At 31.7% G+C, this 72,089-nt stretch overlaps 3 protein-coding genes and 1 long non-coding RNA gene across 5 annotated transcripts in view; 1 reads left to right on the top strand and 3 right to left on the bottom strand.

The window, feature by feature from the left end:
* LOC134716850 (uncharacterized) overlaps positions 1-2,759 on the bottom strand; it is a 22,509-nt gene extending 19,750 nt beyond the window's left edge. The window contains exon 1 of the mRNA XM_063579864.1: positions 2,468-2,759. Coding sequence (XP_063435934.1) covers positions 2,468-2,610 — 143 coding nt within the window. The 5' untranslated portion in view covers positions 2,611-2,759. The remainder of the gene's footprint in view (positions 1-2,467) is intronic.
* Positions 2,760-28,043: 25,284 nt separating this feature from the next.
* On the bottom strand, positions 28,044-31,781 carry LOC134716843 (uncharacterized). Its single transcript, XR_010106885.1, has 2 exons — positions 31,518-31,781; positions 28,044-28,499 (listed from the first exon to the last, which is right to left on the bottom strand). It is a non-coding gene; the product is annotated as an uncharacterized LOC134716843 (long non-coding RNA).
* A 2,277-nt stretch (positions 31,782-34,058) lies between these two features.
* On the bottom strand, positions 34,059-38,154 carry LOC134716834 (U6 snRNA-associated Sm-like protein LSm3). The gene is made up of 4 exons (XM_063579848.1): positions 38,090-38,154; positions 36,222-36,332; positions 35,026-35,121; positions 34,059-34,360 (listed from the first exon to the last, which is right to left on the bottom strand). Exons 1-4 carry the CDS (start codon positions 38,108-38,110, stop codon positions 34,277-34,279), a joined length of 312 nt encoding a protein of 103 aa, XP_063435918.1. The 5' UTR covers positions 38,111-38,154; the 3' UTR covers positions 34,059-34,276.
* A 431-nt stretch (positions 38,155-38,585) lies between these two features.
* LOC134716818 (transmembrane protein 209-like) lies at positions 38,586-55,826 on the top strand. Of its 2 annotated transcripts, none has more exons than XM_063579831.1 (16): positions 38,586-38,639; positions 42,096-42,235; positions 42,958-43,016; positions 43,591-43,722; positions 44,566-44,774; positions 45,004-45,199; positions 45,532-45,621; positions 45,874-46,046; positions 48,726-48,788; positions 49,053-49,149; positions 49,550-49,675; positions 50,289-50,383; positions 53,730-53,844; positions 54,520-54,617; positions 54,958-55,031; positions 55,571-55,826. In XM_063579831.1, the coding sequence occupies exons 1-16, from the start codon at positions 38,601-38,603 to the stop codon at positions 55,623-55,625; spliced, it is 1,761 nt and encodes a 586-aa protein (XP_063435901.1). In that variant the 5' UTR covers positions 38,586-38,600; the 3' UTR covers positions 55,626-55,826. The 2 variants fall into 2 exon arrangements, with proteins under 2 accessions (XP_063435901.1, XP_063435909.1); XM_063579839.1 differs by lacking the exon at positions 38,586-38,639 and adding an exon at positions 39,108-39,127.
* Positions 55,827-72,089: the final 16,263 nt, after the last annotated feature.

Here is a 72,089-nt window from a genome sequence, read left to right as displayed (position 1 = left end):
TTGTTGTTTTTTGTCTGCTTCCCTTTTTATGCTATGTATTTTATGCCCTGTATATCTATAGTGTTTTTGTATGCTCACTTGTATATCATGTTTGTTTTCATTTCTCGCGTTCTCTGTCTGCCAACATGTATTTGGTGTTTTTATTTATTTTATTTCTGTATATTTTCTCTGTAAAAGTTTGGTTTATTATGTTCCATATCTAGTCCCCTTTACATGTTTGGTATTTTTTTGTCTGTTCTCCTGTATTTGTTTCTTATATTTTTCGGTGTTCACAAAAATAAGGACATGTTGTAGGATTGCCAATGAAACAACTATTCACTAAATACCAAATGAAGTGGATGTAAGCAATTGTAAGGCAACTGTATGACCTTCAATAAAAAAAAAACGTAACCGTATAGTCGGCAATAAAAGGCCTTGATATGAGAAATGTTAAAACAATTCAATTGAAAACACCAACTACTTTATTCATAAATGTTTTTTTACCAAAAAAAAAACCCAACACAAATATGACAGACAACCACTGAACTGTTCTTCTTTGGACAAAGATTTCCCCTATTTTTCCATACCGGGCGTTGACTACCTCTACTTCTATTTATGTCTCTTTATTACGCTTTGGAGATTTAGAATGCGTTAAAACAATAGAAACTATTTAAAAATGATTGGTATTAGATTTATTGAAAAGGTTTGACATTTATTATGTATGAACACTTTTCTATGTCATTACACTCATCATGTGTATGTTCAAGTTATTATTTTATTTAAAGAACCCATTTGAACAATGTTTGTTTTAAACGCGTGTCATAAAAAAAATATATAACTATGCTATCTTGAGTGCAACACAAAATAAATAAAATATCTCACGTTTATTTTAAATTTATCCTTTTTTCCATTACTTCACTTTTATTTTCAAATTCAAATAATCAAACGGTTACAATGCCCCTGCTGGTCATTTGCTCTTCATTCAAAAACTAATTTTAGCAACAAGGCAATTTATTTTACTTTATTTTTGTGAAAATCTGATTAAAGTTTTTTGTTTGCGTAGTTTGTGTAATATATGTCGTTGCTCTGTTTTCAAAAGACATATACGGATTGTTTAATATATATTTGATTCAATACATTAGCCGAAAACACAATCAATTGAAGTTTTCTTGTCGTTTTCTTATATTTAAAGAATTTATATAAAATTAAAACTGATTTTATTTAGTCACTTCATAGTACTCGTGTTATCTTAACCCATCCGTATAATAGAATCAATAAAATGAATCCAAAGTAAAACATTATTAAACCAGCGGATTGAAAATTCCTGTTTTCTCGATATCAGTGAGGTTATATTATTTTCTAATATACCATCCTTATTCATATATACTTTATCTGTTGTAGTCGTTACAATGATCTTTTTACTGATAAAACTAACATACAAACACTAAATATAGACACGTAAGTCAAAGGAATACACGCGAATTTGTTTTGTTCGCTCGCTGCATGTCACTCTCGAAACAGTATCAATTCTCACAAAGCATGGTAATATGCACAAATCATGAGGTTAAATAAAATTGAGAATGGAAGTCGGGAATGAGTCAAAGAGACAACAACCCGACCATAGAACAGACAACAGCAGAAGGTCACCAACAGGTCTAACTTTTACTTACTGTGATATTTTTTTCATACGGGTACCTGTGTTTTGTTGTTTTGTTTTGTTTTGTTTTGTTTTGTTTTGTATTGCATGGTTCATTTCATCGAAGGACGACCATGATTTAAAAAAAAAGGCTAGATTGACATTCTCGTGTGCCTGTTCTAAGTCAGACACCTCGTGAATGGTATTTTATGTTAGTTTAAAATATCTTTGTTGGTTTTTTTTCATTTAGGGAATTTTGAGTTTATTGCAGATTTTTGATAGTCTTGGAGACATTTATTCCCAATTATTAGACTAGGGTTAATTTAGAGTTTGATATGTATTGTACAGATACTTGCCCAAAGGCTATAATGATATGCATCCAAGTAACACGGCAAAATCTTAAATTCAACCCCCTTTTTAGTGCAAGAGAATATTTGATCGCTTGATTTTAAAAAGTTATTACTCTTACAATATGGCGGGTTTCTTTTTTACGCCAAACTTTTACATAGACGCTCCGTGGATTGCGGACAACTTAATGTGTCCCCCTATTGAAAATGTTATCTTTTATGTAGCCTTTTTTCATTATGTCGATTTTAAAAAAAACATTCGTTATGAAATAAATAGCTGTAAAATACTAAGGGAGTAATACAAATTCATAAGTCGAGGAAAAACAGACAAAACCATTTATAAAAACCATGAACATACAGATACTATACAACACTTTATAATTGATGTTAGCGTTCTCGCCGTTCTTGTCAACTCATTGTTTGTTTTTTCTCTATAAATTATATGCATCTTAGAAATAGATTATAGAGTTAAAATTTAAAAAAATCAATTAAAATCTGTACTCACCGTTTTGTTTTGTATAACCTCGGATGCCTCTTTTGAATATCCGGTAAAATAAGTGTATCCTCATTTATTTCTGATTTTACAACGAAATCTAATCGTAAATCCTCTGTAGGCGAATTCACACCTCCTCTCATTTTAGACCTCATTAAAACAACTGATTTTCACATTTCATAAAAGACACTTACAGTGTTATTAAGTTCATATTAATTGAAGTTTAACCTTTCTTCAAGACAAACAAAGATCATATTTTTAGTGAGTTCCGGTTCTATTGGTTTATATACCTATATAACAATACCACAATACCACTCACATTTATACGACAAAAAAAGGGCGCGTAAAGTCAACACCAAAAATCAATCAAACAACTGGGATCATCAAAAGACATGAACTAAGATTTTGAATAAATCCATATCTCCAAGAGATTAAAATTTATAAATCCTCATTTGAAGCTGTAAACACTGATATATAAATTGATTATAAACTAATCAATAATTTTTAAGATAGCTAATGGAAAATAATATATAAAGTCTTTCAAAAATTGAATATGATAATAAAATTGTATATAAATCCATTAAAATGGCAAAATCCGTCTCCCCAAACCAACCACTTTTATTATAATGTCAAATTATGTTGAGATATTCATGCATTTTACGTAAATAATCAAAGGTGTTATAGAATAAAGAAAGTAAAGATTTAACCTTTGCATGCCTTATCGCAGAATCCTGGGGACTGACATAGATTTATGTAAAATGCAAGTGAATTCATCTATACACCATAAAATATGGACTCTTATATTATTAATTCCATGTTACATGCACATGTTTTTCTAATAAGGATATTGCAATAATCTATCATGAGGTGACAGAAAAAATTAAAATAAAAGAATTATGAAATAGTTCATTGATTTTCAAACTCTGTTTGGTTAAAGCCTTTCTGGTATACGGAAGGAGCTTCATGGTAAGGTATGAAATATCTTTACTATCAACATGTTAAATATGTCCGGTGACACTGTAATCTGTGTACAAAGTCATTAGCACCTTTATATATACCTACAGTATTATTGATCAACCTTTAAGAACAAATATTGAATTTTTTGTACTATTGGTAGCTTGAGTGTTTACTTTATGTAAGACATATTTGAAACGAGGTGTTAAGTAAACTTTCCGTTCGGTACTTATGGATGATATCTCCTTGGGTGCTTCGAAACAGCAAATAGGACTAAACCGAATTACCCGGCATATCAATGTTCCCGTATCATTGTATGAATAAAAACAATAACATGGTTTGTGTTGTTTTGTGCGTGTTCAAGGCATGACGAGTACTTTGATAGATACTTCAATGGGTGAAATTCTACACCCTATCCAACCTAAAACGGACTTTCGTTTATATATGTGCAATCTAAACCTACATATAAACATGAATACGAAGATTTTAATGTTGTTTTATATCTCCCTTCCAAGTAGAAATATTGGTGATATGAAACAAACATTTCATTGACCCTTGATTTAAGGGGGGAAAATGTAAAACAAACATTCATTTTAAAATGGGTCAAATATAAAATTTCAATCCTGGTTTATATGATGAGTTTATTCAATCGTGTATAATAATAAAAAAAAAGTTGTCACTCAACTGCAAATTCAACAGTGGCAATTTTTTTAAGAAAAAATCATCGTTGAACGGAGTTAACTCTATTAAAATGTTAACTGACTATTTCATTCATGTTGACATATTTGTAGAGCTCAAGTAACCTGCTGATAACAGTTCCCTTTTCAAGTTTCGAAGTTGACCTCTTATAGTTTTCAAGATAAATGGCAACACATGCATAAATGTTGAAATTACCATTTAAGGTCAGTACCTCCAATAACATATCGATTGAAAATTGGACCTTTTTTGCCTTTTTTTTATCACACAAGGGAAATAACTCCAATATTTAAGTGCCAGTCTGCCTAAGAATCAGGCAGTGGTGAAAACATGATAAAAAAAACCACCAACTTGACATTGATTTCAGTTCATAATAAGTAGTTATGCACAAAAATAACATTCATTTCCATTTTCTTTTCTGGTAATAGAAGATACCTTTTGGTTGAAATGCACTAGAAATTAACGAATAAGGGGAGATAACTCTATAATTTTCTATCATTTTAACCAATTTTCTAACTAAGTTATTTGATATTACCAGACACACACAAACGAAAGACTAATACTTTTTATGTGAGGATGATAGTAAGTATTAAATAACATGATTAGCACGGTGGGTTTTTTCTAATCATGTTTTAATTTGTACCTAAATTGCCTGATTCTTACAAAGACTGGCACTTAAAGAGTCACTATCAATTTCAGTAATGTAAATTTGTACTTTTTTCTGCTGTTTAAAGATTCCATCATTTTAATATTGTTTTTCAGATATGTGGTAAAAATGTCATAGGGCAATTACTCTAATGAAGAGTAATATGTAGATTTCTGTCATGTTTGACTTTTTTGTAGATCTTGTCTAGCTGATACATTTTGCTATTTGAAGTATCTGTCTTTTTATTATATTATTAAAGATAATAGGCAACATAGTTTTGAAAATTGTAAAATTCATTATCAAAGGCAAGAACTCCTGTGAAAAGAAGTCTACTGATAGTTTCGACTCAAATAAACAATGCTTTGTGTAAAAGTTAACAGACACAGCGACGGACGCCAAGTGATGAGAAAAGCTCATCTGGCCTATATGTGAACTATATCAAGAAGATTTACATATATAGTTTTCTGTTGTGTTAAAACACGAGGTGATCAAGAATTATACTTGAATATATATTATCAAATTAAGAATATATTTTGAGTACCTCTTTGAATTGTTTTACAATGCTTACTCAAGTATTTCACTGGGACCCCTGCAAATTGTAAAATGTATCAGGTCACCTTCAAGAAATTTTGAACTTACATTAAGTGATATTAATAACACTTGATATTTATAAAACAATGCATTTTTATCAAGTTTAAATAAATTTGAGACTTTCAACAAAAGTCTTAAAACAAAATTAATAATTATAAATGATTTCTACTGAGTATGTCAAAATGATATCTATATAAAAACAAAAATAACAACATGGCAGGTACATATGTACTAATTTTTTTAAATAAGAAAATAGGAAATGACAATTCAATTAAGAGATCTTGATTTATTCAAGGGAATTTGGGGGAGAGAAGAGATTGGGGGCTTTGAAGGTAAGGTTTATTCTAAGACTGGTTGTGGTTAAATAGTATAATTTAAGATACAATCAACAAGAAAATAAATTTTTAGTTGCTTTGTGCATCTTGACAAAAATTGATCATCTGATATTTTACATTGTAATAATGAATTGTATGCTTTTAGGAACAGTCCACAACAACACTACACTGCAAACAAAGTATAGATAGGAAGACAGGACACCTTATATGATTATCATAGGTGGAACACATACTTATTTAATGAATTTTTTAGGTTAAACCAGATTTTAAGATGCAAAATTTAGAAAATGTATGACAGCCATTGATACTTCCATGTAATATTGTCGAAGACAATACAGTGTTCATATAAAGAATATAAATGTCCATGAACTTTATTTAAACTTTATAGTTGAATACAATTAATTTTTGCAGTTACAACAGTAAATACGAAAGACAATTCCTATACAAAACGGACATTGTGTACAATTGTCCAAGATTACTTTTATAAATAGGGTTTGTCATAATCGATGAGAATTTGAGTTAAGATCACTACTTTCGCAGCATTACAAGGTTTGGGAAATGCTGACAGGTAAACAAGTAAAACAATATTTCACTCTGAATGCTATGATTCTTGGAAAATCTCTACAGTAAGCATGAAACCTGGAGCGCTTTCCAGAGATTATTGATTCCGTGAAGGTAAAGAAATCAAATTTCTTTTTCAAATGAGGATTTGAGGTTTTGTCAAAACCATAAACTGTAGTCATTTACTTTTCAAACAGTTTCAAATCATAAGGACTATAAGTTCCCAAGGGCATAATGAGCTCAGTAGCCAGTACTTTGGTACTAACATGATTTATAAATGTTTCTAAATTGTCTTGATAAATTTTGAAATTATTAAGAAACTAAGGTTTCAACTCCATCGGGCAAAGTTCACTTTAACTGAACTTGGCAATCAATTTTATGTATTTCTGTTATATAGCTCTTCAACGGTTTCGGTACTTAGTACGGGGCGCCGAATGGGACTCTTGTGGTTTTGTACAAAATTCAATTCTGTCATAACAAAATCATTTTTGTCTTACAAAACTATGTGCTACAGACTTGTTTTGTGAGAACTTCAATTTTGTGATGACAAAATTCATTTGTGTAGACAAAATTCATTTTTGTCATGACAAAATTCATTTTTGTAGACAAAATTCAATTTTGTCTTAAAGGTATGCAAATATAAACATATTTGCATACAAAATTGACTTTTGTTACCTGATATGGAAATTAAATCACAAAAGTCAATTGTGTACGGTAAGATTCAATTTTGTGAGACAAAATTGACTTTTGTGAAACAAAATTAACTTTTGTGAGACTAAATTGACTTATGTGAGACAAAATTGACTTTTGTGAGACAAAATTGACTTTTGTGAGACAAAATTGACTTTTGTGAGACAAAATTGACTTTTGTGAGACAAAATTCAATTTTGTCATTTTTGTTGAGACAAAATTCAATTTTGTCATTTTTGTTGAGACAAAATTCAATTTTGTCATTTTTGTTGAGACAAAAGTCAATTTTGTTAATTTTGTTGAGACAAAAGTCAATTTTGTAAATTTTGTTGAGACAAAAGTAAATTTTGTTAATTTTGTTGAGACAAAAGTCAATTTTGTCAATTTTGTTGAGACAAAAGTCAATTTTGTCAATTTTGTTGAGACAAAAGTCAATTTTGTCAATTTTGTTGAGACAAAAGTCAATTTTGTGACGACAAAATTCATTTTTGTGATGACAAAATTCAATTTTGTAACAACAAAATTGACTTTTATGAGACAAAATTGACTCTCGTGAGACAAAATTGACTTTCGTGAGACAAAAATCAATTTTGTTGAGACAAAATTCAATTTTGTTAATTTTGTGAATTTTGTTGAGACAAAATTCAATTTTGTCAATTTTGTTGAGACAAAATTCAATTTTGTCAATTTTGTTGAGACAAAATTCAATTTTGTTAATTTTGTTGAGACAAAATTCAATTTTGTCAATTTTGTTGAGACAAAAGTCAATTTTGTCTCACAAAAGTCAATTTTGTGTAACAAAAGTCAATTTTGTGTAACAAAAGTCAATTTTGTGTAACAAAAGTCAATTTTGTGTAACAAAAGTCAATTTTGTGTAACAAAAGTCAATTTTGTGTAACAAAAGTCAATTTTGTGTAACAAAAATCAATTTTGTGTAACAAAAGTCAATTTTGTGTAACAAAAGTAATTTTTGTGTAACAAAAGTCAATTTTGTGTAACAAAAGTCGATTTTGTATGCAAATTAGTTCACAGAAACCAAACTAAACTAATTTAAATACAAAATTGACTTTTGTCGCTCAATTTTCAAATTAGGTAACAAAAGTCAAGTCTGTGTAACAAAAATGAATTTTGTCATGACAAAAGTGACTTTTGTCCGCTGATAGATAATTTTGTATGACAAAATTTCAAATTTGTAGTATGATACAAATTTGTTAAACTGAACTCATTTTTGTTGAACAAAAGTCACTTTTGTCCGTACAAAATTGAATTTTGAGTACAAAACCACAAGAGTCCCATTCGGCGCCCCGTACTTAGACATCCTCGGGTTTCAAATGTTTGGCTTTGACCGTTTCTGGTGAAGGTAATCCAGAATAGCGCTTCGGACGCATGACTTTATTAAACGTGTTGTTTTCTTTTTTTTTACCAACCATCCATCTTATTCTTGGGTCAAAGTAAATGCTCCAGTAGACAAGCACATCCATTATATTACCAATTTAAAAATTAGAGTATAACAAAAACAACCCAGTAAAATATGATGGAGATATTTTAAGATAATACATTTATACATATTGTGTCTGTTTGTTTATTCACGCATCGTTGTCAATATGATGGAATGTGATGCGACTGTCATAAAAGTGAGATGTTAAGAGCTATAAAACCAGGTTCAATCCACCATTTTCTACATAAAAAATGCCTGTACCAAGTCAGGAATATGAAAGTTGTTGTCCATTCGTCTGTGCTTTTGATTAATTCATTTGATTAGGACTTTCTGATTTGAAATTTCCGAGGAGTTTAGTATTTTTTTTATTTGATTTTTTAAATGTCTTCCCTGCAGCACAATATTTTTCAGATTCAATATCAATGATATATGAAGATCTTTTAACAAAAATAAAGCAAAAAACTACTATCATCAAATTCAAAACCAAAATTCAATTTCTTACTGCTTAGTTTAAAGGTCACTAGCTGTGATATAAATTAAAAAAAATCTGATTTGTTTTCTTCAATCATTAATGAAAGTGAAACAGTGAAATAAAGTTCGCTTTTAGCAACCTGTTTGGTTCAATTTTGTCAAAATAAGATAATGAACATCGCTGATGATTCATTCACTTCTGAGTGAATAATTCCACCTCATGGAGTCCATATAAATGGGACCTTCTATTCAACCCATTAGCTAGAGATGAGGTATGCATCATTAAGGTGTGTTAAAGTATTAGAAGGAAAAAAAATGTCAATATTCTAATTGAAACAGGGGTAAACCATATTTGATTGTCTGATTCGATCCACAAAATCTCATTCTTATACAGGTGAAAACGATGACTATCATATATATATTTTGTATCCCATAATATGACAACAAAATGACCTAGAAAAAATGCAATTGCACGAGTTAGCTATCTTTTTATTGTACATTTATGTTTGTATCGAATATTTGAAATGTCGGCAGTCTTCGGAGAACACCTCGATGGTTAATTAGATAACGTCTACACTTAAACACCCACGAAATGTGGATACATAGTATCGAGCCCATGAATAGTTTATATAATACTTTTATATAATTAGGATATACGTTTCAGTATTTTATAAATCAAATATGAGAATTTGAGTCAATCGTTGAACATGCATTTGACAGCTAATACCCCTTTAAGCAATGAGTGTTGTTATTCGTTGCTTAATTAACTGTCACAAAGTTGCGTTGATCACACAAACGGTTCAAATAGCCATAAATAAAGGCAACAGTAGTATACCGCTGTTCAAAACTCATAAATCCATGGACAAAAAACAAAATCGGGGTATCAAACTAAAACCGAGGGAAACGCATTAAATATAAGAGGAGAACAACGACACAACACCGAAACGGACCAAGCAACAGACAAAACACCACGAGAATAACAAATATAACATCAAAACCAAATACATAAATTTGGGATAGACAATTACCGTGCCACGTCTTATCTCAATATCTCAAAAATAAGAGAAAACACAAACGACTCAACGTTAAAATGCAACACACACAGAAACGAACAATATTATAACAATGGCCAAAACATAACATAACATTGTAAGTTTAGCAAATGGATCTTATAAAATAAGAAATCAGAGATAAAAGAAAAATCCATACCATCTTGTAAAATAGTGCAAAAGGAATGCTAAAAGTATTCTGTTAATTTCAAATCAAATTATTTTTGCTAAAAGGAGATTTTACTAGTGCTACACCATTCAAGTTCTTTTAGGGAGTGCTTTTTCGAAAGTAAAAGATGAAGCTTCGTTATATAATTGAAAATCACCAAGAACTGTTTTATTTACTTTGTTGATTAAAAAATAAATTTCGTTTCAAAATTGCTTTTGTGAGACTTGTAAAAGTCTTTTGTTGCTAGAAGACAATACGCACATCATTGTAACTTAAACAAATAAGCAATAAAATATTGATCTGAAGACGTTGTATATCTTGTTAAATCATTTGTTGTTCTATATATAAAAGCAAACCAAAAGTATACACATTTTGACTTTTAAAAAGTTAGGGGTATAATATTAACCATGAAATTGCAAACATCACAAATGCAACATGACACAACCCTTTGATATTTTTTATTGAATTTATGTGACATTTGCTTAACCAAATTCTGAGAGAGTAGAAAAGCTTTATTTTCAATAATACCCAAATTTATTGACGGAAAATATGAAATTGGTTGCTGGAAAGATTGCCCCTTTCTTTAATAGAATTGCTTACCTTCATTGTGTTCTTGTTCAATGATCAATCATGCATGAGCAAACAATAAAGATGTGTACCCTTTAACAAGTTAAGAGCATCAACATATCCATAAAAAAAACTGGAATGTCCTGATATCAGCTCTTTTCGCATTTTCTAGAGCATCTTTGTAATTCCTAAACACATTGTCAGTGAAGTATAACAGATTAATTACAGTCATTAAGTATAAGATTCACTTAACTCGTGTATCCTTTATGGCTTATTCTTATCAATATCATGTACTTCAAAGGGTGAGGATAAGAGGGGAATGGGGGTGTTCCATTGTTTGTTGATTGTATTTCATTGTTAGGAAGTTAAATATAAGTCCGGATATTAAGAATATAATTGATTGAGTTTCATCCTTATTTACATCTGTATCATTCAATTATTTCCCCAGAAACATTGTCTTTCTGAGATACGAGCAGATCTATTTACTGAAACTATCAATAAGTGAACGGAGGTTTATGTTGGCTTACATGCTTATATTAGAAATCCTAATTAAAATTGTTTTGTTTTAAAAAAAATTTAAAGCCTGCGTTACGTTTAAGTATTTAGTTACTTGATACTTTCAATACCACTGTTTACTGATAAAGGCAACAGAAGTATGACAGTGTTCAAAAGCCATAAATATATTGGAAGAAACAAATCCGGGTTCCAAACTAAAATCGAGGGAAACACATCAATTATAAGAGGAAAACAGAGAAACAATAAAAAAGGAAATATGGAGGTCCGCTAAAATAATTTCTGCTTCGGGGTTTTTAGCTTTTTTAAATATTCTGGGTTCGTCTTGATCTCTTTTAAATTATTTTCTTATAACTTTTTCATAAACTCTTTCTTTGTCAGCTGAATTCTATCTTCAGAAAATTACCTAATATGATATGCTCGTTAATAGTTCACCTTATCCTTACATTGTTTTTTTAACTCTTTTTTTCAAATATGTTTTATGTTTTGGTCCATACACGTACGCCTTTGAATTTTATATGTTAAAGTTGCATTCTTCCTTTTTTACTTGTTTGTTTGTTTAGAATCGTATAACTGTTATGAAACATACTCATACCTTCACCAGTAGACTGGCTGTTAACATATTCTTTTTATTACCTAATAAAGAGTATTTTACTGTTTTATTAATATTTCTATATTATTTGCTATTGTTCTTCCATTTTTTGTACCATGGCCTATTGCACTGGAAATTATCGTTCTATTGCACCTGTGTGTAGTCTATTGCACTGACCTGTTATGACCTCTTATTCTGAAATCTGATTAGTTGAAAGGTATTCATGTGTCTTTTCAAATTGGTTCTTTAATACAGTTGTTACTTTTATGTGTTTTATTTCTAAGAAGTTGTTAGAACTGACTCAGTATGTATTAGGTAATAAAACAGTTGTTGAATTTGTATTAATGCAATAGATCAAAATATATTTCCCGAAATATAAAGATCAGCTTATTGTTCCTTTGCCCGAAGTCAACGTCTATTGCATAGCTACATATTAAATAACTGTATAATATTAAAATGCAAATCGTCAAACGTTATCTGCATAATCTGAGTGTTGCCATGAATATATTAAAGTTTATCATTCGATTTACTTTTGAATACATGTACATAACGACATTAGATAATTTGCATGATCTGTTATATGAAAAGATATATAATCAATAAAAAGGCAAAAACAGTCTTAGCAGTAGATCTTATGTGTGAACAGTCTAGTAAGAGAATCTTAAGCATTGCATTATAATGTTGCTATATAACTAAGAAGGAAATATGCGGCTTGGTCCTTTGATCAGATTTTTAGTGCGTTATGAATCAAAACAGCATTGGACATCAAACTATATAGAGGAAATTTCGATTTTAAACATATCATAGCAACTGCACGATAAGTGTATTATTCATTGCTGTAAAATAATTAAAGTAATATAAATTTTAAAAAAAAATTTTGTTTCCAAATGTGTCACTCGTGAATTGAACAATGCCCTTACAGAGTGACGTTCGATGCAATTGGTTATGTAATGTGATGGCAACGCTTTGCGTATATAGATGTCCAAAAATAAATGCCATTGTCATTATCAAGTTTTCGCTGTAAGCAATAAGATTGTTAAGCTAAGAAACTTAATAAAACATTTGTTAATCGAATAATAACAGTACCATTCAGGTACGGAAATCAAATTCATATTATTCAACTTCTTTTGGTAGAAACTTTTAATTGCGGTGTAGTTACATTTAGTGACAAGAATTACTGTTTAAAAGTAAGATGGAATTACGTACATTTGTATAATCTTTTATCTAATGGAAAACAGATGTTTATAACATTTAAAACAGCTACTCGATCTTGCTTTCAACATTTTTTTAGTATTACATTATTCGAGTATTGTTTCTAAATCGTATAATAACTAATGTACATTAACTACTTGTTCTGTTGATTAATAACGTTTGAATTGTCAGTTATGGATTTGATATATCGTGTAGGAAGTGGGTTACCATCTGTGTACACTAAAGATCCCTTGCAACGACTCGTTTAGGGGATGGTATTTGCGAGTGGGGCTCGTTGGTCATTTGCAGAGCAACTATTCTGCTCCTTTACAACATTACCTTAATCTCCAGTGATATTCTGAATTTCCTGGTAGACTCACTTCTCAGAAGAAACCTGCATCTGGTATAAGTTATACACTAAGAATTTAATTGTGTACGCTTGACGCGAGTTTCGTCTACAAAAGTCTAATCTGTGATGCTCGAATCAAAAACCTTATGACCAAATAAAGTACGAAGTTGAAAAGCATTTTAAGACAGATAACCTTGAAAGTCTTTTGCCAAATGCTGTTTACGTTATATATTCATGTGGGAGAATTTCCTCTCAGTAGTAGCTTATCGATGCTCAATTTTTTTTATACTTTTCTCTCATTTTGAATATGCCTTGTAAGTCAGTTTTGTCATTGTACGTTTCGCTAAAACAGCTACAACAGAAACATAAAGTTCGCACGAATGTCGCGTCAGATTTTTCAAAATTATTTCTTTCTCTTAATTAATTCATTAACAACGTAGTAAAACTTATTAAATAAGCTCCTTAGATTTGTTCCTGAAATATGCATTGAATGCAAACTTGTTTTCTGTCATTAGTAGAAAGATTCTGTTTTTCACTTTCTTGAGTAATTTGTAATTCTACTTTATAATTTAATATTTAATACGCATACAAAAGAAAAAAAATCTTATTTGTATATGTTTTCTGTAAATAAACATTAAATGTTAAATGTTTTCGTCAACAGTTAATCAAACATGTTTTTCTCTCTCTCTGTCTGTTATGATTTAACAAATATGGCTGCTCATTAAATGCCGTGTTTTGAAGCCGAAGTTTACCGATTGTCACCTTATAGTAAAAAAATAACAAAAAGCATGGGTATTGAGCATGTGTTTAACATGTACAATCAGATACTTGTTTATTTTAATGACAGATCCATACGTTTGCGATCACCGAATTTTTACGAGTAGGGTTACGCTCGGGTCACTATGCATACCGAAAATATGTCGGCGAATTGCTTCCTGGAAGGAGGTTTCTTATGACTTTAAGTAGTAAAACTAGCATAATCTTTATGTGCAAGAATAGTTGTTTGATTGAAAGAAACCCCCTCTTCGTCACCCCTCCCAAATCCCCAAACAAAATTATCTAAATACTGCATGGGCATTACGTGATATCGGGCGATTCCCTCGAGTTTTTTCTTTTCACTTTATTAGTATATTCAAAGGGGTTTTACGAGATTTGAACATGAATCAACTACCGTTGTTTCTTATATTCCAGTAAACTAATAAATTGCTGAAAGATTGTAACACATTATGTTGCTATACAATGGACATTAAAATATGTGACTTCGTTCTTTGATGCATTTACCCCAGCGATGTATGCATTAAAACAAAATAAAACATTAAACTTAAGGAACAAGGGAAACTAATGATCTTGTTAAATTCATATCATAGTAACTGCACGATAATGTTATAATACATACCTTGATACCAGTAAATTTATAGCAAGTTGAAACAAACCTCCAGAGATATATTCGATGTGAAAACGGCTACAATTAGTAATTGTTATGTAAATGAATTACATCTTCTGACATCAGACTCGAACTTCTCTTGAACTGAATTTTAATGTGCGTATTGTTATGCGTTTACTTTGCTACATTGGCTACATGTATAGGGAGAGGGTAGAGATCACATAAACATGTTTAATATCAAAAAGAAGATGTGGTATGATTGCCAATGAGACAACTATCCACAAAAGACCAAAATGACACATACATTAACAATTATAGGTCACCGTACGGCCTTCAACAATGAGCAAAGCCCATACCGCATATAGTCAGCTATAAAAGGCCCCGATAAGACAATGTAAAACAATTCAAGCGAGAAAACTAACGGCCTTATTTATGTAAAAAAATGAACGAAAAACAAATATGTAACACATAAACAAACGAAATCCACTGAATTACAGGCTCCTGACTTGGGACAGGCACATACATAAATAATGTGGCGGGGTTAATCATGTTAGCGGGATCCCAACCCTCCCCCTAACTGGGACAGTGGTATACCAGTACAACTTAAGAACGAACTATAAAAATCAGTTGAAAAAGGCTTAACTCATCAGATAGACAAAAAATAAAAGTGGACGTGGCCGGGTACTTATACATCCCGACACAAAAAGACACAATGAACAGATCTGAGAGTACTCGCAGTTATCTGACAGCTAGTTCAAAGCCATCAACAACTAATAAAAAAAATCATGCCTCTAAGACTAAGCAATCAATCCGTACACATCCAACATACAATGGATTTAGTGTAAAGACGTCATAAACAGCCAGAGAAAAACATAACCCTGCCACATTTTTTTGCGACCGTCCCAAGTCAGGACCCTTTGGTCTTTGTTAGTCTTGTATTATTTTGAATTCTAGGTTCTTGTATAAAATTTGGAGTTTAGTATTATCACTGAACTAAAATATATATATTTGTTTAGGGGCAATTTGAAGGACGCCTCCGGGTGCGGGGATTTCTTGCTGCATTGAAAACCTGTTGGTGACCTTCTGCTGTTGTCTGTTCTAATGTCGGGTTGTTGTCTCTTTGACACATTCCCCATTTCCATTCTCAATTTTTTTGATAAGCCGCTTTTGGCAAAAAGTGACTTTAAATAGATAGCTTGTCGATCTGCTGGTTCCAACTTTTTCTTAATAATGTTAATTATGAAGTCACATAAGCTTTAGGATTAAATATGAAAATACAATAATTGTATAACAACGCGCTGATTTTCAGAAAAAAAGCAATATATGTTTCGTTATATGTCAAAGAAAACTAACTATCGAGCAATAGATGAACCATCGTTCACCAAGGTTGAGAAAAGTTTCGAATATAGTATCAGTTGCTTTCCAACCAGTGAAACCGACAACCTATCCATACTTTTCAAAGTTGTTTTCGTTAATTATACTAAACATAAAAATTGTTCGATACTAAAGATTGTATTGATAGAATGAACCGACATCTCATCTCTTTTCAAAAAAAAAAAATCCTTGATTAGTATTTCTTTCTTGGTATTGAGTGAGGTTTTTTTTTCTTATAACAAATGGATACAAATTTCTTTGTGAACTACATTGTATGAAGAAAATGTCTAGCTAATGTTATATACTATGTACATTATCAACCAAAATAACTGGTTTGTTTTGTAATTTTTAATCTATATAACATAATCTGTACACATTTAATTGCACAAGATACGCATTTGGGCAATCAATGTCTCTTTAGTCTTGTTCGAAGCCAAAATATTTGAAACGTTAAAGCCTTATTTAAGCGTTCAGGAGCTGTTTAAACCAAAGACAAAAAAACATACAGTATAGAATAAAGAATCGAAGCTTTGCATGATGAGAGAGATACAATCCGTTGTTCAAATTGATTTAAAATGTATTTCAAAAATTACTAAAGCTAGGAAATAGACCAATAAAAAATACATGAAATGTGATGAATTATAGATATTTTTCGTCCTGATTGTTTTGTCGAGTATACTAATATAAAATACTTCATTACAATTCAATATCTACTTGTATATTATTAAGCCTTTTTTGATACGAGCGTCACTGGTGAATCATGTACAGACGAAACGTACGTTTAGCGTACAAAACTATAAACCTGATATTTTTTTTATGAATATTTACGTTTCAAGACTGATGTTATCATCTGTCCCGTAGTCAGCACGCTATATTTTGAAATAACATTGATATGTTAAATGTTCGGTATATCTATTTTTCAAATACTAATGCGTTTCTACCTCAGGAATAGATATTAAACTTAGCTTTATTTGACCAAACATTTAGGAAATTTTGGTCCTTAATGCTTTTCAAACTCGTGCTTTGTTTGGCCTTTTTAACTTTTTTTATTCGAGCGTCACTGATGAGTCTTTTGTAGACGAAACGCGCGTCTAGCGTAAATAAAATAAATCAATCCTGGTATCTATGATGAGTTTATTGATTATAAAATGATGATTAATCGCAATGCTAAAGTGTTTACCTACCCATTTATAGATTGCCTTCGCCTTAAATGACACAACAATGTTTAGAATTTTCGTTTTTCTACAACTTCGCCTTGTTCGTGCATCGTTGTAATTATAATGAAATAAGATGTGACTGTCATACAAGTGAAAGGTTTAGCGCTATAAACCCAGGTTCAATTCACCATTTTCTACATTCAAAAATGCCTGTACGAAGTCAAGAATATAACAATTGTTGGACATTCGTTTGATGTGTTTTATAATTTGATTTTGCCATTTGATTATGGACCTTCCGTTTAGAATTTTCCACGGAGTTCAGTATTTTTGCGATTTTACTTTTTTCTTCCAGTTTTGTTTCGAACTGTTTTGATACGAGCGTCAGAGATAATTTATGTATCTTTGATGCGTTTTTATGTATTAAATTGTTTTATTGTTCGTGTTACAAATCACACAATTCAAATTATCATAATACCTGTGCAATTGATATTTAACGAATTTAGTTATTCTGTTAAGGAAGTTCGCTTAATTGTCATGTTTTGGGATTTTTGTCAGATTTTAGGAATCCTCTGTTTCTATCCATTTGAACGCCTTAAAAATTTGCCCATTGACCTACATTTTTCTTTTTACAAATCTGTTACATGTATAATGATAAGGCATATGTAAAAGTCTTATTTAATTTTAATTATTTTTTAATAGTTTTTGAGAACTTAAACTTGTCAATGATAAAGCTATGAAAAGTCAAGAGAGAATATTTTCTAGCCAAAATGTTAATGACTTATATCTCGAAAACAAGCACATTGACCTATATATATTTTTTGCTCTTTTGATTCCTATCAATATAAACTAGTGTTTTTAAAAGTTCCATATTTTGAAACTGAGCAGCGAACTCCCTTAATGTACTTTATCATATGCTTTCAGATATTTTGTATTGTTCATTTTGTAACGTTTTTTCTTGCGAGATCATACCAGAAGCACGTGTAGTGTGCTCAGTATTTAAACATAATTAACAGATGAACATCTTTCGTATTATTTGTGAAGGGGATGATGCTCTGATCATGTTGAAGTTATATAAATCTTTCTACTACACGTAATGTGAAACACCAAGAAGAACAAGAAACAGGTAGGCAGAGGTGTGAGACTAGTGCATGCAATATGGCAATTAGCTTTTCTGAGTAATAGAAATTATATTTGTTACTTATGCAAGTCACTAGAAACATTTTTTTTTTCTAATTTCATAAGTTTCGTGTAGTCTAACAACTCTTTTGATATGAGCGTCACTGATGAGTGTTATGTGGACGAAACGCGCGTCTGGCGTACTAAATTATAATCCTGGTACCTTTGATAACTAACAACAGTAACGACATGTGGTTCGGGGTTCGTTGTTAGACGATCAATGCATTTAAATGGGGACATAAACTTGGAAACCTTCTTTATCCTGGATTGGACTTCCCCTCCATATTAAATGAATGGATTCGAACCCTGTACCGATATACTAGTATATGCAAAATCAAATACGTAAACGCCCGTTTGAATAGCATGCATCATAATGTTTTTATCTCATGCCAAGCTTAATTACACAATATTTACATTATTAAAGGTTCTCGTATTTTAAAGCGCTAATCAAACAGATCTTTGATCATACAAGACATTTCTGAATTAATCAATCAAGCTTAGTTCATGGAACTTTCTACCCCGGTAACTGACAGGTATGGAGCTTAAATATTTACAAACATTTCTTTAATGAACACAAATAATCGTAGGATGCAATATATCATTAGATTAAAGAAAAATGTTTTTTTAAAAATATGGAATCGAGGAGAGTGCGGTTTAATATACATTAAACCAACTTGTTTCTTTAAAAACGTAATATGTTCTTGTCATTTCACCTTCAATTTGGTAATCAACTAGAAACACAGCCGCAGAAAAGAGACTTTTTTTTATATCTTTGGTGTATACATAAGTCATTTAACTAATAGTATATGCATAACATGTCCTTTGAATGTAAACGTCACACAGGTTAAGATACGAAATCATTTTGTCGTTCAAAGAATTCAAAATTTATAATAGAACAATTAAATAATGGCGGAATGTTGGAATAAAAAGCCACGTCATATGTTTCAAAGAAACTTAAATAGTCACACGGACAAACAATATAAGCAAAAATGAAAGATGATTCTAACAACACAATGACGGGATGCATAAGAACATACAGCCACAACAAACGGACATCATCAAAAACATACCAAACAACAAAAGTAATATTAACAAAGACATAAAAAGGAACACTTTAAGACGTTAGTAAGATGATAAACAACGTCAGTACGCAGAGTCTAAACTTCAAGACCATCGTGTATTATTTGTGAGGTTGATACTGAATATTTATCAACAAGGTATTAGTACCTTAATTCTGATGAACAGTTTTAGAAAACGAAACGTTTTTTTACATACCCCTGGTTCATTAACTTTCTGCTCAGACACTGGTGACGTTTTATACATTCTGAGTAGGAGCAGCAAGCTCTTATGTACCGTATAAGTTTGAATATGTATGCATGTGAAGTAGGTAATTTGGATAAGCAGTTCTCAAGTTACGGTGCGATATGTGGACGCTGGACAGACAGATGGGCCGACAGACAGACAGACAGACGCCGGACATTTGTATACCATAATACGTCCCGTCAATTCTTTTACGGGCGTATATAAACATCTCGTTTGTCATAGATTTGTTGTACTGAAATGACTGTGTAAAATTCGAGGTATACGTAAAAAAAATGAGGCGGTGGGAGCCGGGTCTGATGTTTCTTTAATTTCAAGTTCTGGGTGATATATTAATGGAACGCAATCAGAAAAGTTCGGATTGTTAACGGAAAGAACATCACCAATACATCCGAAAGTGAAATTGAAAAATCTGTCTTTTTTCATCTTCTTGTCTGAAGAAACTCTGATTCATATGAAAATAAGAAGATGTTGGCATAGCGTATTAAGTTCCCATAAGAATGCCGCCCATTTATTGAAAACGTCTACCTCCAAATATGTATTTTACCCTATTGTTCACTATTAACAAAATATGCCTTATGGTATCCCATAGTAATAAATCAATATCGTATGTTACCATTTTTTGTTGAAATGCATACATATCCATTCAATAGATGTCAATTTAAAAAAAAAACCAATGTAAATGGACAGTTGACCATTACTTTTGGTTATCGTGCAATTCATTTTGCCTTACAATATTTAAAATATTTGACAACTTATTGGTATCCCTTTTATTATTATGTCTCATATATCTCAAATAATAACTAACCTTAATTCAATTGTTGGACTTCTTTTAATTTCCATATTCAGTTCCTCTTTTCTGTTTGTTTTTGAAAATTTTGAATACCTCAATTTACCATCTCTTCTGACAAACTAAATCGTTGACTATAACTATAAATTTCAACCAAACACTATATTCAGGCTTTGCAAAATATCTTCTTAAGTAGAAAAAATAAAACATTTATGTAAAATTTGAAAAATCCAGAAGAAATGGAGCCACAAGTCTGTTGGCAACTGATAAATACACATTTTCAGGTAAATTTGAATTGATTGACGTATTGGAGGAGATATCGTCAATGAATCATTAAGAACATTTAAGGTAGTTAATTCTATATATTCAATTTATTTCAGCAGGCTAATTGCTACAAAAAGGAAATGAAAAAAGTTTCATGTATGCTTATCTTTATAAATTGTCGTTTCGTGTTACCAACCTGTTAATGTTTTTCTTTAATGACGAACATGATTACAGGAATATGTTTTACACGAAAGGTAAATTATATTTTAAAGAACTTAACTAACAATTTAATGTAGCTACATGGCAGGTTAAGAATGGGTTGTTTAACCTCTTGTGGTGGGTGTATCCAAATCATTAAATGACATAAAAATTAAGTAGATACAAACAAAAACATAATCCTCAAGTATAAAGATGTTTAATCGTCCATTCATTTAATCAAATAACAACCTGAGACTACTATGACATATGTGTTGTAGTAGTTTCATCATCAACCAATACACATATAAAGATGTTTGATTTGTTATAATGCTAGTCTTTGGTGAAAAAAGGCAACAGTAGTATACCGCTGTTCGAATTTCATAAATCTATTGAGAGAAAAAAATCCGGGTTACAAACTAAAACCGAGGGAAACAACGAAACAACAGAAACACTTAAGTGCGACAAAAACCAAACGACGATGTAACACACACAGAAACGACACATTTCCTGACTTGGTACAGGACAATTTTACGAAAAAATGATTAGTTGAACCTGGTTTTGTGGCTAGTAAAACCTCACACTTTTATGACAATGTAAAATATAACACTAAAAGGTCAACATTACATGACAGAACTGCAGTACAAATAAATGTAAGAAAAAAGCAAAATCATAAAAAAACTTAACTCCGAGAAAAAATTCAATCGGAAAGTCTCTAATCACAAAATCAAATGACAAAACACATCAAACGAATCGACAACGACTGTATATTCCTGACTTGGTACAACCATTGTCAAATGTGGAAAATGGTGAATTGAACCTGATCTTATAGCAGTAAACCTCTCACTTGTACGACAGTCTCATCAAATTCCGTTATATTTACAACAATACGTGAACAAAACAGACATAATAAATAAAATACTAGTAGTCAAAATAAGGTCACAGCAGTCATCACTGTTACAATCTTAAAACAGACAATTTTACAAACAAACAAAAACACAAACGCATCTATCAAATTAAAAACACATTCATTGCTTCGCGTGTCGGACTTTAATAAATTTAAACGTCACGTAGGAAGAAATTTTGTCGTTTATTCAAAATAATTTTATAATTTCACATGGGGAATGTTGTCATAAAGGGTTAAAAATTAAAAGTATGTGGAATTCATTTCAGAAATAGACTGATATTTAAAATTTTCCAGAAGTACTCTAAATTTTTAAGAACATTCAAGACAGACAAATACACAAAAGTGTGTTTTTTTTTAATTTTTTTTATTTCTCTTGATTTTGTGATCTCGTTTTTTATTTTATGCCAGTTTTTTTCAATTACACTTCCGAAGCACCTGATATCAGTCCTGTTTATTTTTATAAATGACAGAAAATGATAAAAAAAATGTAACTCAACCAGGATAAGAAATCAAGACTGTGAATGTGGAAACGTGTTTTCTTAGATTGTTTTCTAAGACTTTTCTATCGCTCCATCGAGGGAAATCGATTTCGTACCTCTCTATTATCTCATTGGTTCGCATGTAATTCAATGCTTTAGCCGGATATTATCATACTGGGTTTTTGGTATTGATTCCTTCTGACGTATGTGATGTTTGTTCTTATTTTATTGGTTTGTATGATAATATAGGAATATGTATGCAACAAAACTAGCCAAAGGTGAACAAGGGGCTGCATGTCTACTCTTTCAGAACATCAAAGTTAAACCTGAGTTTTGGTTTAGCTAAAGCTGCTCAGTCTATAGATATCTGTCTTGTATTTAGTGGAGTGTTGTTGATTTTCTTATTATCTTTGTGTGCATGGTGATGTGTTTTTTTACGACTTGAGGCTTTCGATTGTCACTTTTGATATCGTATTCTCCTATTTTAAACACATTTTACAGGTTAAGGGTTCTAAGTTTTACCGCCTTTCCAGATTTTCCATATCCTCGACTTTGACTTTTTTGTTTTAATGTTAATCAAACTTAAAATATAAATATGTTTACCGAAACTAGTAATTTAGTGGAGCGGCGAAAGTTAAAAAAGTCGCTTAGTTAACGAGTTTAAATTACCTAAATACCTCATGGGATTTTAACGGCTTAAAATGTCTATCGATTATTCAACTTCTGAAAAATGTTTGTCGTCAAAATCAAATGTGGTACAAATTACGTTAAAAATAGCCTTAACTGACGTTACCCAACTTGCATCGTATATCCCACTGCTGATTAGGTACTCATATTTCATATCAAACACGTTCTAAAAAATAATTTGTGAACGAAATTGGTAAATATAGTTATTCTTGAACGTCCTACAATTTAAGAGCATTTTCAAATAGTCCTATATGGAAAGCACAATGCATCTGAATATGGTTGAAAATAACACTGAAAAATCATCGTTTTTCACCTAGCATTACTTGCACGTGCAGTATAGGTGTATTTTAAAGGCACAATAATAAAGCCGCCGTATAATACTACAATCGACTCGATTTACTTTTTGCAATTAATTTCTTATAAGATAGATATTTGGCTAAATATCTGCTATTTATCGAGATTTCAAGTCCGAATATTTGTCACAAATTTACCGACATTGTTGTGGTTTCTATTTATAGTCCAACATTTAGCAATTTTGTTGTCGTTTTCAAGCATATTTCTTTTTCATTTTATAATTTCCGAAGCTTTGTGATTATTTTATATTGTTTGGTATTGTTGTGTATTAGTTTTTGTTGAATTCAACGAGAAAAGTGAATATCATTGTAGGGTTTGTTTGGTTTTCAGGTGTGTTTGATTTGTTTTTTATTTCATCAAATGGACAATTTATCAGTCTCATTAAAACTATTCCCAACGGATGCCAAAAAAAAAGATTGGAAGTTGGTGTTGACAATTGCATAATCTGCAGTTCTGTTGATGCTGAAAATTTAATAACATCAACGGAATCTGAAAGAAAAAGCCTGATAAATGCTGCAGCAAAGAGACGTGATGATTTGTTCAGGTTTTTTTTTAATGAATTCTGCAATGAAATATCTAGTGAATTACCCGTATTTAGGTACCATAGGTCATGTTTTAAAAGCTTTTCTTCAGCTGAAAAGGAAACACCAGATATAAATTACGATTTATCTTATTCTTTGATGCCTGGAAATAATTATCACCCTCTCAATACATCAAAGTGTATTATTTGCAGCAAAATGTCACATAAAAGGGTGAAAACATTACATACCATTTCATCTGCTGAACGGTTAGCCAATCTTAAAGATGCTGCTGTTAGAGCATGCGACGCTGAAATGATTAATCGAATAGAGAACGAGAATTTGCTCAATAAAGCAGTGTATCACGCAGCATGTCTGACTACATACTTGGCATATAGACCAAAATCAACTGATAAATCAGCGTATGATTTGGCATTTGAAAGAGTGGTTGAAATTATAAACAGAGACCTCATTTGTTACAAAAGGTCTCTTTTATTGTAATCACTCTTGAAAATGTACCAGTCTTTTTTACCTGATAAAATAAGTAAGACCTACTGTAATTCCTCCAAGCTTAAGGCTAAACCTGAGAAGCACAAGGATGCCATTGTATTTTTTGCTCAACAAGGACAAGGTAAATCTAGTATTGTATTTGCTAGCGACATTTCCATTGGTGACGCTGTTAAGGCAGCTAATAGCATCAAAGCAGAATTAAAATTGCTTGAGATAAAAGCCGACTTGAGTACATGTAGCTCCACCAAAACCAATGAACAAACCTATATGCATATACTTTATGCAGCCGCCTCAATATTAAGACAAAAAACAGAAAATGTATACATTACCGGGGATTATTATCCTGCAAATGACGAAGTATCATTGGAAATGTCAGAAGCAAATTACTAAAACTTATCACACTAGGTGGCAACATAATGTTGCCACCTAGTGTGATAAGTTTTAGTACTTGGCTTCTTGACAAAAAGTCTTTTGAAACATTTTCTTCAGTATCAATGGATATTTCGCATGATATTTGAAGAAAATGTGCTGCTCTCGCAGAGTGCCTGGTGTCAAATTGTAGTAACGTAATTACTCCATTTAGTCTTGGTCTTGCAGTACAGTTATATCATGAGTTTGGATCAAAGTCTTTGATTGAAAATTTAAATGCACATGGTTTCTGTGTCAAGTATGACGAGGGTCGGAGGTTTTTGACTAGTGTTGCGAATGCTGAAATAACAAAAAAAGTTGGTATTCAACCTCCTGAGAACAAAACCAAGTCCTTTCAGTAATCTTGCAGCCTTAACAAACGATGATGTTGATAGTGCGGTAGTTGCGGCTTTATACGACTCAAAGTGCAAATTTAAGAAATATCGCAACGATTTAAATTTGCTGAGACATCAGTTGGCTATTAATAAAGATAAAAGTCTTATAAAGCTTCCGCCATGTTAATCCGTATTTAAGCAACACGTACTGCGTGCAATTTGGCGAAGCAAAGTTTGGGTGTCGGCAGATTTGGCCAAACCGAATAATGGCTCCCCATGTGCTTTTGGTTGGAAAACTGCACAAAATGACAAGTTAGAGTCAGTTTTCTTTGAGGGACAAATGGCATCAGACTTTCTACAAGATCTTATTTGTTCGTATAAGGGGAAAAAGCATGCAAGGAAGCATGTGTTTGCAAGGAGCAGGGTCTTCCTTGCACTGATGTATGTTTCTGCAAAAATGTAGGAAGTTGTAATAATCAGCAGTCAGTATCCGCTGACATAGCTGATGACACAGATGAAATATCACGAAAATAGTTCTTGTTACAATATTTAATAGCTTTATTTTGTGGTTTGCTATGTTTTTTTTCCACGCTTCATTTTTTATGAAATTAAACTCATCATGGATACTAGTACCAAAACGATCATGTCTTAATGTTTGAATATTTTCTTCAAAATGCTTGCTCTCATTGTGTAGTTTAGCACTCCAATAACTATATTATATCAAAAGGTATCTTGTATTGAGAAAGTTCATTTAAGGAAAACTCAGTGACATGTCTAATCCTTGAAAAATGAAAGGAAATTTAGCACGGCTGCAAATTTTTATTGTTTGATTTATAAACTATGCATTTCGGATACTCTTTTAAAAACTTTTATCATAAAGTGTTCAAGAAATGCTATTTGTCTAGGTGAAATATCAAGGTTATTATGCTACTGGTTTTCATTAGGCTTCAAATTTGTATACCACGGACTACCTTCACAAAAGTTAGATATAACGTTGTTTTGACAAAAAGTACATGATTTCAGCTTTCCAATGAGCTATTAAAAATCCATGAGGTATTTGGGTAATTTAAATTTCTGAAATTGTCCTCTCCGCCGCTCCACTAATTATAGTAGGTACTACTGCACTGATCACGTTGTGTTATAGTAATCTCAGTATATATCGTAGAATTAACAACATGGCAGTCAGTACTACAAATAGAACAGAGGTGTTATGTTATCACTGTTGTGTTGTGGATTTCCATCGTTATCGATCCTCTGTCAGTTTGTTTTATAAATAAAGGAAACAGTAGTATACTGCTGTTAAAACTCATAAGTCCATTGACAAAAACAAAATCGGGGTAACAAACTAAAACCGAGGGAAACGCATTAAATATAAGCGGAGAACAACGACACAAAATTTACTATATACAATAACTCCCATTTTGGTCCTGTTGACTTTTTGGTAAATTTTACTTTGCTGAACTTTTTTGCTATTAACAGTTTATCTCTTTCTATAATAATATTCAAGATAAAAACAAAAACCAGCAAAATTTCCTTAAAATTACCAATTCAGGGGCAGAAACCAAAAAATGGGTTGTCCGTTTCATCTGAAAATTTCAGGGCAGATAGGTCTTGACCTGATGATTTTACACAAGTCGGATCTGCTCTGAATGCTTTGGTTTTTGAGTTATAAGCCAAAAACTGCATTTTACCCCTATGTTCTATTTTTAGCCATGGCGGCAATCTTTTTTGGTTGGCCGGGTCACCGTACACAATTTTTAAACTAGATACCCTATTAATGATTTTGGCCATGTTTGGCTAGATTTGGCTCAATAGTTTCAGAGGAGAAGATTTTTGTAAAAATTAACGATGAAGGACGACGACGGACGCCAAGTGATGAGAAAAGCTCACTTAGCCCTTTGGGCCAGGTGAGCTTAAAACAAATGCCACTTATCCCAAGATTTGTGATTAACATGAGCAAATAAAATTGGTGCCACCTGAGGAACGCAAACTGCTGACTTTAAAGAGTTTCCTGAGTTCACCACTAGTTTGTCGTGGATTGTGTTTCTCAATTCTAGTAATTAAAATGTCAGAAACCCAATTGGTATTTATTATAAATAAACTAGGCAAAAGTCAAAAGACCTGGACTTCGGGGTAGGGACAAATAATTTTAATGAAAATGAAATGAGTCAAGAAAAATACAACTGCATACCAAATATCGTTGACTTACCATTAGCAGTCATCTGTTTATTGGTTTTGAACTAACTTTCAGTAACTGTAGATACACTAAAATCTGTACTTTGTACCTTTTTGTTTTGGGGATGTATAAGTACCCCGACACATTCATTCTGTGTGGTTTTTTTTTTTTATGTATTTCTGCTCTTTATCCATCTGATGAGTCCATATCAACTGATTTTATAGTTTGTTCTGTTACACCACTGTCCCAGGTTAGTGAAGGGTTGGCACCTTCAAACTAGTTTAACCCAACAACACTCTGTGTGTGTCTGTACTAAGTCAGGGGCCTGTAATTCAGTGGTTGTCGTTTGTTGCTGCTTATCATATTTGTTTTGTTAATTGTTTTGTTCATAAATCAGGTACTTGCTTTTCTCATTTGAATTGTTTTACATTTATCATTTTGGTGACTTTTAAAGCTGACTATACTATATGGATAATACTCATTGTTGAAGGTTGCACATTGTGACCTACAGTTGGTAATTTCTGTGTCTTTTGGTCACTTGTGAAGAGATGTCTCATTGGAAATCATACCACATCTTTTTATTTTTATAAACACAAAGTTCAGCAATTTTGTAAGTTGCAATTAAAAACACTGATGCTGATGTACAATATGCCACTCATATGTGATACTTTGATAAGGCGAGACAAAAAAGATAGACCCATCACTTTATCTCAGATGGTGCCATTAAAACAAAATACATATATGGTTTGGCGATATCTGGCCACAGCTTTTATTCATAATATGATAGATTCATATAATATATAATATATATACATGTAGATAGATATGTTGTAGATAGATACTAAGATATGTTGTAGATAGATAGATAGACCATAGACCATGTATATGTAGATAGATCTATGGTCGGTTACCCGAAGATAATATGGCAACCAGGTAGATAGATAGATATATATGAAATGCACCATGGGATACACTGGTGCTTAAAATTTAGAAAACACCGTGGGATACACAAGTGTAGTCTGTATTATCCAAAAACCTAAAATTTCATAGTTAACATTAAGATTCTATGCAGCGAATTCTGCCATTTACGGGAATATATTTATGATGCTCAAAGTTCAAAAATAAAAATCACTTTTCTCAACAGCAAACGAGTTAACATCATCAGTCAAATCTGTATCACCACTATCACCGACAAAATCTGAAAAATAAATACAAAAGAGCAGTATCTTGTTCAATAAAAAGGAGTGGGAGGGCGGGTTTTCAAGTTTACCGCTTACAAAATTTAAACATCTTGCTTTCTGCGATGAAGTTCTAAAAAGGAATAAATGACGTCACAGAATATAACGTCACTCATGTCGGGTAAATCTAAAACATGAAACACAATCCGTGAGTGGCCCCGGCGATAACTGAATTTAAGTCTATTAACTTAAATTCCATTATCTCAGATGGTGCCATTAAAACAAAATACATATATGGTTTGGCGATATCTGGCCACAGCTTTTATTCATAATATGATAGATTCATATAATATATAATATATATACATGTAGATAGATATGTTGTAGATAGATACTAAGATATGTTGTAGATAGATAGATAGACCATAGACCATGTATATGTAGATAGATCTATGGTCGGTTACCCGAAGATAATATGGCAACCAGGTAGATAGATAGATATATGTGAAGATATATATGAAATGCACCTTGGGATACACTGGTGCTTAAAATTTAGAAAACACCGTGGGATACACAAGTGTAGTCTGTATTATCCAAAAACCTAAAATTTCATAGTTAACATTAAGATTCTATGCAGCGAATTCTGCCACATTGACGGAGGAAAACAGAGACTCTGTCAACCGCCATAAAAAGGGCGGTTCGCTGCAAAGCTGTGAACCAGATATGAGATAACTCATATAGGTAGATACTTTTATTTAACGTACAACTTGGTACATATATATATTAAATAATCTAGATAGATAGATAGATATTATTTAACGTACAACTTGGTACATATATAGATGGATAGATATTTTACTGAACGTACAACTTGGTCCATATATATGATAATGTCTAGATAGATAAATAGGTATTTTTATTTAACGTACAACTTGGTACATATATATATATTAAATAATCTAGATAGATAGATAGATATTATTTAACATACAACTTGGTACATATATAGATAGATAGTTTACTGAACGTACAACTTGGTCCATATATATGATAATGTCTAGATAGATAAATAGATAATTTTATTTAAAGTACAACTGGTACATAAAATATGTTAAATAATCTAGATGAAGTTTTGTGAACACTGTTCAAAACATATTTACCTACACAGATAAAAATACTTACCAAAACTACAGCAAACCATAAAATAGTTGATTGTATTTGTATATTATAAAATATAGTATATTATAGTATAATATCAACCAATAATATAAAGATGTTTAAGAATTCATTTCAAGCAGGTTAAGAGTGACAAGTGAAAAACATCCAGTGAAAAAGTTCTGATCTGATCGAATCATAATATTTTATGAGGCAACCCGACAGCTTATTATAAAGGCAATAAATAGTTGTAAATTCTATAGCAGCACAAGTCCAGTGCATTGGTCTAAATTGCAACCATCCTTACTTAAGAATGATGAATTTCACACTCCATCTGGTCATGTTCTACATCTCATTGGCAAAGACCCACTCTAGAACTACCTGTGTCAATACCACCACAAGTTTATTAAAATTATGTTGGATCCTTACAGTTTCATTATACATGTATATTCTGAGTTAACGTTTAACATGCGACAAAATGCCACCACAAAAAACATTTCCATGCCTAGACCTAAGTCAACCCTAAATATAAAGCTTTATTACAACTGTCACATAAACTCAACATTAACCAAGAAAAGGAAACATTGATCAATCAACCATGTACATGAGGTCAAGGTCAGATGAACCATGCCAGGCAGACATGTACAGCTAACAATTCTTCAATACAACAAATATAGTTGACTTATTGCTTATAAATAAAGAAAAACAGACCAAAACACACAAACACTTAAAACTTAGCAATTGACCATGCAAATGAGGTCAAAGTCAAATAAAACCAGCGTATACGACATGAGGATCATAAAATATGTCCATACACCAAATATAGTTGACCTAATTCACAAGGTATTAGAAAAATAGACCAAAACTAAAAAAACTTAACTTTGACCACTGAACCATAAAAAATAAGGTCAAGGTCAGATGACACCTGTCAGCTAGACATGTACACCTTACAATCATTGCCTACACCAATTATAGTAGACCTATTGCATATAGTATAATAAAAACAGACCAAAACACAAAAACTTAACTATAACCATTGAACCATGAAAATGAGGTCAAGGTCAGATGACATCTGTCAGCTAGACATGTACACCTTACAATCATTCCATACACCAATTATAGTAGACTTATAGCATATAGTATAAGAAAAACAGACCAAAACACAAAAACTTAACTATAACCACTGAACCAAGAAAATGAGGTCAAGGTCAGATGACACCTGCCAGTTGGACATGTACACCTTACAGTCCTTCCATACACTGAATATACTAGACCTATTGCTTATAGTATCTGAGATAGGACTTGACCACCAACTAACCTTGATGAATGAAATGAGGTCGAGGTCAAGTGAAAACTGTCTGACAGACATGAGGACCTGCAAGGTACGCACATACCAAATATAGTTATCCAATTACTTATAATAAGAAAGAATTTAACATTACAAAAAAATCTTTTTTATTTATCAGGTTATTAAACAAGATAAATATTGATATTATGTTATATAAATCGATAGCGTCCTCCATTCAAAAAGTGATAAATACCAAACAACATTTAAAAGTTTCAAAGTAATATATTATATAACAATTATATAGAATGTAACCCCATATTTACAAAAAAAAATTTATTTAAAGCACATGATGTGGCATCCCATCATTGTATGGCCATAAAAAATTGTAAACGTAACACATTCAGCAATTTTAAGTTTAGAAACTGAGATATAAACGTTACACAAATCTTTTCAATCCTACCCAAAAGATTACAAAAAGTTGTCTTAATCTATATAAATAAGTTTGTTATATGTTGGAATCACATGTACATTTGTACATGAGTTGGTTTAACTTAAAAGTAATATACTGCTTTTAACTAAAAAATCTGACGATTACCTGAAAATTTTTCAACTGAATCATACCAATGCGAAGCTCTAGGGGTTAGCATAAATAACATCGATGATGATCCAATGTACAAATGTATGTGACCAAAGCAGTTAAGTTAGTGGCGTGATGAGTCGTGAATCCAGTCCAGTCTGGTAACCCATTTGTAAAAAACTGGTGTGGCCTTGTTGTCCAAGTCTCTGGTCCAACTGTTACAATCCTTGGCCGTGTTCTGTGGCCAAGCAAGGTCTCTACTTGATCCACCCAACATGTGCTACAACTCAACAAAAAGTAAATATTAGTTTCCCCATGCTACATACAATGTAGCATTGACATAACAAAACCAAATAACTGTACAAAGAAACAATAACAATTAAAAATTATGTATACTCATACATGTGGTTGTGTCAATAATAGTTACAATAATTTAAAAATAATTCAAAATTAGTATATATACAGATTTATATAAACTAAAATCAATAGTCAGTTGATAGTAACATAGTGTAATATTAGTGTATAATTGAGTTATTACGGATTCGTTATTACAACAATAATTCGAGCTGTGGCCTGTTGACATATGGCTAAATTCTTGATCTAACTGACTATTCATACCATATCGACCTAGTCTAGTCTAGAGAGTAGTAGTAACTATAAAATGTATACATTTGTAGATGTCACTGTGGTGAACGACTCTTGACCTGTTGACAATTTTTAGTACACAAATGTGTAGGTACACGCAAAATGTATAGCCGGATATATACAGATGATAATATTTGCTTAAATCCACCAGCAAGCTAACATTTAGCAATGATTTCTTTTGGCTACTGCTTCTTAACTCCGAGTATGGTCTCTGTTCAAGATTTCCAAGATTTTTGTTTATTTGTATCGAAAGTTGAACTTCCGGTTATGAACCTGGGTCCTTCGACCCAAAGAGTACGTCCCTTTTACGTTCATATCCTTTCATGGAATATTTTCTGTATATGTGCTATGAAAGATCTAGATACACAATTACCGATGTATACCTTTGTTAGGCTTACACATAGGCACTTGACGATCTGTCAATACTCAATTTCAATAGTATAAGATATGAGATCAAAGTAATATATATAAAAAAAAAATTTAAAATAAAAACACTTGTGGCTCGTGCATCTAATTTTATGTAGAAATATACAATGACGCCTGGTAAACATTATTATAATCTGCAAATCTTAGGACAATGTTGCATCTTGCAACCATTACTCACACTTGTAAAAATTAAATAATTATAAAAATGAAAACGAATAATCCCTTCATGAGACCAATGAATTTTTCATTCAGTCTTTCCATGTGCTCTCCACGTGGCGATGCCATATGGTTAAAAATTGACGATCTATAAAACGAATTCTTTCTAAGATTACTTTTAATCACATTAGAAGCATAAGTCAGGTTATAACCATACAAATTCTTACACGGTTTACTTTACCATTTCAATTTTCAAGTTTACCGCTTACAAAATTTAAACATCTTGCTTGCTGCGATGAAGTTCTAAAAAGGAATAAATGACGTCACAGAATATAACGTCACTCATGTCGGGTAAATCTAAAACATGAAACACAATCCGTGAGTGGCCCCGGCGATAACTGAATTTAAGTCTATTAACTTAAATTCCATTAAAAAAAAAATAAAGTTCCATAACTACTCAAAGGCATATCAGAAATTTATGAAAAAAATAAATAAAGGGACATTACTTTAATAGATATAAACTGGTCATCAGGAGTGGGGCACATATATTTGCCAGGGACACAATTTCGCCATTTTATGATTTTGAGGTGTAAAAACTTCAAAGGATGGCAGAAATTGAACAAATATGCCAGTAAATTATATTTTTATAACAAGACAAATTTTGGCACTTGCCGCAGAGAACCTAAAATGGACAATGGTTTTCAGCCAATTTCCTGAATGCCAAACATGATTTCAAAAAAGTATTTCTTAGTAATTCTTTTATTGATTGCCCTTATTTTCAGTTCTTTACACCTTTGAAATGTCTGCTATTCATCTTTAATAAAATTGATTTGATAATTATTGTGTACAACTGCCGTTATTTGGTTTTAAATAGATGTGTGAAAACGGGGAATATGTGTTCCCCTTTGACAAAATATCAGGAAATTTCAAACACCCTTTAATCTAACTTTTCAGATGATTTTTTGTCAAACAATATAGTTTTCAAGCTAAGAATATTATGCATTAGAAGTTACTTTCATGTAGATATATCAGTATACTTCAAAAACATAAAGACCTGGACATAAACTGCAGAAAACATGGAAAGATATGGTGAAAATGAGCACCCCACTCTAAGTTCCAAGAAAACTGCTCAAAACACTTTTGAGTTAGTGACTGATTACTGGAAAATGTCCTGTTTTATAAAAAATAAATATTTCAAGGGCAATAACTCCAAAAAAAGAAGAAAGATGTATCTCTAATTTTCAGGGTGGTATGTCTTGTGCAATTTATGATTTAACCTAACTCCAATAAAGAATTTCTTTTGGTAGTTTTGTCATATTAACAACTAAATACTGTGAAGAATGATTGCAATTTATTTCAACATTACAGCTGCACCAATGAGTAAATATTTGAATGTGGTCATCTTACTGTTTCAGTACAGAAAGGCAATACAATGACTTTTGATATCTACATTATCCTTGAACACATACATTTAGCATCTCAGCTTGAGACATCGTACTAAATAAAAAAAGTTGACAGTTCTATTGGTCTTCTAATCATCGTTGATAACATTATGTTCCAGTTCTCATAGGTGGAGACACCAGGATGACACCATCACCACGAACAAACAACATTGGGATATTTCTCTTTGTTGACTGAAAAAACAAATAAACATTTGAAATCAAATAAAAAGAATAACACATCAAATTTTTTGAAAACACAAAAAGAAATAGACAATAGGTTTAACATTTGTAGACAGGATGATATGAGAATAAGTTGAACACTTAATTCTGTAGGTTTTTGTTATTTGTAATCAAAATGTTGTTTTTTTATTTTTGTTTTTTAACGCCACTTTTTAGCCCTGCTTTTGGGTTATTTCGTGGCAGACAGTTTTTATTGGTGGAGGTAGCCGGAGTGCATGAAGAAAACCACTTATCTTCTTTACGAAAAACTGACAATCCTAGTCAATTAAAATTTAAGTTCAATGCACACGCATGATCTAGGTTTGAACTCACAACCTCAGTGTTGACTGCTTAGTAATACTAATCTAAATGAAGTGTAATGTATTTTCCAAAGGTAATTTATGTATGGATGCAGGATCTGCTTCCCTTCTGCGGCACCTGAGAACATGGTAAGATTTTAAGTGGGATTTGTGTTTTATAAGCTTTTGCTTTCTATATAGTGTTTTTAAACTGTTGTGTACTACCTTTTAATTGTTTGTTTACAATTCTCTTCAACTTTACAAGTTTTAAAAGTTAATGAACAAGTTATAATTGATAAAATAATAATACATTGATTTCATAATCAACAAAAAACTTACTTTATATATTTCTTCATAAGTTTCTTCGTCAATTTCCACTGTTGTAACAGTTTCTTCAACATCACCCATTATCATGTTCAAATGTTGATCATATGCCTATAAATATAGAAAGAAATTACCCACTGTAAATAAGTTTCCTTTTAGCATTAGGGAATACATGTTTAAATAATAATCATGATTTGGCTATTAAATTTAGAACCTTTTTGGTAATAATATAGCTCTTCAACTGTCTCTGGATTATTATACATCCTTGCTTTAAAATATTCTGCTCTTAGTGTTCCTGAAGAAGGTAAATCGCTAATTGAAATTTTTTGTTCATGATTGATCATGACTGTTCATTTGCAGTTGAACCTATTCTTATAAAAAGTGCATACATCATGAATTACTATGTAATCTTCAATAAAAAAAAATTGTTTGTTGACAGGAATGGTAATTCAAAAACTCATCATACATGTCATATTGTACATTGTAACTAAATATCAAAGTAAAATTATAACTTATCATCAATTAATTGCATGACATTAACTTCATAGGATCTAAATAATGATCACTTCACTGCACTAGTTAGTTGGAACTATATATCAGAGTTAGTGATAAACCTTTGAAGAAATAGAAATCAATAGACCATTTTCGAGTTCATCCGTCACCGGAAAAAACTCGTCAATTATACGCACCTTTATTACCGCCATTTGTGCGTTTAGGGGCGTCGTCACTTCCGTTCAAATGTTGAGCGAGTGGTTGGAAAACTATAATTCTATATTGTACGAATTATTCGGCAAATTGAATTCTCAAAATTGACAACCAGCATTGCTGTCATTAGGGAATCGTCATTAAGTACCTACAGAACAACCATTATTTCTAGTTTATCCTACACAATGACGATCACTAAGGCGCTTGATGAACGTAAATAGTGCATGGATACTCGCGACCCCCTCTATCTGGTAAATGACGTCATAAAGGTGCGTATAATTGACGAGTTTTTTCCGGTGACGGATGAACTCGAAAGTGGTCTATTCATTTCAATAGGCTGCAATCTTTACACAAAAGCAATATAAACAAACAAAATTGGAAAATTTGTAGTGGAGATTCAGGAAAGGCATTAATTTGGAGTTGAAAAACTTATACATGTAGATAGGTTATAAATACTTTTCTCAACATATTGGTGTGGGTGGTATAATACTTTTTAAGATATTTACATGAAGCCTTCCTCGAAGTTCTCTCTCATTTCTCATCTTCACATAAATTCTTTCATCTAAACTCAGTCTAATAAGATCAAGTGGCTCTTCCACATTTTGCACTGGTACTTGCTTTAATAAAAAAAAAAAAACATATACAACATGTACAATACACATAATTAAAATTTTCAAATGAAAATCCAACTATTTAGAGAACAATTGAACATGTTGAACATGTTGAAAGTGTATCTCTTGATTGATAAGAAACCACTCCCAGTTTCAATTGTGTCAAATCATATCATACATATTGATAAAAAAAAATATAATCTATATACTTTGACCTGATTGACCATTATTGACTTAAAGTCGGTTGCTCAATGTCCAGTGGCAAATATGTCATGCATGTTCAGGACTTTTGACTAAAATAAGGGCTTATTATGAGGCAGATAATTTGTGAATTTGGACAAATCACTTGCTTTCCCATCCATTTATTTCATTTAAGTTCTAATTTATTTATTTGTTCCTTAATAAAATATTGTTAACATCATATTTGTCAATGTATTAACGGCATCTTTTAACAGGTTGGGAATCTAAGTACATTTGTACATCAATTGGTGCATCAACTGTTGCAGGTTACTGCCATAATAAGTAGAGAATGCCATTCTGTCCTATTTTAATTTAAATCCAGTCTAAACAAAAATTTTATCCCTCTATAGAAGGTTTATCCCTCTATACAGGTATAATCACCATCCAGGGGGTTTGTTCCCAACCTGTTTAAGGTTCATGTGGACCCTATGGCTAAAATGGCCGTATTTACACCTCAAAATTTACTCTGAGTACAGACAAACCTGCGCATCTGTAAAAAAATTCATCCATAGCATGCCCTAGATAAATGAATTTTAAGTATGTTTTATGTTTTAGAAAAATAAAAACTTACAAGGATTTCGCCGTGCACTTTTTTTCATTCCTCCAGAAGGTGCCAAAATAAACTAAGTTGGGAAACAGGTTTGAGAACTTCCCCTCAGGTAAAAATTAAAGTGAGCATTTTTAATTGACATGGACATTAGATGGACAATAGATACCTGACAATAATTGGTTATTTAAACTGTGTACCTGAGTGGACCATATCAAGGTAAACTCAACTGTTTGTTACTTTTATCACCTTCTGCAGAGACGAAAAAAGTGTATGGCAAAATCCAGTTAAGTTATGAATTTTCTAAATCATACAATGCATTTGAATTCTATTTATCTAGGGCATGCTATGCCTTAAAACTTTTCCAGATGCACAGGTTTGCCTGTACTCAGAGAAAATTTTGAGGTGAAAATACGGCCATTTTAGCCATAGGGTCCACATGAACCTTAAGGTTAGGGAGAAGTGTGTTCATACATTCATACATAGATATAGTCTTCTTCTTCCTTTAAAAAACAGGCGCATTGTGGTACTTTTTTATGTACATGGTCGATGTGAGAAAAACAAATGTGCAGGTAAGTGTGAATGGGAAAACCTGTGTTTACCATCAGAGTCAGACATTGTCAGATGTTTAATGAATATACGTTGATTAATTGACATGTTTAGGAAGATAAAGCTCTTGCTCTCCTAGTAAGATGAGAAGGCAATAAGCATATGGAGTTGTCAGAAAATAAGGACAGATTAAACAAAGTTGGAGCGATTAGCTCTGGGTCGAATTGTCCTGAAATCTTTCAATTGCAGTGAAAGCTAAAAATATATTATCCAAAACTCTTTTGAAAAGTCATTTAGAATATGAGAAACCGAGAGTTAACTAAAATTCGAATAAAATGACCGTGTAAATGAAACGTGTTATGTGTTACAGCCTCCGAAACATTTCAAAAACACATAATTTTCAAATTTATCCGTCGTCCAAACGCACCTGTTCTTGATCATCGGCCATCTTTGAACTTTTGATCGTATCCTATAACCCAAAATCTAATTTCATTGTGTTTTTATAAAGAAATATAGAAACTGCTATACTCAATGTTAGTTTGATATGAAAGGATAAAAGCAGTTCATAATGGAATCATTAATTTGTGATGCTAATAAAACTATTTGCATCAAAATCTTTCGAAATTTCAACAATCAATTGAGCAAGTGGTATTTAATCGTACCACAGTATTGTTCTGTCTGGACTTTCCGTTTTCGATTTTACATCATTCAACTATTTTTTTAGATTTATACCAAAACAAATGCGCCAAAGCCTCCGAATTGTATTTTCTTAATTTATCTCGTTATTTCCATTGTCATTAGAATTTCATTGATTGCATAAAATTATTTAAACTTTCGTGTAATCGAGACTAAACTGTAGGGACGAGATAACCCTGTTTTTAACCGGAAGTTTACTTTGAAGAAGCAGAGGCGGCATGTTTTGATTAACATCGTTTGACATGTATATCTCCTGGTACAGATCGTTTATAGCGGAGAACGTATTTTTAAAACCCATTGAAAAACAATAATGTCTTTTGTTGTTTAAAATCTGATCCAAAAGCTAAAAAGTAAAAACACAAAAATACCGAACTCCGAGGAAAATTCAAAAAGGAAAATCAAAAATCAAAAGGCAAAATCAAAAGTCCAAACACATCAAACGAATGGGTAACAACTGTCATATTCCTGACTTGGTACAGGCATTTTCTAATGTAGAAAATGGTGGATTGAACCTGGTTTTATAGCTAGCTAAACCTCTCACTTATATGACAGTCGCATCGAATTCCATTAAATTGTCAACGATGCATGAACAAAACAAACATACTCAAAGAGTAAAAATGTCAAAAATAGGGGTACAACAGTCAATATTGTGTTATCATCTTAATATCTCTACATAAACAACAAATGTAACAAAGAAGCACAAAAAGGCATACATTAATTTAACATTCTCATTTTGCTTTTCTTAAATGACATACAGATACAGAACACTGTGACTAAATCTCTTTATAGAAATCATTATCCTAACTTACATATCCTGATAAGGAGGTTTAGGTCTGACCTAAGACAAAACAAGATTAACTCAACCTTCTTATTATGTTTGACAGAGGGCGGTAGGAGGGGTTCTGATCCCGAAACCCCGGGCTATTCGTGTGATTTCGTGGTTTAGTGGTTAAGACCGATGGCTACAGTGCTGAAAGTCGAGTTCGATTCTCACTCGGGGCGCTAAAAATATCAGTACATCAGAATGGTAATTTTCCCCCTCTCACACACATTTCTGGTATCCAGACCGGAGTTTAAACTGGAATGGGTACTTTTGGGGCCTCGGTTGGTCAAAGTTGTCCCCTTACTTTGACCTGGAGATCAATCTTCTGATATCTGTCTGGTTTGTCTGTTTCCACCATAATAAAAGACTTCCCGGGGTCTTACACACTCCCTTGGGCGGTGTTGGTTGGGGATTGTTCTGTTGCTGGGATACTATTGTAAAGGACACATCTCCATTAATCCTTAGGGAGTGTACATGGATCCGTTTTACCCTTGCAGTCAGTCAAGGGGTGCGTCTAAATTGGCGGAATCTCAAGTACATACATACATACAGACTCCCATGAAGTTTACACAATAGCATTATTTCATGTTTCACAACACAGATAATGAGATATTTGCTCTTGGTTCTAACTAAGTTCTATCAATGTGAAGATCCACTATCAGGTGTCAAGGGGAATAGGAGGGGTTTTGATCCCGAAACCCCGGGCTTAAATGCCTAAATCCCAAAATTTGAAGAAAAAAAATATATACATGTATATTCCCGGATCCTGAAAGGGTCAATCCCAAAATCCCGACCTAAAAAAACAGCCGATTTTGGAATCCTGATTAGGTCCTATCCCACCTCACTATCAATTCCTATATATATACAATGTACACTATTAGTGGATCTAATTGTGGATCTTCTTCCTCTTCAAATTCCAATTTATAAGTGGACGTAATCAACTAACTGATTATTCTTCCACTGTGTGTTGCGCATGAAGAAAATTGAATTATGTTTACATTTTGTGAAGGTTAAAATTATATATAAGGCTATAATAAATAATAGGTTTGTTTGCCCAAACGCTACCTACCCAGAAAAAAGCTGCCTACTCAAATTCTTTTATTGTCCTGATTTGAAGAGGTTTTTTTCTAATCAAATAGGCATGAAGACTAATAAACATCTAATACTTCAATTTCTTTTTTTGAAAAAGAAAAAGAAAATGCCTACCTACCTACCTACCCACTGTCTCAACCTTTGGGTAGGGTTTGGGCAAATCAAAATATTTTTAAGTGTGGTCTAAAGTCTTTAAAAACAGCGTTTTTGTTTATTTTGTTAGCTTAGCCTTGAAGCATTCAAGACTGGCTGGTGGTAGTGGAAAGTGCATGGATTTGGGATAGAATGACAATTCCTTATATCGGTTCTACAAAGGGGAACTATGTAACATCCAGAACAAGTTGTTCATGATGCTTGGCTTATTGGAAGAAGCCTTGATGTTGCATCTATATTAACTAGGCAATTAGTAATTTTGTACATTCTTGTTGTTGATTTCCTCTCTTCTAATTGTTGCCACTCCATTTGTTTTATCATGGCGTCTATTGATGATGTGTTACAGTACACATATTTTTTAACATACCTACATGTAGCCCCTCTGCTTTGTACCATCTCAATTTTTTTCTTGTTGATTTGTTGATAGGTGTCCTAAACTGCGCTTGAATATATATTCTAGTGTTGGTCTTACTTATAATTTTTTGCTAATGGCTTGTATGCATTTCCTTTTAGTTGGTTGCTGTTGATGTTTAGATCTCTTTTAAACATGTTTAAGAACTATAGGCCCTGTAGGATGTAATCTTTTGTGATTGGATTTCTTTTCTTGCTGATGGTCATGACATTGCATTTGTCTGCAAAACAAGTGCCTGTGACCACAGACATTAGATGTTCTATCAATTCACCTATATAAATCACTGTTTGTCCACCTGCATTTTTGATTGACATCACACATGTCTCAAAGGTTATTGTAAAATTTTGACGTAAAAATACTGAAGCAAATGTATGACGTCACAATTTGCAAAGCCTCAAAGGAAAAATGGGTGTTGTATGATGTCAATAGTTCAAGTGCTGCAGATTCCCAAATAGTGATGAGTGTAAAAACAAGGTGGTGTGGTATGATTGCCATTTGCCAATGAGACAACTATCCACAAAGTTCAAATGAAGTGGATGTAAGCAATACAATGCTAATATCATATAATATGGGCATTGGAGAGAAAAAAATGTCAATGTCTTGTGTCTGAACATGTGCAATCAGATGTATAAATGTAGGCAGATGCCTTATTAAAAAATAGTTTTCACTTTGGGAATTATCTGGTTATCTAAATGGTGAATTAGGCATGGTGGTCAAGCAGGTGGTTCCCAGCACTTTCTGTGATATAACTTATTAGCCGTTTAACTGATATAATTCAAATATTAATACTGTTATACTGATGACCAAGAACAATCATGATAATAGAGCAAACAAAACAATAAAAAAAACTACATTGATTGGACTTTAGTAGGTTTTTCTATATGATTAAAATACATACAATGTAGCATATTCACCTGTTGAAAAAAGTATATTCACTGTTCAAAAGGTTGCATGCTTTTACTTGTATAATTATGTTAAACATCATTTGATGTACATTTGTATACATGTACATTTGGTTTTGATTAATGATTGTTTTTACATACATTTTTACTCCCTAAGAACATGAAGAATATGGAATAAAACCATTGCTGCCTTGAGTTTCGGTAGATAATTAGTTTGTGGTTTACTTGACATTTGAAAAACTGATATTGGCCTCAGTGTATATATTTTTTTATCAATTCTCAAAAGTCAATAAAACAACATATTTACCTCAACATTGCTCAAGACAGAAATTGTATAACATTATTTCAATTTTAGAGGATGACAAAGATTGGTACAGTTACAGATCCAGTGGTCAATGAGACTTGGAATAAAAGGCAATCATGGAAACAAGCAAGAAAGAGTTCCTTCTGGTGCTGTATAAATATCATCCTAGCTATTGTGATGTACATGGAAATGTAAGAACCAATTATAAATTAAATGTTTGAATCTCTCAAATTAGGAGATAACTGTATTGTATTTTAAGCTCCGACGGCATCAATTGGGGATTTGATGGTCGAAAAATAAGTTTACAGGCGACGCATTAGCGGAGACAGTAAACGGGTATTTGCGACCATCAAATCCCAAATTGATGCCGTCGGAGCTTAAAATACAATATTGTTATCTCCATTCTAATGAAACTGACAGAAAACAACGTTAAAACATGTATTTAAAATCTGTCAAATGTCGTCTGCGCTTGCGCGTACGTCCCATAACATCAATTGTAAATTGATGCCATGTAAGAAAGTGACGTTATCCAATCAAAATGAACGTTACAATCGTTGTTGCATTAGAATAAGACTTATTTGATATCAGTTTTACATTTGATGCAGTGATGTATTTTATGTCCAGTCAATTGCAGTGTCTTAATTAGCAACATTATAGAGAAATTAACTTGTAATATGAGAAAGGTCATAAACCAATAATCATGATATTAATGTACAATAATATGTAAGCTTTGTGATATTTACTAGAAATGACAATAAGACTTTTACGGATATGTAAGAACTTAATGTTAAAAAAAAAGTAAAATTTTGTATTGTCAAAGGGAAATTAAGATTGGCCAGTGGAAGTTAAAAAAAAATCACATTATAAACGCAGTTGGGATTTCATTATTTATTTTCTGAATTCTTTTTTTCAGGCAGCTGAACAGTATAGGATCCAGTTTAAACATCACACATCCTGTACTATGGTACTTTGGTAAGTTGTACTAGGGAATGAATTTACAGGTCTACACTTATTCATGTTTTTTGAAAATGAACAAAAATATCATTTTAAATGCGGAAAATACCATTCTTGAGAAGAAATGCATAAAAAACATACAAAAAGTTATCACACAAAACATAGTTTGATAGAATTATGGACAACAAAGCACATTTAGTGATTGAGAAATCACACTAAATATTAAAAAAATACATGTTTATTGAAGGCATTGCTCACAGATACATGTGCTAACATGTGTAGTTCAGATTGATGGATATAAGATAAATAAATTAAGATGTAGATTCCCAATATAGTATTGACTATTGCTTATTTAAGAACCTGAGAAAAAGACCTTGAAGGCAGTACAGTGACCTATAGTTGTTAATTTCTGTGTAATTTTGGTATCTTCTGTGGAGAGTTTTCTCATTGGCAATCATACCACATCTTTTTTTTTATACTTACAATGCAAATTTGACATTGACCATTTAACCATGAAGATGACATTAAGGATACTTAAAAATAACATAACAAATAAAATCATACTTTATGTTGTATTTTTCTTTTTTTTCAGAATGCATTCTGGCTGTGATATTTTTATTAAACAGTGTGACAAACTTTTTTGTGTACCTTAAACCATACATATCTACCAAATCAGTAATGATGACTCCAGGGCAGAAAAAACTCCTGGCTGTCAGAGATATAGGTAAATGAATGATTAAGTTGTTTGATATTGATGTGAAATAGCAGTTGAAATTGACTTTGAAAAAAAAAATGAAAAGTATAATGTATTACTGAGGAATTAAACAAACCTTGGTCTGTATGGAATAGTACTGAATTTCTTCTAAAAATTTGAAATAAAGAATGACTATCATAATCTCTTCAGAGTTCTGGGTTATTGTTTGAAATGGTAGTTTCTTGACTCACCTTTTTCAAATTTCTAACATTAGTTAGGATGAAATTGGTTGTGCTGCATAAATGAAAGTTGAACTTTGGAGATGATTATCATGACTTTGTCACACAAACCAAAATTTCAACCAACCAAATTCAGATTTAAAAAATAAGTAAAGGAGAACATTTACTTGGTTTGGTTGCCATCATCAATATGTTGGCTCTTGCTACATTGTATTTACAAATGTTTGATACAATAATGAGGGACATTTTGGCACTATGCTACAGATATAATTTTATATATCAATTTTATGTTGATTGTACAAAACATTCATGGTTGACTGAGGTACCAATCTGTGTGTGTAAGTGTCAGACTGCTTTATTGATAAAGACCACTTATCCGACAAGAGTCAATTAAGATCCAAGCACCATGACCAATTCAACATCAATCAATAAACTGTGTTTCAATAACTTATATATTTGAGATAAATTTATGCATCCAGGGAAACATAATAGAAAAAAAATATTGTTGAAGATTGTGTGTCAGCAATGCATCTAAATGTGTATGTTAGAACTCTGCTTTGTATGTTTACAGTGGACTTACACTTTTCCTTATGTTTTGTATGATTAAATAACAGCTTGAAATCCTATTTTTCAGATGCTGGATTCAGCGTTTCACCAAGGAAATTGAATTTATCATCAGAAGAAAGTTTAATGCTGTCCAGTACACCTTCAGCTCATTCTAGTTTCTCTAGTACAGCAAGTCAGCGGCAGACGACACCTACAAATATGTCTGGCCCCATTAGTTTTAGTAATCACTCCATTGTATATTCAACATACAGTTCACCAGCAGCAAATATTAGTGGGGTATGTTTCACCTCTCGATGTAGATGAACTATTTTCTTGTTAAATTATTTATTATAGATATCTGTTAATTACAAACTTAGTTTAAATATAAAATTGAAAGAAAACCACTGAAAATGAAAGATTTTTAACAAAACTACCATGTTAATTAAATACTTCAGCTCTTTTATTGAATTATAAAAGTTATTCCTTACATTAAAGGCTAATTATTCTCCAAATCTGTTAATTTCAGGTTCAGAATCTCAGCAGTATTAGTCCTGGTACATCATTTGCTCACAATTCCTCCATGTCTCCTAATGTATCAGGATTTACCCATCATCCCTCATTCTCACCAGGAAGTTCTTTCTCTCCTGGAATGCACAACAGTTTTGATTCTAGTGGACTGAGAGGCAGGAGGTCCATGTCTAATTCATTCAAGGCTTCTCCAGGTAAAGTATGGACGTATAGGACTCAATATTTATATAACCAAAAATTTATTTTATTCAATAAACCAAACATATACATTTATAAAATAAAAAAAAGACAAATAATATAATGTCTAAAGCAAGAAAAAGAGAATACATGAGATGGTATGAACTAATATGTTATTGGAAGATGTCTTTAAATTAGTTTTTTAAAAGCAATGTTGAAAATGACTTGATTATTTTACAAGTAGATAGTCAAGTGAATTGAAAAACAGGGATATTAAAACATCAATGACATATCATTTTTTTCAAAAATAACACTTCAATCCAACACTTATCTACTGTTCTATTTTCAGCATCAACATCTTTTGATAGAATCACAGACCTTCATTCTCTAAGCCAGTATTTGAAAGAACAAGATGAAAGAGAATATAAATCAGCTCTGAGTAAGAGATTTTGTTTACTTTTACAATAGTAGTATTCCAAGTTTTAGTTTAAACATGTTTATTTATAGTGGATTTGGAAACAAGTTATTACATATATTAATCTCTTTCCATTTTACTGGTGTGAGTGCTGCCTTGGAGCAGCATTATCTGCTCTTTAGAATAATGCATCTGTTGTGTACATGAATTTGTGTATAGGGAATGTTTTTATATGATGATATATGAACTACAGGTTTGCTATTTTATATCTTTAAGGTTCACCTGACAATACATCAGCTGGAGCCTCATTCTGGAGTTACGGAAGATCAGCAATGGATTGTACACACCTATTGAAGAAGTATATGTACCAGCTTGCTAGCAGGTCACCACAATCACCCATGTCTAGACACTACGATAGTGACCAATCATCATTGTACAATGGAGAAGATGTAAGCAACATGAATGATAGGGTGCTGAAATACAAAGAACAGAGAAAAATCCTCTAAAAAGAATAAATAATCTTGTGATGCCTTTATATGAAGAATAGAGAACAAAAGTATAAAAAAAATGGCTAAAAAAGCCTATAGAAAATCCATAAATCAATAGTTCATGGAAGATTAAAATTGGTAGATTACCTGTACCAACTAATATTTACGAAAACTATTATGCAAAGAGTAATAATTATACCACATTAGTATTACTGTTAATTCAATATAATAGTGGGCACCAGTTTTTGTGGATTGGGGAAAAAACTTTAATGAAATTAACAAAAACTGGTATCCAAAGAATAGTGATTTAATCCATAGAAGTTAAATCAAGTGTTGAATTTCTAAAACATCAAACTAGGGTGAAAGATGCAAAATTTAACCAAGCTACAAAAAAATAATTTCATAGAAAAATTCAAATTACAAAAATGTTCAATCAATCATTCTGCAACTTGAAGCACTTTTCATCATGAAATAGTATTTGGAGCCAAATATGACCCTTATCTCACCAAGTCTAATTACATGTATATACACAGTTTATCTGCTGTCTGTTTTCACATTGTTTGATATATGTATTTACTATCACTCAAAAGCAAGTGCAAGGCAATAGCTCACACTTCATCTTTTTTTTCAACCATCATAAAAAAATATATATATTTGTAGAATTTGTGTGCAAGACTTGTTTTTTATATTGCTATCACGTTGGCGTCGTCGTCGTCGTCGTCGTCCGAATACTTTTAGTTTTCGCACTCTAACTTTAGTAAAAGTGAATAGAAATCTATGAAATTTTAACACAAGGTTTATGACCATAAAAGGAAGGCTGGTATTGATTTTGGGAGTTTTGGTCCCAACATTTTAGGAATTAGGGGCCAAAAAGGGCCCAAATAAGCAATTTCTTGGTTTTCGCACTATAACTTTAGTTTAAGTTAATAGAAATCTATGAAATTTTGACACAAGGTTTCTGACCACAAAAGAAAGGTTGGGATTGATTTTGGGAGTTTTGGTTTCAACAGTTTAGGAATTAGGGGCCAAAAAAGGGCCAAAATAAGCATTATTCTTGGTTTTCGCACAATAACTTTAGTTAAAGTAAAAAGAAATCAATGAAATTTAAACACAATGTTTATGGCCACAAAAGGAAGGTTGGTATTGATTTTGGGAGTTTTGGTCCCAACAGTTAAGGAAAAAGGGGCCCAAAGGGTCCAAAATTAAACTTTGTTTGATTTCATCAAAATTGAATAATTGGGGTTCTTTAATATGCCGAATCTTACTGTGTATGTAGGTTCTTAATTTTTGGTCCCGTTTTCAAATTGGTCTACATTAAGGTCCAAAGGGTCCAAAATTAAACTTAGTTTGATCTTAACAAAAATTGAAACCTTGGGGTTCTTTGATATGCTGAATCTAAAAATGTACTTAGATTTTTGATTATTGGCCCAGTTTTCAAGTTGGCCCAAATCGAGGTCCAAAATTAAACATTGTTTGATTTCATCAAAAATTGAATAATTAGGGTTCTTTGATATGCCAAATCTAACTGTGTATGTAGATTCTCAATTTTTGGTCCGGTTTTAAAATTGGTCTAAATTAAAGTGCAAAGGGTCCAAAATTAAACTAAGTTTTATTTTAACAAAAATTAAATTCTTGGGCCTCTTTGATATGCTGAATCTAAACATGTACTTATATTTTTGATTATGGGACCAGTTTTCAAGTTGGTCCAAATCAGGATCTAAAATTATTATATTAAGTATTGTGCAATAGCAAGTCTTTTCAATTGCACAGTATTGTGCAATGGCAAGAAATATCTAATTTCACAATATTGTGAAATTGCAATTTTTTTTTTAATTAAGAGTTATCTTTCTTTGTCCAGTATAGTAAGCAAGAAATATCTGCAAGATTTTTTTTTAATTGGAGTTATCTTTCTTTGTCCAGAATCAACTTAAATCTTTGTTATATACAATATACAATGTATATTCACTTTTTACTACCAACTGATAAATTTAAATAATCTTTACCATTCAGTGATAACAAGCAGTTTTTTTACATCTTAATATTTTATGATGTATTTAAATGAGTAGTAATTGTTGCAAACTCCATTAGAATATTTTAATTGAAATTAGTTTTGGAATAAGGGAAAGGGGGATGTGATTAAAAAATTGGGTTCAATTTTTCTCATTTGAAATTTCATAAATAAAAGAAAATTTCTTCAAACATTTTTTTGAGAGGATTAATATTCAACAGCATAGTGAATTGCTCTAAGAGAAAACAAAAATTTTAAGTTCATTTGAATACATTCATTCTGTGTCAGAAATCTATGCTGTGTCAACTATTTAATCACAATCCAAATTTAGAGCGGAATCCAGCTTGAATGTTGTGTCCATACTTGCCCCAACCGTTCAGGGTTCAACCTCTGCGGTCGTATAAAGCTACGCCCTGCGGAGCATCTGGTTGTATGATGATGTCAATTATTTGATGTTAAATTGTTGGGGAAACTACTTCTAGATATGATGATTAGTTAAGCTGGACATAATTTTGCTGTCTTATGGACATGAAAATTAAATGAGTCTGCCAAAAAGTCAATTGATAATGAATGGTCTTGTAATCTTTTGTATCTAATTTTTATTAGCAACTATATTTATCTTATTTATTTAGATCTGGGGAAAGAGACGTGTATCAGAAGATGAATTATATTTATGGACAGAGAGAGTAAGAAAGGTTAGTAGATAATAGTTAAACTAAATTTTGTAGGCCATTGACATTGAAGTTTAAGAGAATGTTATTGATACGTTGACCAATTTTTGAGAAAAAATAGAATCATTTGTCCAGGTTATCATTTTATTTTTAATTTGTATAAAAGAAATTTTTAGATTGAGTTAAAAAACTGTCAACAGTAATTGCAATGTTTCAGATATGAGTCTCGGTGTTACATCATTGAAATAATGCAATGATAATCTTAAATGTTTTTGTTTATTTGTACAGTGGATATGTTTGTCTGTTGTATCAAGGGTAGCAAAAGAAATAGACCAAATTAATGCAACATTGAGAAGAATAGGTTCAGAAGAAACTGAAATAGGAGGTAAACAAGAACCATACTTTCATGTAACAATTTGGAATATTTAACATGGGAGATAACTCTATAAGCCTCCCATATTTTATATGTTTATGTGGACCAATGTTATGTCAGTTAGATTACTGACTACAATACATGCCCTTATTAGACAAGTATGAGTAGTCACAATAAATGTCCATCCAAACATTGCTTATAGCTTCAAATTTTTTCAACCATATGTTGGTGTTCTCAGGATGAGGCAATGTTTTATAACAATAACTTTTCAGTTTCTCAAATTTGAAACAATTTTATAACATTGAACAGTTGTTAAAACATTAACATTAACATTTTTTTAGCTGATTTAAATATTATTACTTAAAATTGAAAATGATGTTTTATCTCTAAAAATTGAATATGCTGTTTTCAGAGGTAAGTGTGTCAACACTGAAACATTTAGCCTTCACAAAAGGAGCACTGGTACCATCACTGAATACTGTAGTTACATACCTAGATTTCTCTTCTAATCAAGAATACTTGGTCAAGAGAATCAGAGGTAAGTTATTTATCTAAAAATAGAAAAACAAATATATATTGTGTCCATACATGACACAAAATCAGTTAATGCACAACAAAAAAATGCACACACAAAAATCAAAGGAATATCACTTTTATTGCTGTTCTTCTTCTAAAAGTCACAGTTAGGCCTTCAACACAAAGCAAGCTTTATTGGGCATGACATAGGAGTAGGGAGGGAATTACTGTTAGGATAAAAAAAAATCCATGTTTGTTGCCACATCTGTTATCTTGGTGTATTGAACTATTATTTTAAAACTCATTTTTAAAAATTAATAAAAAAAAAAGGCCCTTAAATTCTTTTCTTGATTAGCATTGCATTTTAACAAAACCAATTTAATTGAATTATTAAAAAATAATGAGTCAGATGATGATCAAATGTTCTGTATAATTTTAATGTATTATGAAAAAGGGAGACAATCAAAAACCATTAGTCGAATAATATATTACACTATCAGAATGAAAGACAGTACCAAGCTTTATGGGCTACTGCATTATATACCTCAGTCTTAACAGGTACTTTCTACTTTAAAAAGAAAAAGATGTAGACAACATCAGTTAAAATAACTTATTTATTATGGAATATTTTACAGATCTAGGGAGAGATGGTTGTATGAGTGACTTTGTTTGGAATAATGGAGGAAATTATGGAAAAACTTGGGGAGAACATCTGCCAAAAGATGCTAGTGTAAGTCATAGGATAGTAATAAGATGCTCACTGATAGTTTTCTTCAGTTTTTGCTTACCTGGCCCAAAGGGCCAAGTGAGCTTATGCCATCACTTGGCGTCCGTTGTCTGTCGTCGTAAACTATTTCAAGAATCTTCTCCTCTGAAACTAATAGGCCAAATACTTCCAAACTTTAACTGAATGTTCCTTAGGGTAACTAGTTTATAAATTGTATCCGAAGTTTTGATCTATCAACAAACATGGTCGCCATTGCTAAAAATAGAACATGGGGGTCAAATGCAGTTTTTGGCTTATATCTCAAAAACGAAAGCATTTGGAGCAAATCTGACATGGATTAAAAATGTTCATTAGGTCAAAATCTATCAGCCCTGAAATTTTCAGATGAATCAAACAACCCATTGTTGGGTTGCTGCCACTTAATTGGTAATTTTAAGGAAATTTTGCAGTTTTTGGTCATTATCATGAATATTATTATAGATGAAGATAAACTGTAAACAGCAAAAATGATCAGCAAAGTAAGATCTACAAATAAGTTAATTTGACCAAAATTGTCAATTGACCCCTTAAGGGGTAATTGTCCTTCAATGACAATTTTTCACAATTTGTTCATCATATTTGCTAACTTAAAAAATCTTCTCCTCTCTAAAACTACTCAACCAAATTCAACCAAACTTCAACTAAATGATCAGTAGGGTGTATAAAATAAAGTTTGTGTTTTATTTTCTATTTCGTCAAAAAACATGGCCGTCATGGTTTAAAATAGAACACAGGGTAAAATGCAGTTTTTGGCTTTTATCTCAAAAACTCCAGCATTTAGAGCAAATAAGACAAGAAGTTCAAGTATTTATTAGGTCAAGGTCTACCTGTCCTGAAATTTTTCAGCCGAATTGGGTAACTGGTTTTTCAGGTAAAATGCCTCTGAATTGATGATTTTAAAGAAATTTTGCAGTTTTAGCTCACCTGACCTAAAAGGTCAAGTGAGCTTTTTTCATCACTTGGCGTCCGTCGTCCGTCGTCTGTAAACTTTTACAAAAATCTTCTCCTCTGAAACTATTGGGCCAAATTTAACCAAACTTAGCCACAATCATTATTAGGGTATCTAGTTTAAAAATTGTGTGGCCTGACCCGGCAAACTAACCAAGATGGCCGCCATGGCTAAAAATAGAACATAGGGTTAAAATGCAGTTTTTGGCTTATAACTCAAAAACCAAAGCATTTAGAGAAATTCTGACAAGTGTTTAAATTGTCTTTCAGGTCAAGATCTATCTACCCTGAAAGTTTCTGACAAATCAGACAACCGGTTATTGGGTTGCTGCCCCTGGGTCTATTGTTTAAGATGCACATAGACCAAAGTGAGCGACACAGGCTCTTTAGAGCCTCTAGTTGGTTATTATCTTGAATATCATTATAGATACAGATAAACTGTTAATAGCAAAAATGTTAAGCAAAGTAAGTTCTACAAATAAGTCAATTTGACCAAAATTGTAAATTGACCCCTTAAGGAGTTATTGCCCTTTAAAGACTTTTTACACAATTTGTTCATCATGTTGACTTACTTTAAAAAATCTTCTCCTTTGAAATTGCTTTATCAATTTCAGCCAAACTTAGCCTAAATGAGTTTCAGAGTATCTAGTATAAATTTTATATTTTATTTCCTTGTATGTCAAGAAACATAGCTCCTATGGCTAAAATAGAACATAGGAGAAAATGATTTTTTTTTTTGCTTTTGAAGAAAATAGGACAATTCAAAGAACATTTAAATAAATTGAAAAGCCAAAATAATCATTGATGAGAGATTTAACCACAAAAAGTAAGGTGAGCGATTCAGGCTCTTGAGAGCCTCTTGTTCTTGTATTATTTAAAGTTGAAGACAATTTTGAACCCAGTTTTATTTTCTGATGTTATTTTTGGAAGAAAAATTATGTCATTATTGCTTTTCAAAGACAAGTGATTTTATAGGATTTATGTTAAAGAATGAATGTACACCGTTAAAAAGTATATTAGAAATTCAAATGCAATTTGGATGTAACAATTTTTTTCATTGGCTAAAAGTTGCCGTCAAATCCACAGTTGACCTGGCGTAACTAAGGAGGGACCTGCCATTTTGAATTGATGAATCAACAAATGTTCGATTACTACTATAGAATCGAAAATAAAACAACACCTACCTCGAATTCGCCGTTTTAATGTTATTTTATCCCAATTTGAAGCGTACAGGTAACGTAATAACGTCTAGTTTGTAAGTTTTCATTTGTATGACGTCACGTTTAGCCATGACATCTTTGTGCCAAAATCAATCCTGAAGTTTTGCGGATTTTTTTTTATTTGACATATTTAGACATTTTTTCAAGTTTTTTTGTATTTTTTCTTTTTGTAATGCATTAGAATAGGAATAACAGTACTGTAGTTGAAGAGTTGCCACCGTCAATTTTGATTTGACAGTCGCAAATCTCCATTTTACTGTTCCGGCTACGCGTCGCCAGTAAAACTGCATTTGCGACCGTCAAATCTACAAATGACGGTGGTAACTCTTCAACTACATTACTGTTATTCCTTAATTGTAAGTCAGAAATGCATGAAATGATTTTTGTCTCGCCTTGACGGAGTCAAAAAACGAGACAAAGGTATGCTGTTTCCAGCGTCAACAATGTATTAGTTTGTGATGAGCTCAGTTTTATGGGGAACCACTCAATGATAATTGATATGCAAATGTATTACCATTGCCACATCTCATTGCCATGGAGATTATTTGGCTCCGCCCCCTCAGTCATGGTCTATTGACTTGGAATGGTTTGCTTACTTTACATGTATTAGTTTGTGACTAGGTCAGTTTATGGAGATCCACTTGTGGTACATCAATGATAATTGGTATGCAGATGTATTACCATTGCCACATCTCATTGCCATGGAGATTATTTGGCTCTGCCCCCTCAGTCATGGTCTATTGACTTGGAATGGTTTGCTTACTTTACATGTATTAGTTTGTGATTAGGTCAGTTTATGGAGATCCACTTGTGGTAGGTCAATGATAATTGGTATGCAGATGTATTACCATTGCCACATCTCATTGCCATGGAGATTTTTTGGCTCCGCCCCCTCAGTCATGGTCTATTGACTTTGAATAGTTTGCTTACTTTACATGTATTAGTTTGTGATTAAAATTACAAAAAGGCGAGACATATCTCTGTGATAACAGTTTATTAAGGGAATATTTTCAAACTTGTGATGACTAGAGATTGTACTTCTCTTTTTAAAAGTATGTATTTCGATATTCTGATTTTCATGATATTTATGACAAATAGTGCAAATATTGTTAATAATTATTTTTCTTTTGTTCTTTTTTTAGCTTATAATGCATATGTTGTGTACCTATTTTGATACAAGATTACCAGCTCAGCCAAAATATCCTGATGGAAAGACATTTACCTCACAATATTTTATCAAAACTCCAGATAAACCAAGTAAGTATGCAATGATCAGATGAAAAAAAGAATATTTAAAAATGGTATACACACATAAAAGGTCTCTTAGTAGGTAATGGTTAAAAATATGGTCTGAAATCATGGAAAACATTAGATGGTAAATCTAATGTTTTCCATGATTTCAGACCATATTATTCATTTTTTTGATTATTGCAGAAAATTTACTATAATTATACTATTTTTCATTTTTGCATCAAATTTTCTGCAATAATCACTTTTAAAAAAAAACCAGAATGACTTTATATTTGGTCAGCAGCTTAATTATTAGGGGTTTTCCTATTTTCTGATCTGTCAGTCACACGCTTACGGCTTTTACTTCAAACTATAATGTGGCAAACAAACTGTAAGCATGACAACATGTGCAACTTCTTCATTTAATATGTTGTAAACTCAGATATAAATGAAGTCCTATATGTTTCTAATCATGATATTTAGATTCTAGTATTACAGAATGATAATTGTCTGTCATCATCATATTAAATCAGATATTATTGTTCTGCTTTAAAAAAATAAAAATGATAATTGTAAGATCACATTATTCAAATATTGGTCAATGCTATGGATTTTGGAAATAGGGAAATAAACTTTTACTAAAAAAAAAGCAGAAAACTGAAAAAAAAACCAGGTTATTTATATGTACTTCATATCTTTCAGATTTAGATAAAGAGGACACATTTTGTATATATCAGTCAGCTATAAATCCACCACATTTCCAAGTAGTTATAGGAAAGACAATGCACAATTTACCTAAAGTAAGTATATCTCATTCTTCAATGAAAACATCTACCTGATTTTAATTAGAGATAGGCTTGTCTTTACACAACATACTCAATGTTCTCCCAGGCCCTTAAAACTCTATGGATGTGCGGATTGAAAACTTGGAGTAGTCCCATCAGTCTTTAAAGGGTCTTTTATTCCTGTTCCATGGTGCCATTATTTTCAGTAAAAAAGATGTTTAAAATAAAATTTTAACTGACTTGTCTAATCTTGTATAATATTCCAATTGAGATATAAGCAGCAAATTGATTATTTTCAGCCATCTATATGTACTGTCTTAGATACTTTATGCAGTATAATATCATTATATTTTAGGGAAGAAATAACATGTTCCAGGCAGTTTTGTTATTTTTACACCACATAAAAACAAAGGAACATGGAATGTTAGGGTAAGTTTATTTATAATTATTTATTGTAATGTGAACACTAATAAACAAGTGGTATTCATCCAGGTCCAGTAAAAAGTTACTGTTATTGATATCACTACCATTTAATACATCATAATAAGAAGGGAAAAAAATTGTGGTATGCTTGCCAATGAGCAAACTCTTCACCAGAAACTAAATGACAAAAGAAGTTAGCATCTGTAGGTCACAGTACAGCTTTCAATACTGAGTTAAACTCAAGATGCAGAGCAGGGTATAAAAGGCCTTAATATGACAATTGTAAAACAACTCAAATGAGAAAACTTACGGCTTGATATATATGCAAGCGCATGGGATATAATTTGAATTTAACAGCCCGGGCTATATGAAAACTACCAACAAATATATTGCTTGCAAGAATTACTTTTTAATTAGAACACACCAAACATCAAATGGATTTAGTGTACAGACTTCATTTAGTCAGAGAAAAAAAACATGATATTGTTATTCATAGGTGTTCAAAATAAAAAAATCAAAAAAAAAAATCTAATTTTTACTTACAGGAGAGTTAACCTTGGAATGTCAGGTGTAAATGTTTTATGGATTTTTGAGTCATGACAGTGTTTTGTATGACATTTGTATGAATAAATTGACATAAACACAGAGGTGTGGAAATTCCAAGTAAAGGAAGAAGATTTCTGTTGGTCACATTTCCAAGAATGTTGCATGATAACAGATAACAGAAGTGGGAGATTGATTGACATGGAAACTGTTTTTACTATTTTTAGAATGATAAATCAAATAAAGGCTGTATTTTTATTTTTTCAACTTATCTTCCCTTATTAAAGGAATCTTTTATTATCCATAGTGGCCACAACTTTATGGGTTCATATAAAAATGGAAGATGTGGTTCAAATGTCATTGTAACAGCTCTCCACAAGAGATCAAATGATGTAAACAATATTTAATGGCTTTTGTTGTATCACTAGTAACCCGAATTTAACTTGAACGGACAAAAACGTGTTAACGCTATTTAAATGAGATTGATCGTTATTTGATAAAGATTGACAAAAATTAAAAATTATATTTAATTCATTTCAATTCATATCAATTCATTTTAACGCCAGTCAAATAGATTTCTCTGCGGTGAATCAATTGAAATCAAGTTGCTGGTTAGTTGCGTTAAACTAATAGGCCACGCCCCCGTTAAACTATTTCAAACATGCATTAATTCGTTTTAAACATGGATGAGACCCGGGCTTTTTACAGGTAAATCACCCAAGCAAAACGACCTCGATGTATCTATCGTTCTTTGTTTCAAACTTTAAATGCGTCGGCACGGGACGTTTGCGCTTTTTCATAGGACATTTGCGCTTTTTTTTGTGGACACTTGCGCTATAAAACATAGGACATTTGCGCTTTTTTAAAATGGACTTTTGCGCTTTTTACATAGGACATTTGCGCTTTTTTATATCTATGACTTCCCAATCTTTTATCCGGGTTTGACCTGGCAGAGTTAAAGTCATTCTTTATGGTTAAAAATTTTAAAAATGATATATGTTTAAAAGTGTATGTACAGCCAAAAGGAAACATTCTTAAGAAATTAAATCAAGTACTGTCATCACAATTACAGGTCAGTTTTAGATTGATATTTGAAGCCCAATGAATGAACAAATTTTGCTCTTGTTATGTCCTGATTGGAACTTAGTCCACATCTAAAATAAATGATAGAGTTTCTCATTCTCAATTCTTGTTTGGGGAGCCTGTTCATCAATGTACCGAATCTTAATATAATTTACTGACTGATGTTCAATAATGCTCTTCAAAAATGTAAAAAATGGCAGGATGAATCATGTAAAACTGTGCATTGTAGTGAACATGGAAGGATTCTGGACCATTAGTTGTACGCTTACTGTATGATGGCTGTTAAGCCCATAATATTCTTCTCATTAAGATTACAGGTAGTCGACTATAGGTATATATAAAAAGCGCAAATGTCCAGTCAGTTTAATACAGGTGAATCAAAGTTAAAAGCGCAAATGTCCATAGTATTTGAAGCGCAAATGTCCTATCATTTTACAGGTAAAAAAGCGCAAATGTCCTGTGCCCAAATGCGTATAGTCTTATCAAAGTCACATGCTTCACAATTTAAAACTTTGAAACGAATGGATAATACACGTATCATGTTCATATGTAAGGAAAAAAAATAAAACATTAAAATATATATGCACACGCGGTTTAAAAATGCAAAACTTGTGAATCTGTTGAAAATAAAATAGTTAAATATATAACATGATGGTTTTCTAAATTGTACTTGTATTTAAATGTAGACACGGAAAACTTTGTACACAAAAATTATTTATTGTGTATATAATTTAAATCGATGTATTTAATATTTTCGGCATTGACTGTAAAAGTCCATTATGAGTAAAATACAGAATTAAAAATAACTCTACCTTTTTTATATTTCTTTATTTTAGAGGTAAGCTTCTGGCTAAGTGTCACTGATTCTGTCGCAAATCATTTACTTCAATAACTAATATACAATTACTGTCTTTTGGTGAGGTAAATATGTAGTTTTATTGACTTTTAAAAAACTGATATTCACTGAGGCCAACGGCCGAAGTGAATATCAGTTTTTCAAAAGTCAATTAAACCACATATTTACTGAAACAAAAGACAGTAATTGTTTTATTCCATATTTCGAGAGAAATGTATGTAATGGCAATTATTTACCAAAACCAATTGTACATCAAACGTTTTTTTTTCACCAAAATTATGCGCGTAAAAGCACGCGACGTTTTGCGCGGTGAATATCCTTTTTCCGCAGGTGAAAATGCTTATTTATTCAAAATCCCATTCATATAGAAAAACCTATTAAAATTTAACCAATATGGAATAATCAATTGTATTATGAAAGAAGTTGAATTGTTTTCTGTACGAATACATCAAATATTTCTCACTGAACGTTATGTTTTTAATCGCTGTTAAAATACAAATCTACAGTATCTACATGAAAGAGACTAATAATATATTTTTATATTATTATGCTACACATGCATATTTGAAGGATCGAAATAATCAGTTCTACAAATGGGTGTTATTTAAAACTTGAAACTTTACAATTATCAAGTGAATCCATGAAATTTTTATCGACGCACCAAACTTTTCCCTTTCATCGTGCATAGCTCATTTTCCGATTTAACGATCTTCTTACTTGTTCATTACATTCTAAAATTAAAATCCTTCACAAATTGCATAAACTTGTATTCTCCGGCTAGACTGCGTCAAACAATGTTTTGAAGGCCGATATCCAGTTTGGCTAAAAAAGAATTAATTTGCACCACAAGTTAATTACGGGAATTCTATTTTTGCATAACTTTATCATAAAAACTGCAACATTCATTAGTGCCAATAAAACAATCATTAATTTTAATTGCGCAAATATTATAGACTTGTTTTCAAATGTTTCTTCACAGTGCACTAATGAGGTCCTTTTAGGTATTTACATGTAGGTACAGAAATCGCAAACTGAAAGGGCCTCCTTAGTGCACTTAGACTGACATAAAAAAAAAAAAGTGCACTATGGGCCTGATGGAAAGATAGAATTGACACAAAAAAACATAGCATACGCAGGGAGAAGTACATAATTTTGAATTTTAGTAATTATAAAGTTATTCAACAGTTGAAGTAAGTATTCAAATGTTACATTTACGTGTAAATAGGTTAATAGTTTCGTGATAAATATGACACAATTAATAAAGTTGAGAATGGAAATGGGGAATGTGTCAAGTTTCATTTATTGGCGCAATTCATATAATAAAAAAAAAAGATGAGCGCGATTCAAACCTTTACAATATGACAAGTTACACCTAACCGTTTTGACAAATCAGTAAATTCTTCGCCCGGGGATATACACCTGCCAGTAATCTACCTTCAATACCCAGCCGTGTCATTTCCGTATGTTGTACATGTAGATAGCAAGTGTGATACATGTATATACACCAGAAATACCCATTCAAGTGATTTTTAATTTCAGAAGAACTCCATATCGGGTACATAAACATAAAATTACAATAATATGATAAAATCTATTAATAAGTTCAAATGTTGTTTTAGTAAATGCACCTAGGTATGTATTTGTAAACTTATGTTAATTCGTTATTTCATGTCTCTTTCTTTTTTTTTGCTTCAAATAATTTTTGTATCTTATAGACTTATTCGTAAATCGAAAAAAAAAACGCACAAATCTGAATAGAATCATATGGCAATGAACATGTTGAATGATTTCTCTAACTCAGAACTAGTTATAGATGTACATGTAGATGCCTCTGAAATTATATTTTTTTCGTTGGGTTGCTTGTCCATTAATTGACGTTTACGATATATTCTTATGTTCGGTATTTGTGAAAACCGCTCATCTATCAATTTTACAAGAAATATAGTACTTGTAAGTCATGAAAATTGAAGTTTAACTTTCTATCATTTTTTCGTATACGCACAAACATAAAATAAAATGAAACACTTTAAATCGGTTTAAACAGGAACGTATATAGTCCTTGGTTTAAATTATGCAATGCATTTTGAAAATATAGTTTTGAAAAACCGGATATTTTTGTTTCATACTTTTTCTATCCCTTTTCTTAAAATTTAGGACACGTGTCACTGGATAATATAGAATACAATTAACGGTACCAATTTTTCTTGTACCAGATGCGCATTTCGAAAATACATATCTCTTCAGTGATGCTCGAGGCCAAATATATGAAATCAAAAGCAAATTTAATATGAAAGACGAAGAGCTATAATCCAAAAGGTCCAAAAGTATAGCCAAATCCGTGAAAGGAATACTAGTGAACCCTGAATAATCCCAAAAAACAAATTTGTGATTCAATTTGGTTTGTCACAGTTGCTTATATGATCAATATTATGTATTGTTTTCGGCTGAGACTAGTACATGTATAAAAGTTATAGTAGCCTCAGTTTTCGGCAATATTGAAACAAATTGAATATCCTTTGAATTGCTTCTTAAGTTATTTAATATATATATACGGAAAAGCAAGGTGGATATTTAATCATCGGCTCTCGTGAAGTTTTTTTGTAGGTCATTTGTTAAATCAAAGACATGTAGTAGATGTATTCTTTTTTAGACCAAAAAACTATCATACGGTATTCCACATGTACGGTGAATTAAATTATTGACAAGCATACCACAGTTTCTTATATTCATTCGTTATTTGATGAAGATCTTCATCAAGCCTGAAAGGGATAGTTCGCGATTTTTCACTTAAATAAATAATTTAAAAAATGAACTTATTGATAACTATACACTTTTAATTCTAAATAATTATGTTTATCCAGAGACTTATAATTGTATTAATTGTCTCTGGTACAATTAAGCATGTACATACAATAATGCATGTATGTATACGCATGAGTTTCTCGCTACATTGAAGACCCATAATTTAGGCCTTCCTCTTTTGTCTGCTCTATAGTCGGGTTTTTGTCTCTTTTACACATTCCCGATTTCCATTCTCAATGTTTGTAATATACGACGGTATATTGTTCCTGTTTTAAATACCATGTACATGTACATATATGAGGCTATGAAAGTAAATAAATGTAGTTTACAGAAATAAAGATGATAATGGGATAAGCACTTTAAATTACAGAATAAAGAGATGAAAATATAAAGAATAGATTAAATGATCCATGGTTGCTTAACACCCAGTTACAAATATGACACTCTACCCCTCCATCTTTTTGTCCATCTGATGAGTTAATAGATATAGGAAGATATGGTGTGAGTGCCAATGAGACAACTCTCCATCCAAATAACAATTTAAAAAGTAAACCATTATAGGTTAAAGTACGGCCTTCAACACGGAGCCTTGGCTCACACCGGACAACAAGCTATAAAGGGCCCCAAAATTACTAGTGTAAAACCATTCAAACGGGAAAACCAACGGTCTAATCTAAGCCTATTTAAAATGATTCTTATAGGAGGGTCTGAATGGGGGGGGGGCTGTTATTCTGTAAACATTTAATTTTCACCCCTTTTTTCTCTAATCTTCAAAAAATAAGTCTATTCTTTAAAAGTAATTTTTTACGCATTATTCTCTAATTTTTTTCCCCAGTTTTCTTTAATCTTTGAAAAAAAAGTAAAAAACCATTCTTTTAAATGAATGAGAACGGTGATTTCCAAAGAAACAGCAAGGCTTTCCTTTGATTCTCAACAATGACGTGTTGTTGTGTATTGTTCTGCATGATTTAAGTGCTAGTTCCATGAAGTAACAAGTCCAAGTTCTCACCAGTTCTTTCCAGTGATTTTGACTACACATAAGAAGATGCCAATGAGACAACTCTTCGAAGAGACCAAATGACACAGAAATTAATAACTATAGGTCACTGTACGGCATGCAACAATGAGCTAAAGCCAACCGCATAGATAGATATAAACAGGGTCGGATTCAGGTTTTTTGAAAGAGGGGCTGTAGTTTTGTAACGAGGGGAGAGAGGCGAACATTTTTTTTGCCTCTTTTTAGGACTAAAAAGTAAAAACATAAAATAAGTGAAATATGCACTTTTTAAAGGGTTCCTGGCGTGGGGCATGCATATTTTGTAGTTGCTGGTACGGTGTAAGGGTTGGACATTTGAGATGCTGTATCTCCCTATTGATTCACGTAGTCTAGTCTGATTAATCATTTAAAATAAAAAAGTCCGAACAAAAGGGGAGGGGTGTACGCCCTCAACGCCCCCTTTGGATCCGCCACTGAATTTAAAGCCCGAGTAGAAGTATCGGAAACCAGTTCATTTTGACTGAATCCTATAGTCTGTTTTCACGAAACCAAAGAAGGTGTTTACCAAGATTGTTTTCACTTTTATCATATTTTTACAATGATAACTTTGATAATTTTCTTTAAATTTTAAGAAGGGAAAATTCTGTTACCAGTTAATTTTTAGCGTTTTCTTTTATTAATCATTCAATAAAATTGAGGTATCTTTTAGCGTTTTCTTTTATTAATCATTCAATGTTCATTATATTTTTAGACCACGCATTTCTCTAATCTTTATTTTTATTGCCCATTATTCTCTAATCTTCATTTTTCAAGGGCATTATTCTCTAATCATTTAACCCCATCCAAACCCTCTTTTTTTCGTTATTATGTTGTACATGGACTGTTATACCACTGATAGAGACTAGGGGGAGGGTAGGGAGCCCGCTAACAATTTTAACCCCGCCACATTATTTATGTATGCGCCTGTCCCAAGTCAGGAGCCTGCAATTCAGTAGTTGTCGTTTGTTTATGTTTTACATATTTATTTTTCATTCATTTTTTTGTTTGTTATATAAATAAGGCGGTTCGTTTTCTTGTTTGAATGTTTTACATTGTCATATCAGAGCCTTTCATAGCTGACCATCCGGTATGGGCATTACTCATTGTTGAAGGCCGTACGGTGACCTATATTTGTTAATGTCTCTGTCATTTTGGTCTCTTGTGGACTGTTGTCTAATTGGAAAGCATACCACATCTTCTTTTTTATATTCCTGTCCTTTTAAAATGCTCATTATAGACATATAATAATACATTAAGCTTAACATTTTAATTCATAAATATCAAATAGCGAAAAATTTATATATTTATTCAATAACGACAATGTTGCTGCAATAGATGCCTAAAACATCAACAATATTTTATTGAAAAGAAACGGCATTTTATTTCACTTGTTCTTAAATAAAAAGATGTTTCATTTCATTTGTTACATACGGACACTGTAAATTTTGAATGTAAATGAGTAAACATTTGTTTATATTTATATATTGTGTCTTATACGCGTCTCATATGCATCTATCTTTTTAAAGATTGATGCACACCATGCAAATGTTTAAATGGTTTGTTTAGTTCTGTGATTCTCATTTTATGTTTGTATGTGGTGAAACTTTAAAAAAATAATAATAATGATAAAATATTGAAACTTAAAATATTCAGAAACTATTAACTTTTCTTAAATTTATACTTGAGTCAGAAAATTAAAACCAGCAGTGTCAAACATGTTTAACACTCAGCGGGCATTCAATATCATTGACATACTATATAGCACTAATCGCAATATGTATACATGTACATATATTTTGGCCATCTTATCAGTAATCTCTCTATTGAAGATGTTGAAATATATGTATTATAATTATTCGCTTATTAGGCAAATTCATATTCTGCAAAGATATCTTCAATCATTTTAGTTTTGATAAATACCATTACAAATAACTTATTTTGTCTCAGTCTCCTGTGTGAGGATATTCGATGGATATCATGAAATACAATAAACAATTTAAGGTTGTCGGGTAAATGTGGATTACGGATTAAGATGTTAGATGTCAAACTTGAATTAACAAACAAAGGTGAATTTAACCCGAATATGTAATTTCTCTTCAACAGTGTTTTAATTCCAATTTCCTTATTTTCATTAACTAAATAAATTAGAATGAAAGAAAGATTCGAAACTAAAAATAGTCACAATTAAAAAATATGTATTTTGAAAAAAGACAAAAACCGCCAGATCATATTTGATTTAAATCCTGGGTCCGTATTTGCATCTTCTGACTTCAGACTCAGACTTCTCTTGAACTGAATCTACACTTTTCTACATTGGCTAGAGGTATAGGGGGAGGTTGAGATCTCATAAACATGTTTAACCCCACCGCATTTTTGCGCCTGTCCCATGTCAGGAGCCTCTGGCCTTTGTTAGTCTTGTATTATTTTAATTTTGGTTTCTTGTGTACAATTTGGAAATTAGTATAGCGTACATTATCACTGGACTATATATATATTTGGAAAATGTTGTTTGTGCTGTTTTTAGACCCTTCTACAACGAAATTTGTTTGACATGCACACGTATAAAAATTGCGGTTTTTATCAAACGCAATCATAGGTTTGAACGTAGTTTTCAATTTAGACTCGTATATATATATAGTATATATTTGTTAAGGGGCCAGCTGAAGAACGCCTCCGGGTGCGGGAATTTCTCGCTACATTGAAGACCTGTTGGTGACCTTCTGCTCAGTGTTGGTTTTTTTCTTTGGTCGGGTTGTTGTCTCTTTGACACATTCCTCATTTTCCATTCTCAATTTTACAAAGGTACGTACATTAAGTTTTTATCCGAAAAGACGGATTTTTCTACATGTTCTACAAAAAAATGTACAACTTTTGAATATTGTAAATGTTTAATAGATATAGGAAGATGTGGTGCCAATGAGACAACTCTCCATCCAAATAACAATTTAAAAACTAAACCATTATAGGTTAAAGTACGGCCTTCAACACGGAGCCTTGGCTCACACCGAACAACAAGCTATAAAGGGCCCCAAAATTACTAGTGTAAAACCATTCAAACGGGAAAACCAACGGTCTAATGCATACATGTCCAGATCTAGATCGAACTGCTTTGCTTCGTTGAAAGTACGAATATAGAAAAATCACAGATTTATATTACAACTAGAAAGTCCTAGAACAGTTGAAGAAATCATCAGAATTTGTTTCTTGTTAATTATTTTGTACATGTATAACTATAATGCGAACCCGAAGTTGTTTTCTAAGCGTGCATGCTTTGGAAAAGCGACGGTTCTATGAAAACCTATTGTCAATTTCAAGTCTTGTTTCGACATCATTGTAATATATGTCACTGGACGTTAAAACTCAATCCTTTATTTCGTCTTTGTCTTCGTCAAATAGTGCTGTATGTTTCTTTTTATTATTATTACATACTAGTATACATGAATATACCACAAGTTATTCCAATGAAATCTCATTTAGATATTTAGTAGTTTAAATATATTTTATTGTTCTAAACAAATGGATTAGAAATTTAGTGCATGCAAAGTAAATTTTAAGGATGACAATGATTGCAGTATCTGTGTGAATCTACTTCTCAATCACGCTTCATAAAGATATTACATAATATTCAAGATTTACAACTTTGCTTGAATATGATTGCCAATAGAATAAACCATGCAGCAGATTTCAAAATAACAATATTAATTTGTGTCTGAATTATAACAACTGAAACTGTAATTCTGCTGTAGTGCACCTTTAGAACTTGTATTTCAGATAGTTTGACCACGTGACAAGAAATTATACAATAAACATTGGTCACGCACGATAGGTTCTGATGTAAGACACGTACCGTTACAATACCGAGTTTACACCTATCAGCGCACACAGGTTTGTCGAATGGGCCAGTTGATTGGAGGAAAGTTACCAAAAACCACGCCTACCTTCAACTATTATCCAATCAAACGCCTTTGACATAAACATAAATAATACATGAGTAATATTACAGAGATTTTGAAAAAAGTTGAGACTCTAAATTCTAACTTAAAATTATAGATTTATGCTCGTAATGCAGTTTCGCAATTTACAATAAATATAAATATTTTCACCTATCTAGTGAGGAAAAAATAGAAATTAAAAAAAATTGCAATTTACAACTATTTCGAATTATAGTGCACAGCACGGACGTATATTAGTTTTCCGTCCTTGTGCACAGTTTGGGATAAATGGGTGTCAAAATGTATTAAACAAAAACCCAAAGACCAGTTTCAAGAAGAATTCTTTGCTTTTATGCAGAATCGCATAAAACATAATGCTGTCATATTTTCAAAAAGAATTATTAATTAGAAAACTCCTTTTTACATTTCTAAATTCATATATTACGCAGATATAGATGTGGTAGTGGCCGATTGAGTTCAGAAGGTGTCAGGATTTACACAGAGAAGACAGAATGTCGTCTCTGTGACACAAACAACATTGATGATGAGTACCATTACATTATGAATTGTATAAAATATACACTATAGAAAAAGAAGGAAATGTTTAAGGAACAACTGTTAGTCAAACCCTTATATCTTTAAAGCTGATCAACAGTTAAACTCATCAAATATTGTAATATTAGAAAATCTATGTAAAAGTTATAAATGTGAAAGTCAGTCCTCCAAGTTAATTTAATTGTATCGTTTACACATGCATGTACTAATTTTACCTTATAGTTATGTTTATGTTAGTTCTTGATAACAAGTAATTGAAGTTTTATGAGAAATAAAGTATTCGTATTCCTTTAAACCATAAATTGCAGTACACGAAGACAGCCTACGGGTAAAGTACAAGTGAATATATCACAAATATTATATTTAATCCTCATTCGTATACGCGTCCTTGTAAATGCCGAAAACTCTGGATTTTCTTTGAAAATTACCTGAGAGGTTATAAAAGATCTAGAAAAGACCAAAAATGAATTGAAATAAAAGATTTTTGTGTAGACGAGTTACAACATTGCATAAGCATGATTTGGAAATTTGAACAAAAAAAGTAAGTGCACATCTTTGTAGTGGCGAAAAACACGCATATCGAGTTACGTAGACGAAAAAGAATAATTACATTCATAATAATTATGATGTAAATTCACGAAATTAAAAGGTTATAATTAGAAAACAACCTAAAACACGATTCGTCATTCCCCATGTATAATTATAGATTAAAACAAAATAATAATTTTAATTCTGAAATTCAAAAGGCATGTTTCTGATACTTGACAGTTCAGCAAACACTATTACATGAAATGCACGATGATATTGACCGAAAACAAAGGTGAAAGATTCAAATTGTAAAATCATCCGCTGAACGGTAGAATTTCTATCAATCATTCAACGATATAAAAAGACTTTTGAGTGTAATAGTATGATATAAATACTTTTAATTTATAAAAATGCCTGTTAAATTGTTCCAGTCATTGAATACTAGTGCATGATTGTCAGTCCATTTCGATATTCCATAGCACTTTTACAAATTCTGAAAAAAAGAAAAGAAAAAACTTATATTCCCATGGGAAAAATATATCTTTCCATGAGGAGAAAATTGTCCCGCAAAGTGTTCAACTCCCACAAAAGGGAATCTAACCAACTAAGAAATGCATAATCATCTGTAGACTGATTTTTATATATGAAACGATGTGTATTGATTTTACTTGGTTCAATGTTCAGTGGCAAGTATTTTATATATGCGCAGGTCCTGAGACAGAAAATCAAATTATCAGATTGCGGGATGACGGACAGGACGACTTCAAACGTAACAGTGTGAACTAGCTGTCAGAAACTTGAGTACTCTCAGATTCTTTCATTGTTGAAGACCCTCTAGCGACTATAAAGATGATCAGGAATAAAAACGCTGACCATTGATAATTTGTATTTTTATTAAGCTCTGACTTTGTGTTCGATTAGGTCCCGTGTATGTATACCCCGTATTCCTTTATTTTCTATAAAGGCGTCTGTCTTGACAGTAAGTTGACACGACTTAATCATGTTAATACAAGTTAAACCCTTAAATGTAAGACACCAGATGGAAATACTCAAATGGGAGAGCCAGTTTGGTACTCTTTAATGTTAGAGTTCAAATCTTCATGAAGAAACGACTATTTGTTTCCTGTATTCAGCATAGAATAATATCTTCTAAACTATATTTTTTCGCACAATGTCTGGATACGGTTGGACATGCATCATTGCGAAACCAGACATTTACAAATGAAAATTAACACTTAGACTATAGACATTTAGTAGGGAAGTAAATGAATAAAAGACAAGTAATTCAGAAACATAAAATTGAGAATGGAAATGGGGAATGCATGGATCACGCAAAATTATGCAGGGGCGACACCGAAGTAATGGGAGTTTGCTTCTTGCAAGACATTCGCCGTGAAAACAATTTGATATGAAGACAAGCCTTTGTGCTGTGACTTTGTTTTTAAATTTCAAACATGAGGCTGTTACGGCCCTGGTCAATGTTTTTAAGCAATACATTATTTCCTTTCATTTTGTTGTTAGCTTTCTGAAATAAATGTTTACATATTATCGACTATTTTGATCCTTTTTTTTCAATTTCAGTTAAACACTATGTCTGATTTGCTTTTTCATAAATTTTAGCATGTTTAAATGTCTTTTTCTTTTTCTTCATCTTTTTGACACCTTAGTTTTGTATTACCACTGACCAGTTCAGTAAAGAAACAGCTGCTTCATGTTTGCATAAATGTGTTTGTAACCATTCGAACATGCTATTATTTTCCGTTATTTTTTATTCCGTGTCTATAGATAGTCTTGATCGGAGAGGCAAGATTTATTTTGTCTGTTGGTTTCTTGGCTAGCGTAAGCTTATCGATTTACCTCACATTTTGAAGTTGGATGGAGATTTTTTTTTAAATAAATGCCGTACCTTTGTACTTTGGTTTCCGATCGGATTTTTCTCAATTTTAAATTTGGAAGTTTTATCATCTGTTTTGCATAATTATTAATTTTGACTTGCAAATGAACAATTAATAAATCTAGCCCAATTTGTGCTAGCGAAATGTCTTTAGTGTAATCTCGGAGTGTAATTTTAATTTCAACTTTTACATTTGCTTCAGCACAACCTAAACCACGAAAACTTTCATTTTCTTGTAAGAATGAGATTCGTCACTTCAAACAAAAATCGCCTTTTATCTTTTTTTTTCCCCCAGTTAAAGACCGGTTTCTTAAAAAAAACTTTCATACAATCGACTGAACGAAGTATAAGCTTCGGGAAGGTCAAAGATTATAACACATTTTTCGTAATTTTGAAGAAATCGAAAATTTACGGTAGTTAATGGTCGAATTGAAGCTTAATACCTACCAAAAATTCTCAATGAGCGAAAAGACTTTCATTTTAGTCATCTCTGGTGTATTTATGATGGTTTGGTTTGAAGCGAGAACAGACGAACTATGCTTACTAGTGCTACATAAAAAAAACCATGAGGATATGGTTTGTCCTTTATGAATCTAGATTACAAATTTGACTCATATAAGGATAATGTTTGTCTCATAGAAAAATTGGTAGTTTTTACCGATAATTTATTTTTCGATTTTTTTCGGATATAGTAGTTATTTGGAAAAATACAAACCGTATAATTATTTATTAAAGTTTCGTATGCAGCATAAATCGAGCTCCGGCAACTTTTTACTTGTTCTAATATAAATAGTAATGATTTTCAGCGGAGAAAAAGATAGATATTTTGGTCGTGGTTGGAAGAATCGTAAAAGTGTTATTTTTCTAAATTCTGTTTGTTTAATCGGACATCGTAGAGTCTTAATTTGATTTCTTTTTGCCGAACTGGACTCCATATTGTGTATTGAATTGAAAGTTTGCAAACGTTCCGACCAATGAAATTCATTTTAATATGTAACGAGAACTTCAACGAGAGCACCTAGATGAAATATTTTATCTATACTACAATCAGTTTTAACTTAGAAATTTCCGCTCAAATATATAGGAAATAAAATTATATGAAAGCAACAATGCAGAATGTTTCTTTTCCATTTTTTTTTAACAATGTTTATGTTCATTTCAATTTGGTAAGTAGACTTATATTTAATGCCCAAGACGTAAATATATGTTTTCTTTTAAAACATTAAAAAACGTGAGAGTATGCCGATAAATAGCCAGTCTAGGTCGTTAAACTTAAATCAACTTACCAATCGTTATCGCAGACTAAAATTTACCTCATATATATATATGTTCATTTATTACAAGTACGCCAGGGTGCATGACAGCACAATAATCTTTTTACAGAATCGTAAGAACAATATTTTTGTTTGATATTTGCTTCTCTTCCACAATTAACGCCCGATTTGGCCAGTGACCGGTATTACAATTTAACACAGTTTTAAAAGTTCAGTGGGCTGCTACTTCATTTATAATTTTGAGCATGACTTTCTGTTTATCATATTCAACATACGTCAACATTATCTTCATCAATTTTATTATTCAATTCAACAAAACCTTGTTTTTCATTACAAGCTTTTCCGTATATCAATATACGGCAAGAGAATAAATATTTGTTGCTTACCGGAAATATAAGATACATCGATTTAAATTATGTACACAATAAATAATTTCTGTGTAGTTTTCCATGTCTACATTTGATTTACGAGTACAATATAGTAAAAACAGTAAAAAGAGAAAAGAGAAACAGTAAATATACAGGAATACATAAAGTTTCGTAAATAGTTGCAAAGGACCACATGTTACTTACATGCCATGAGGTTTCATAGCATTCGGTAATTTTTGAAATACATATATATATATATATGTGCGATAAAGATCTAGTGCATTTGATCAAATTAAATTTATGTTATCGATCTTACTATTTTATTTTCAACAGATTCCCTAGTTTGACATTTTTAAACACGCGTGCATATATATTTTAATGTTTTTATTTAAATGTCTTAGATATGAAAATGTCACGTGTATTATACGTTTCTTTTGTTTTAATTGTGGAGCATGTGACTTTACTAAGACTGTACGCATTTAAAGTTGGAAACAAAAAACGATAGATACATCGATGTCGTTTTGCTTGGGTGATTTACCTGTAAAAAGCCCGGGTCTCATCCATGTTTAAAACGAATTAATGCATGTTTGAAATAGTTTAACGGGGGCGTGGCCTATTAGTTTAACGCAACTTACCAGCAACTTGATTTCAATTGATTCACCGCAGAGAAATCTATTTGACTGGCGTTAAAATGAATTGATATGAATTGAAATGAATTAAATATAATTTTTAATTTTTGTCAATCTTTATCAAATAACGATCAATCTCATTTAAATAGCGTTAACACGTTTTTGTCCGTTCAAGTTAAATTCGGGTTACTAGTGATATATTTTATAGATTTTCAGTCCTAAACTATAAGGAATTTAAATAATCTCCCTCCTCATATGTTCAAACAAATTTGGGTATATGTTCTCTAGACAATTATCAATGGGTGCAGCACATGTCCTTCTTATTTGTAGCCCTGTGCCTTTTCCCTAGTGAATTTGGAACCTTTTCTGTTTTGTGCTGCTCTGAAATTTTACTGAACTAGTTTATAATTTGTGAACACTAGTATACAACATGTTTGGTTTATTCACACATTGTTGTAAATATAATGGAATTTTCTACAACTGTCATGATACAAGTGAGAGCTTTAGTTAAGTTATAAAAAACAGGTTTAATCTAACATTTTCTACATAAGGAAATGCCTGTACCAAGCTAGAAATATGACAGTTGTTATATTAATCATTATTTTGATTTTACCGTTTGATCAGGGAAATTCGGTGATTTTGTTGCCTCTTTTTTTTGCATTAGATAACACATAGATTCCACCTCAAATTAAGATCTTTTGATGAGTAAATGTGCTTGGAAAAAAGTTATAATGGTATTTTAAAATCACTTCCAAAGTCAGGACACATCTGCTCTAACACATGCTCCAGTAGTTTGCAAAATTTTGGAAAATACTTAAGTTGTAGTATATTTTCAATGAATTAAATGAAATAATTTACCTGAAACAACTTCAAACTATATATATCTATTATTTTACTTTCAATTAAGGCCATAATTCACTTTCTACTGGTTTTCAAAATGTCATTTTCAGTTTAAAACAGATTACTTCACACATATTTAAAATATTAGTTCTTATGAATACTGTAACATTTAAGAGCTATTCAGTCTACCCAATATCACTTGTACTTGAACTTGGTCATTCAACCAAATTCAGAAGCCTCTAACTTAATTTTATAGCAAACGTTCAGGATTAATTACTGAATAATTTTCTACTGTAAATACACATGTTGTAAGGAGCTAAGGTAACATTTCATTGGTTGTAAAGAATTTATGTCTGACTGGAATGTGTCTTATGGCCTTGAAGGTAATACATCCTGTTGATATCTAAATTTTGGCACTGCACAAGGTCATGTTCTCTGATTTGAAGTGATGTCTTAACACTAAATGCATTGGATGTTGGATGTGTACTGATTGATATTTAAGTGTTAGATACATGCTTTTTTTTTCTGTTGTATTATGGCCTTGAAGGTAGTACAATAGTTATCAAACAGGAGTTTTGTGAACAGGAAATTTATAAAAATTACCACATTATTGATATTCATGTCAACACCAAAATGTTGACTACTGGGCTGGTGATACCCTTGGGGAAGAAACCTCCACCAGCAGTGGTATCGACCCAGTGGTGTAAAAAGTTATCAAAGGTTC

The sequence above is a fragment of the Mytilus trossulus genome, chromosome 1, assembly GCF_036588685.1.
Source record: "Mytilus trossulus isolate FHL-02 chromosome 1, PNRI_Mtr1.1.1.hap1, whole genome shotgun sequence".
NCBI classification, from domain to species: domain Eukaryota; kingdom Metazoa; phylum Mollusca; class Bivalvia; order Mytilida; family Mytilidae; genus Mytilus; species Mytilus trossulus.
Note: the sequence above shows the minus strand (reverse complement) of the source record. Positions and strands in the feature narration are given on the sequence as shown.

What these genes read in the sequence shown, in the direction of transcription:
- LOC134716834 (XM_063579848.1), bottom strand. Translation starts at nt 38,110, where the DNA reads ATGGCCGATGATCAAGAACAG. An exon ending in AACTTCGAGGAAGGCTTCAT is followed by an intron (nt 35,122 to 36,221) that starts GTAAATATCTTA and finishes CTATATTTATAG; the next exon opens with GCATATGATCAACATTTGAA. An exon ending in CTTATGAAGAAATATATAAA is followed by an intron (nt 34,361 to 35,025) that starts GTAAGTTTTTTG and finishes TTGTTTTTTCAG; the next exon opens with TCAACAAAGAGAAATATCCC.
- LOC134716818 (XM_063579831.1), top strand. Translation starts at nt 38,601, where the DNA reads ATGTATATCTCCTGGTACAGATCGTTTATAGCGGAGAAC. An exon ending in CTTGGTCAAGAGAATCAGAG is followed by an intron (nt 49,676 to 50,288) that starts GTAAGTTATTTA and finishes AATATTTTACAG; the next exon opens with ATCTAGGGAGAGATGGTTGT. An exon ending in CAAAACTCCAGATAAACCAA is followed by an intron (nt 53,845 to 54,519) that starts GTAAGTATGCAA and finishes CATATCTTTCAG; the next exon opens with ATTTAGATAAAGAGGACACA.